Source organism: Sorghum bicolor, chromosome 7 (assembly GCF_000003195.3).
Source record: "Sorghum bicolor cultivar BTx623 chromosome 7, Sorghum_bicolor_NCBIv3, whole genome shotgun sequence".
Lineage (NCBI taxonomy): Eukaryota > Viridiplantae > Streptophyta > Magnoliopsida > Poales > Poaceae > Sorghum > Sorghum bicolor.
Window position 1 is genome coordinate 26,375,241 of NC_012876.2, and position 72,089 is coordinate 26,447,329.

The 72,089-nt window shown below is 45.9% G+C and overlaps 2 protein-coding genes across 2 annotated transcripts; both read left to right on the forward strand.

Moving 5' to 3' along the window:
* Positions 38,063-39,772, forward strand: LOC8065219. Its single transcript, XM_021465626.1, has 5 exons — positions 38,063-38,284; positions 38,368-38,562; positions 38,996-39,082; positions 39,198-39,302; positions 39,392-39,772. Exons 1-5 carry the CDS (start codon positions 38,063-38,065, stop codon positions 39,770-39,772), a joined length of 990 nt encoding a protein of 329 aa, XP_021321301.1.
* On the forward strand, positions 50,987-51,514 carry LOC110437247. Its single transcript, XM_021465627.1, has one exon. The coding sequence runs from the start codon at positions 50,987-50,989 to the stop codon at positions 51,512-51,514; it is 528 nt and encodes a 175-aa protein (XP_021321302.1).

The window sequence follows — 72,089 nt, forward strand, 5'->3', positions numbered from 1 at the left end:
AAAACGTTGACACGCGCATACTCTCGCTTATATAAACCCGGTAGTCTGCCGAGTGTCACGAAGGACCTCGGTAAATCAACTTTACACCAAGATTGCATGATTAAGCAAATACACATCACATACACGGGGATTTGCAGCGGAAATAATATTACAAAAGAGTTCACAAATATTAGTACAAGTTTGGATTTCCCAAATTGATTAGAAAACAACATAGCTTTCAAATGATTACAATAACATAAGTTCCAAATACATTGCTAGCATAAGTGACATCCTCTGACAAAAGCATGTAGATGAGAACACTATATAGAATCACCGAGCCCAACGGCGGATAGCCACCATCTTTAGCAGACATCTAATATCATATGAAAAGCTTGTCACAATATGTTCACATTTATGTGAGCAATAATACAGTGGTTATGAAAAAGACAAATATAACAAGCAATAAAAACCGAACTGCATAAATCTATTTTTACCGTTAAAACTTCAAACTAAAACATGGCATATTGTAGATCTGCTGCATAGAGAATTTCACAAGGGTTCCAAAAAGTCTAAATTTGCTATTTTACGAGTTTTCTATGAACTACTATGGATTTCCAAAGTTCACCCAGAAATCTGCAAAAAATAAAAGAAAAGGGAAACAGATCTTGCATCGGGAACTCTGGATTTTTCATGAATCACGCCAAAGCCCACAAACACTATTCATATGAGTCTTGGCTTCGCATCTGAAACCCTGAGTTGTTTCATATTCCAACCCGAGGTCCTTCTTCATCCTGTTTACGAACAGAGCACGAATGCAGAGGGCAACGCTGGTCTGGCAAGTCGCTGTCGGCGGCGGGGCAAGGGCCAGCAAGGGTGGAGGACACCCTCGCGCACCCGTGGGTGCCCGTTACACAACCAGAGAGGGCTCATGGTGGTGAGGACACGCACTCCGGAGGCGCTGCGTACGGCGGCTCCGTCGGTGGTGTTAGCCGGCCACTAACGGGACCGAGGAAGGGGCGTGTCGGAGGCAGCGTGAGGAGATGGAGATGGTTCTACGCTCGATTGAGGACGAGGAGGCGTGGATGTGGAAGAACAGAGACGATGGCGAGCTTTGCCCGGCTATCCATGGCGAGCAGTGGCGCAAGCGAGGAGAGCAAGAGAAGGCGAGAGCGTCGCGTGGGAGTGGCGGAGGGTGTGGAGGGCGCTCTGGTGCTCGCCTTTTGCGCGCAGAGAGGAGCAGGCGACAGGAGCTGGGGAGGTGGGCGCCTGGTGTCCGTGCATGGTCGCCACGCACAGAACACGCATCGGCCATTTAGACATAAACACGAACAGGTGGCGGGCATCGAAGTATCCAAGGTGGGAGGCTGATACGGGCCACTTCTAGGCCGATTTAGATCATGGGTCAAAAACGAAAGTTGCTATATTCGGTCCACTCTACATTTCTTATTTAAGGTTCACAGCAATTAGAGTTATAGATTAGTAGATAATTTGAGGCCAACCCTTGAGTGTCAATGAATTGATTTTTTTTAATAAAACTCAAAATTGAAGACCAAAACAAAGTCAAATTGGTGTCATCTTTTGGTATGTTCTTGTCCACGATATATGTACTCCAACTTTTATTTTGGGACTCAAACAAGTTGTTTAGTAAAATTTGGAGAACGTGGAATGCCAACGTGATGAACTGCAATTCCTGACTTAGAAATTCGAAGTGCTGGAAATTATAGCACGTTCAATCTTGTGACCATCATTTGACATGCTTAGAAGATGATTTCGACTTGGAAATTTTAATAAAGTTTGTAGCATAAAAACTGTACTACAACGTTTATTAAAGGACCATATACGTTTTTGGCCTGGTTAGTAAGATACAAGGCTCCCAACATGGATACCCAAAACTGAACACCTTGAGGACTTAGCCAAAATTCTGGACTTCCAAAACAGCACTGCATTGAATCTTTTAAGCTCAATTGGACTAGGTTAGGGACCAAACTAGATCTTGATCATTAACGAAAGTTTGTTCTACAGAAGCTAAACTACGACTTTCATTTAAGGTCAAATCTCAGAACTAGTATAGAAGTCAAACTTTCACTTTGGTCAAAGCAGCAACTTGATAAAGCATGAATTAAGGTTTTAGGGCAATTGAAGTATTTTCCAGGCACAAGCTCAACATGAACCCTTCATGACTTTTGTTGTAGAGTTCATCTAGAGTCATTTGGGCAAGGTTGCAAGGTTTGGTTGATGACCCATGGTTCCATTTACTTAATAGAGCCATTCCGACAAGGATATAACTCATCATTTCATGTGACTTTTTTATTCCAAACTCCATGAAACTTTTTGAGTGCTCACTATAGGTAGTGATAGATGTAGGACACATGAAAGAAGTTCTATTAATGTCACCCAAGCATGCACTTTGAAGAAGGCCTATTTGTAAGCAAGGGTGCATTCTCCAAGTTTAACTTGAGGCTCACTTTCATGGATTGACCTTAACATGGTCATCACCACTCATCATGACATGTTTGAGCTCAAAACCTAGGGTATAACTAGTGGCAAACACCTGGGGTGTTATAGTGGCATGTTCCCTTTACCCAACTGGTCCTGTCTTCGGGTACTTCTGGATATATCCTGACCAACCACCGATGTTGCGGGTTTCTACTTTGCGTTCGGGTTTACGATCATATAGATGGCTATCATTAGCAGATGCGATATCTAAGCCAGTAAGCATGAGCACATCGGCAAGAGTGGGGGAAGCAGGGTTGTGACCAAACAAAAAAGCATTGAGAGTATCTGACCAGAAGTATCGGCAGTGGTGATTCATTTCTATTCATATCGACAATGGATAGCCTGATACACTGATCTAGTTTGTGTTCACCCCAGTGTACTTCGTTCGAATTGTTGACTCTCAAGAACCAATCTTTCCATCCCTTAGTAGAACTGGGCCAGGATCGGAAGGTGTCTTTCCACAGATCTAAGGAAAAGTTCCTAGCTCTAAAGGGGATCCTATTTGTTTCTGCATTGATCGAATCGGTAGGATCTGGATTTCCCAACGGACCGAGGCATTGAAGGTGAGGTTGCTCGGTAGGAATAACAATTTTCTCGGCCAATTCCTAAATGTCTGAAGGTTGGAAGAACATAAAAAGGAAGAAGAAATAAAATGCTAAGTAATTAGATTTGTAGAAAATAAAAATACGCAAAGAGAAAGAGAGAATGGGTGAAAATTGAACTCAAGAACGATGAAGTTGACGGCCATTTCTTCTCGGAGAGGAAGAAGATCGACGATTTGAAGAACTGCTGGGAAAGATTCTCGCTGGAGTTCTTGGGCTTTTCGAACGACGCCGCCAACAAGAAGATTGGTTTGAGGATGTAGAATGACAAGGTGGAGAAAGAGTGCCAGAGAAGGAAGTATTTATAGGAAAAAGAGAGCAGGGGCATTTCTGACTTATCTCTTTGCCGTGTCTGTGAAAAATCGAGGGTGTTTACGTGGATATGGTAACTGTTCGCACGGTAATCAATGGATTGTGTAGGTGATTTGACAGCAAGCGGTTATAATTTTGGGAGATATTTACTGTGTAAGATCTCCTGGTCGGATCATCGGCAGTCCACTCTAACGGAAAAGTTGCCGATGAGTGAATATTTAGGGAGATTCAGTTCGAAAAGTTGAGGGATTCGTGGTATATGCTAGAAATCCGGGCTAAGATTGTTTGGATTTGGTAATTAATTGCTGTCAGACAGAAATTACTACGGAAAGGGCGTTATTATTAGAGAGAATTTTTGGAGCATTAATTATTTCATACTCCGAAATTGGGGGGCATGTGTTGACACCATTTTTGGACACGTACCTGAGAAATTAATGGAGTACGGATCGGCAGGCCGAAAAGTAATGCTTGATTGATAGAAGAGATTCCGATGGGTTATGATGCCGATGATAAGGCAGCAGGATGTGACCAAGTCCGGGGGTGATTGATCTATGCCGATGACCGGTATTGGTGGTTGCCGATGCCGCTGGAAGGTGATTTAACGATGATAGCAGAAGAAGGCGCATGAATTGTCAGTAGGATGGTAACGGTGTGCCGATCGCCTGTGGTGGATAGTTCCATAGTTAATAGAGTTTTTTTTATATACGGATTCCGTTCAATTTGGAATTAGAATCCTAGTCGTGTCTGGTTGTAACTCTTTTGGACAGGGTATAAATGTAGACCCCGTAGCAATATAAGAAATAATCACAATCAATCAAACACAAGTTTTTACATCTATTCTAGCATCTACTTTTTCGACGACTTCGTCAATTTGCATATTTTCCTTTTACTTACGAGTTCTTAGGAATTCATCTAGTCAAACTCAGCGAGTTCTCAAGTTCCGCATGAATACCTCTTGGCCGTGGCATCCGGGCGTATCGCTGTTGTCGGGACCAAAGTATTCGAGTTATCACCTTTGTCGATTGTAAGGTCAAATCGGCTAGCATGCCTTAACATTGAATCGGGTATTAGCCCTTTGTGTTTGCAGATCTACATTTGCATCAACAAACACTTAGTCGGTTCCAAGTGCTAAAACGAAGTCTAAGTTGTTTTGAGACATGATATAGCTAAGATAAGAGATCTATACTATTGTTCTGAGCATGCATGATTGCCAGAGAATTCATTTTTTAAAAAAGATGAATAAAAACTTAATTGTTCCTCAATGGTGTTAAATTCCTACCACAAGCCATATATGCTCTACATGGTAGAAACCCAGCACATAGGCTGCTTGCTTGTGTTGAGAGTAGTCAACTCTTGTTGACCCTTGGTTTAGAGTTGTGTCACGCTCAATGAGATCAAGATCCACACCATCCACATACAACTGCTGCTCCTACATTGGGAGAATGCAACATTTCATACCATTCCATTCCATTCCACCAAATATAGATGCTCCATGCTCTAAGTGTAGAATCTCTCTCTAATAGCTAAATGTTAGATGAGACACAAAACAAAGGCTATAGAAAAATAATCATCTTGTTAGGAAGGACATCATCGAGTCCTTGAAGAAAAAGATAAGAGAAAAATGCTAGCCTTGTCTCAATAGAAAAATAATAGAGAGAGCCCAATCAAATAAAGGAGCCATCTAGCCATCATACTCATACCACCTTTCCACATATATATCTTGATCTCGAGCATGCCACTACTCTTTCTCCAAGGATCCGAGGTTTGATTTCACAACATATGCAATGTAAGTACGCCATCCCCTTGTTCCTACCTTGAGCTCCACATAAGCCTTTATTATAGTAGGATTACATAGAGAAGGCAACTTACTCATATGCCTCGGTAACGATTTATACACCACTTGAGTGACTTGAGAGAAACCATATGAGGAACATTAAGATTTCTTTTGAAAAACTTAGCAAAAACCCTCTGGCATGAAACTTGCTAAAGAATGAGAAAAGTAGATGTCAAGTCAAAGCTGTTCTATCTCTCAACATCCCAAGACTGAGTTAATGCCATAAGCTCCATGGATGCTAAAGTAACATTGGTGTGGTAGCATTGCTAAGTTTTCCATTCAAGGAGAAGTTCTTTGTTGTGCACTTAGTACTATTAAGATGTTAACTTAGTGATGATACCTGATTCGATCGAACAAAATCTTGATTGTTTGCTCGGGACGAGCAAAGGTTAAGTGTTGGCAGACCAATTATAAACTGCCAACTTGATCCAAAAGGAGAAGAAGCAATCATATTATATACACACATGCATTTTATTACTAACAAGTTCCACTTGTACCATAATGATTATATTTTGCAGGAATTATAGTGCAACAAGTGAAAATGTGCCATACCATGAAGAAAGCGCAAAGTACCAAAAGACATATTCAGAAATGCACAAACAAAGAAAATAGAGAAAGGCCCAAACAACGCAGAACTGGGCCTGATCGTAACCACGGGAGAGATCTAGGCCCAGAGCCAAACCAACCACGCGAAGGCGGTGGCCAGAGGGACCCACCTAGGGTGCAGCCCTGGAGGCGGCAAACCGACTCCATCTTTCTCAGGCAGTTGCATGCCGCCATGCATAGGACGGTTTCACGTACTACCAAATTTAGATGCGACGAACCGTCCTAGTTCTACTATAAAAAGAGAGGCACTCCCCCCTTTTTCAACGCACACATCATTTGGAGTCAATTTACCTCACACCTCTCACTTGTATCTTTAGTCTAGATTAGTAGTAGAGCAAGGCAAGAGCTAGCAAGGAGAGCTTGTCTCCTTGGATGAAAGGATCTTCTTGGTATAAATAATATTCAATCTTCTTCCATGAGCAAGTTCTATTCATCTTTATATGATTATGCATATGAACTAGAGTATGGTTGTGTTCTTATCATGTTCATAGTATATGAACTAGTTCTTAGTTCTTGTGCTATGTTCTTGATATGTTCATCATTGTTCTTCATTGTTCATCAGATTAGTATGATTAGGATTAGAATTAGGAATGGGTTGATGGTTCACTATGCTGTGATGGTTGCTCTTAGCCTAGCCTGTCACTCCGAAGGGGTGGGGCCCGCGGGGGTTTGGAGTTGTTTCCAATTATGTGCACATGGTGTTTAGGTATGCGGGAATCAGTGGATGTGCGGGTATCTTTCGGGTAGAGGGATAGATGGTAGGGTAGTGACAGCTCTGTCATCCTTTGCATTCCCCCACAATCAGGTATTCCAATAGGAATTCTGTAAAGTCTCTATCGACTGGGTATCCAGCTGCGGGGATCTCCCCTCATCTCAGGCTTAGTTCTAACTATATTTATTGCTAATTAGATGATCTGCTAACAGTTCTATGCATAGTTATGTGTGACCCATGCCTGCTCAAGTAGATTTATTTCTTATTCTTTATTTATTATTTCTCTTCTATTTTATCCTTGAGGTTGATCCAATGTGTCTCCACTCTCTTGAATATCATGTTTATTCCTATTTACACTATGTCTACCAAGCATTCAATAAGTAATCATGTTTACACCATGTTTGATCCCTTTGCCTTCCTACGGGAATTATAAATTCGACACCCTTGAATACTCACGGGTTGAAATGCTACAATGATAGTTCTGTCTGCTTGTAGTTATATTACTTCTTCATTCATGAACTATCGATTGGCATACCTAAGTACCGTTACTTAAGATTGTAATCCTTGTGCACTTTCAAGCGTAGTGCCACAGCTTTGCATATCATAAGTAGGGATGGTTAGGAAGGCCAATGTGGCATTCCTAATTATTGTTACCAGACTGCACTGCTATGGCCGGCGCCCTCGAGTTGCCTTGGGTTATCTCTCTGATGTAGCGATAGTTACGGTATGCCAACACCCGACATTTCTGGTGCCATTGCTAAGGATGGATCTATGGTCTATTTTTAGTAGTGACGCTAAGGATCTTGTTGACGAGAAATAAGACCAAGTTCTATATACTTAAAAGTCCATCAACAGTCCTCGATTGAAGGAAGATAAGCATCACATGAACATATTTATCACTAATAAAGTTCCACTTGTACTCTTAGCTTGTTCAATGCAGGGAAGAAGGAAAAGAGCCCTGTAGGCCCCATAACCTAGGTCGACCGACCAGGGTTTGGGCCCACTAGGGGCACCCTCCATGGCATGGGCCATGGCATACTCCAAGGAGTCAATCCCAACCCTTGGATCCAAGTGTGCTTGCTCTCAATGGTTCAAACACTTAGCACATGGATCCTTGGGCCTATATGGAAGCAAGCAAGTGTGCAACTAGACTCAATTTTGGACAACACTTCACATGACAAGTGGGGACACCACCAGGAGGCCAGAGGTGGGCCAGGGGCCCTAAAGGTCGGTCGGCCGACCGACCAATGGGGTGATGCCACCTGGCCCAACCTCCCACCGACTTAAGGGTGTTCCAGAAGGTTAGTGGGACCCACTATCAGCCAAAGGGCAGGTCGGCCGTTCGACATGTGGGCCCCATCTGGAGTCGGTTGACTCCCACCGACCTTCCTCATGTGTGGCAATACTCCAACCGTCCATCTAAGGCGGTTGGGAGGTCGGTGCATCCAAGGGTGGTGAAGGAAGCAGCACGCAGATCGCTGACATGGCACCCCCTCTCTCACCCCTATATGAGGAGGGGTCCTCCATCTCCCAAGAGACATCTCTCACATCTTGCATCTACCATTTCATTCCAAAATCCCACATTGGAGATCAAATGTAGTGTTGTGGGGGTATAAACCCCTATACCCTTACGGCCAGACTTGGGCCAGGAGGCTTGGCCCATTACGAGACAAGTTCAAGGCTTGATCTGACAGCTCAGAGTTTCGCGCAAGTAAACAAGACGTGGAGATCAAGCAGGATTCTAGTCGGTTAGTTTCCAGATCTGTAACCCTACCCTCCGGACTATATAAGGAGAGGCAAGGGACCCTAGGACATCATTATTCTCTCAACACAAATCAATACAACCAGACGCAGGACGTAGGTATTACGCCAACTCGGCGGCCGAACCTGGATAAAAAGCTTGTCCGTGTCTTGCGTGACCATCGAGTTCGTAGTTTGCGCACTGTCTACCGATAAACTACTACCGTGGGTACACCCCAAGGTAGACTGCCGACTAGCTTTCGTCGACAGTGGCGCGCCAGGTAGGGGGTGTGCGTACAACTTCTCCGGCGAGCAAGATGGTCATCGTTCCAGTTTCTGCGACCGTGCCAGAAGGCCTCACGCTCACCGTCGGCCAGATCACGTGGACGACGCACGGCGGCGGTCTCGCGACCACAGTTTCAGAAGGAACCCAGATCCAATCTGGGATGACGGCGGCGTCGGTTCCGACCACTCGGACGCTGCCACCGAGCACCCGACCACCGCTCCCGCGCTACAAGGGAAAGAAGATCGACGGCTCGGATCTTCTCCGAGCACTTCATTGCACAAATTCCAAGCTTCTTGAAGCTTCCCAACTAGTAGATGGGATCTTGCGTCAACCTGATCAAGCCGCACCATCGGATTTTTCCAACTCCAACCGGCCAACTCGTGTCGTCACTCACGAACAGCTGGGGACGTCTCTGATGATAACCTCCACCCCCTCGGGACGGTCCTTCAAAACCAAGGCTGATCCGGAGGAAGGTTATCCTTGCGGTCTGAACAACTCGGCTTCTCTCTACTCACGGCCTATCCAATCCCTCTTTAACGAGGGGGGTTGGCTGCCAAAGCGGAACGGCCGACCACCTTGTCACTACGTCAACATGGTGAGGATCCGAGAACTACGGGACGGCCAGGCTTCCAGTACAAATTCGAGCACTGGCTCCGTCCCCACTGAAGTCATAAACTCCGAGGATGAGGACTACGACCTGGATCTGCCTCCGTATCCTCCGGGTTTCTCTCTATTCCTGATCTTCCCACCCCGGCGAGGAGACATCGTTGTCAACGTCAGTGCCGACGAGCCGGCCGTTGATGGAGAAACAGACGAGCAGAGGCAGCTCCACGAGCAGCGCAACACCGACCGCATAATCTCAGCGACGCTTTCGACATGGTCAGGGATCAGCCAGTCTATAAAACGCCAAGCGCCAATGTGGCCGTCGCCATGGCCAATTTAGATCGACTCCCTGATACTCCCGAGTGCCAGGGCGTCCGATCCAGCGTTCGAGCACATCTAATCGCCGCAATGGGACAGACAACAACTCTGCTCAAAAGAGTCCAAGCCGTCTCCTATACAGAGGCTTCCTCCGACCAGACCCACCGCAGCCGGACCTCACCACAGCCTAGCGGGCACCACCACGATCATCGAAAAGACTCACGGCGCGGCGATGGCGGTCGGGATGCTGGTGGCCGTCGCGAGCAGAATCATGGGCGTGGTCCGGAAGTAAACCAGTACATGGATCTTCGATACATCATCCCTCCCAAAGACACCCGAGACCGCATCAACAGGCGTGCCACAGAGAGAGCAGTCCACGAAAACCTGCGTCATATTGAATACGATGCAACACACGGCCCCCCAGGCCTGAGGCAGTTCTCTTCACACCTCCGCCAGGTCGTATGGCCCTGCAATTTCAAGCTCGAGAAACTCAAAAAATATGACGGCAAGGAAAATCCAGAAAACTAGATCACTCTCTACGAGATCGCCATCCGATCAGCAGCAGGAGACGAGCACGTCATGGCCAACTACTTCCCAGTAGTCCTCGACCAGGCTGGTCACCAGTGGCTCCTTGGCCTGCCCGAGGACTCTTTCGACTCTTGGGAAGAGCTACGCCAGGCTTTCATCGACAACTTTATCGCCACATGCGAGCAGCCTGGGAACAAATACGACCTCGAAAGGATAAGGGACCGGAAAAACGAGCCTCTGCGCGATTACATCCGACGATTCTCGGATATGCGCCTTAAGATGCCGAAGATTTCCCATGACGAGGCCATATCCGCTTTCATCAAGGGGCTACGCTTCCACGAGGCACTGAGGAACAAGCTGTTGCGCAAAAGGCCAACAACGATGGCCGAGCTCCTTGCCACGGCTAAAAATTACGCCGACGCTAACGACGCAGAAAAACTCATCCGGGACGATGCGAGAGGTCCCGACCAGCCTCCTCGGCGAGATGATAGTCGCGGTCGCTTCGACAACAGAAACCACCGCCGCCCCGACAACCGTGATCACAGGGAAGGTTGGGACAGGCGGCGCGACAATCACGACGATTTCAGAGGAAAGCGCCCCCGCGACCATGACCACGAAGTGAATACAGTCAAGTGCCCCAACGGGCGGCGGGACTACCAAGAAGACTACAACAACACGTTGAAGGGACCGTGCCAACTACATCCAAAGTCCAACCATACCATGGAAGAGTGCCGCGTCCTCAAAACTATCTATACGCGGCGGGCCGCCCAAGACGACTCCGCCAAGAATAATGGGAAACAAGATGGGCGCGACCACGAAGACGAGGACGAGGACCGAGATAGGGATCCACGACACCAATACGTCAGTCCCACCGACGTGGTCCACTCCATCTTCGGGGGCAAGGTCTCCATCGAATCCAAGCGAGAAAGAAAGCTCTTAAAGAGAGCCTGCCTCAACATAGATAGCACGGACGGCCTGATCGCAGACCCGAAATTTCCCCCTGGTCACACAGGGAAATCTCCTTCAGCAGGAAGGATCAGTGGGCCGCTATCCCAGAGCCAGGACGCTTCCCTCTAATCTTGGACCCTTGCATCAACAGTATCAGATTCGAGCGAGTGCTCGTCGACGGAGGAAGCTCCATCGACATCCTCTTCCGCAACAGTCTGCCCGCTCTCAAGATATCGCCGGAGCAGATAAAACCCTACGATGCTCAATTCTGGGGAGTCCTGCCAGGACAGAGTTCAGTGCCCCTCGGACAGATAACATTGCCTGTCCAATTCGGCACGTCCGACCACTTTCGAACAGAGTTCGTCAACTTTGTGGTCGCCGACTTCGACGGGACCTACCACGCTATACTGGGCCGACCATCGCTGACAAAATTCATGGCAGTCCCGCATTACTCATACCTGGTCCTCAAAATGCCTACGGAGAAAGGCGTCCTAACCATCAGAGGCAATGTCTACACTACATACACCTACGAAGAGGAGAGCTTCAAGATCACCGAAGCAATCGATCTCTCAATCCGCATGGCAGAAACAGCAACCCAAGCTGCACAGCTACCTCCCGACCAGCTCCGACTACCCGAGCAGGAGACCGCCAGGAAAAACTCAAAATCCAAGGAGCACAAGGAAGTGCAGCTGGTCGAAGGCAGCCCCGAGAAGACAGCCCTCATCGGGGCCAACCTGGACCCTAAATAGGAAGACGCGCTCGTCAGGTTTCTAAAGGACAACGTAAGCGTTTTCGCATGGAAACCCGCAGACATGCCCGGCGTCCCACGAAACCTGATCGAGCACTCCTTAAATGTCTCGAAGACCGCAAGACCCATCAAGAAAAAGCTGTGACGGTTCGCTCGTGACAAAAAGGAGGCTATTAGGACAGAAATAACACGGCTTCTAGTAGCCGGATTCAAAAAAGAAGTGTATCACCCCGATTGGCTTGCCAATCCGGTTCTTGTACGTAAAAAGAACAAAGAATGGAGAATGTGCGTTGATTACACTGATCTCAATAAACACTGTCCTAAAGATCCTTTTGGTCTCCCTCACATCGACGAGGTGGTCGACTCAACGGCCGGATGCGAACTCCTTTCTTTTCTAGATTGCTACTCTGGTTATCACCAGATCTCGCTAAAGGAAGACGATCAGATCAAAACGTCCTTCATTACTCCTTTCGGCGCATATTGCTACACGACAATGTCCTTCGAACTCAAAAACGCCGGGGCCTCCTAACAAAGGGCCATCCAGCAATGCCTCCACGACGAAATTCGTGACGACCTCGTCGAGGCTTATGTAGACGACGTCGTCGTCAAAACAAGGGACGCAAGCACCCTAATCGACAACTTAGACCGAACCTTCAAAGCACTAAACAAATATAAGTGGAAGCTCAATCCCAAAAAGTGCATCTTTGGGGTCCCCTCTGGTCTACTACTCGGCAACGTCGTCAGCCGCGACGGCATACGGCCGAATCCTTCAAAAGTAAAAGCAGTACTTGACATGCGACCACCCAAGAATGTCAAGGACATTCAGAAGCTTACCGGATGTATGGCTGCCCTCAGCCGCTTCATCTCCCGACTAGGAGAAAAAGGCCTACCCTTCTTCAAACTCTTAAAGGCGTCGGAAAAATTCTCCTGGACAGAGGAAGCTGACGCTGCGTTCACCCAACTCAAGACTTTCCTCACCTCGCCGCCCATCCTCACGGCGCCTTAGCCCAATGAAGACCTACTTTTGTACATTGCAGCAACCGACAGGGTCGTCTCCACAGCAATAGTGGTCGAGCGAGACGAGCCGGGCCACGTCTACAAGGTCCAGAGACCTGTCTATTTCATAAGCGAAGTCTTAAACGAGTCCAAGGCCAGATACCCGCAGATACAGAAGCTCATATACGCCATCCTAATAACATCGAGGAAGCTAAAGCACTACTTCGACGGCCATCGGGTCTTGGTAACCACTAGCTTTCCCCTTGGGGATATTCTGCGCAATAAGGACGCCAACGGCAGAATCGTAAAATGGGCAATGGAATTATGCCCATTTTCCCTGGAATTTCAGAGCCGCACCACAGTCAAGTCTCAAGCCCTCGTCGATTTCATCACAGAGTGGACGGATCTCAACGAGCCTCCCGTTTCCGCCGTCTCCGACCACTGGTCAATGTTCTTCGATGGATCCTTGAACATCAACGGCGCCGGCGCTGGAATACTTTTCGTGTCGCCTAACAAGGACAAACTGCGATATGTCCTTACGATCTTGTTTTCGGCATCGAACAACGTTGCTGAGTATGAATCATGCCTGCACGGCATATGACTAGCCGTTGAGCTGGGAGTTAAATGCCTCTACGTCCATGGCGACTCCGCTTTAGTCATCATCCAGCTCAATAAGGAATGGGACGGAACCCACGAGAAGATGGATCTCTACTGCAAAGAAATTCACAAATGGGAAGCCAACTTCTACGGCATAGAATACACCCACGTGGTCCGGGATAAGAACCAAGCAGCGGATGAGTTGTCAAAGTTGGGGTCATCTCGGGCCCAGATTCCGCGAGGTGTTTTCGTCCAGGACATCCATGAGCCAAGCGTGGGCTCCGGCCTGGTCGAAAAGCAACCCATTGAGGCAATGCACGTAGACATCGCTACTCCGACAGCCAGTAGCCGTGATTGGCGCACCCCGTTCATCAAATATATATCGGACGGGTCAGGCTTTCAGGATAAAACAGAGAATGAGCGCCTCATTCGACGATCAAAGAATTACATACTGGTAGATGGCAAACTTATGCGAAAAAATGCAAGTTCTGAAGTGCTGCTCAAATGCATATCCCAAGATGATGGCATCAAGCTCCTCGACGACATACACGCCGGATCCTGCGGCAACCATGCTGCCTCCAGAACGCTGGTCGGGAAGGCTTTTCGAGCAGGCTTTTACTGGCCAACCGCGGTCGCCGACGCAGAAAAACTGGTCCGACATTGTGAGGGATGTCAGTTCTTCGCCAAAAGGACCCACGTACCTGCTCATGAGATTCAAACTATCCCGTCCTCCTGGCCCTTCGCCTGCTGGGGGCTCGACATGATCGGGCCATTTAAACCGGCCCCTGGCAACTTCAAGTTCGTCTTCGTACTAATCGACAAGTTCTCAAAGTGGATCGAATACATGCCACTGGTCAAGGCAACCTCCGAGACGGCTGTGGAGTTCCTCAATCAAATCATACAAAGATTCGGGATCCCAAATAGTATAATTACCGACCTGGGTACTCAGTTCACCGGCACCACGTTTTGGGACTTCTGCGATGACAGAGGCATAGTCATAAAATACGTGTCGGTAGCTCACCCACGAGCAAATGGCCAAGTCGAGCGTGCGAACGGGATGATCATTGACGCCCTAAAGAAAAGGTTGTACACCGAGAACAACAGAGCACCTGGTCGAAGGATGAAAGAGTTGCCGGCCGTGGTCTGGGGTCTCCGAACACAGGCTAGTCGGAACACCGGGGTGTCACCTTACTTCATGGTTTACGGCACCGAGGCAGTGCTGCCGTCCGATATAACCTTTGGGTCTCCAAGAGTTGAAAACTTCGACCAGTCAATGGCCGACAACACCAGGGAGCTCGAAATCAACTGCATGGAAGAAAAGAGTCTAAATTCATGCCTTCGAACAGCAAGGTATCTTGCAGCCATCAGACGGTACCACAACAGGAACGTCAAGGACCGTTCCTTCGTGGTCGGCGATCTGGTACTACGGTGGAAAACAAACTAGGAAGGAATCCACAAACTGTCCACTCCTTGGGAAGGACCCTTTGTGGTCGCCGAAGTCACACGTCCCACATCCTACAGATTGGCGCATCCAGACGGGACATGCGTGCCTAACTCTTGGCACATAGACAAACTGTGTCGTTTCTATCCATAAGTTCCAATAACTTTTGCTTGTATGTTTCTAGTAATTGGCAATAATAAAAGTTTTTCTTTTTGGCTATACTTTGTTTACACGCAGAGCTTTCGACGAGAACAACAATGCCCTCTGCGACGGAAATTCTTAACGACTACCAATCAAACACAGTGATACATCACTCAGATAACTTTACAGCGCTCAAAATCATGGTCATGACAAAATCAAACTTTATTAAAAACTTTATACACAAAGTTTACAATAAAACACCCTGACGGGTGGTCACTAGTCTACCTCTACAGACTATTCCACTAGGCCTACTGCTCGGGCTGATCACCCGCCTGGCCTTGCTGCCCGGACGAAGGGGTCGGGGCCACCGGCGCCTGGCTGGTCGAGACCGCAGGCGTCGACCGCCCATCTCCGGCAAGGGACGCACCCGACAACTCCCTGGCTGACCTGTCCGAACCCGACTGGTCGGGGGGAGTGGCCGTCCTGCATAGATTGATGTCGCCGATCACTGTCGACGACAAGTCTAGCAGACCAGCCCGAAGCTCGTCCGCCTCCTGCGGGCCGACTTCCTTGGGGTACCCCTTCTCCAGCCTGGACAAGTCGACCAGGGGGTAGTGGGTGTGCACCATGCTGAGGACATGCGCGCCAGCGAACTCTCCGGCGTCCTTCACGAACTGCTGGAGCCAGTCCCACGCCCGTTGCGCCTTTTCGACTGGCGTCAGTCTCGGCGTGCGGGGCTGGCTTTCTGGGAGCTCGGGGCTGATCAAGTCCAGGACCGGGGCTACTCCTTTCCAAATCCTAATACAATTAGCCTTCCAGGAGTCTCGATCCTTGACCAGCTCCTCCAAGTGCTTCTTGGTATTTACCTTGAGCACTGCAAATCAAGCAAGTGATTAGTCTAAGCATACCGAAAAGAACATTGAGCGGAAAAATACGGGGGCGGCACGGTTATTACCAGACAACTCTCGGTCCCTCTGGCCTAGCTCTCCCCTGCTCGGCGCCCGGCCTCCAGCGCCCCGGCAAGCTCTTGCCCGAGCTGCTCCTTCTCCTGCCGAAGGCGCGCGACCTCCTCCTCCAAGTCTACATGAATAATCCCCAGGTCAGCAAAGTCAACCACGCGGCTACATACAGCTGCCTCGGAGTATAAGACTGACCTGTTCGCTGCCGATACTGGTCGGCTAAGCGTCGGGTAAGCTCGAGACGGCGCTCTTCCTGAGTACTCATCTCGGCCACCTTCTCTCCAACTTCGGACCGTAGCTGGTCTACCTCCGCGGACAAGGCCTTGTTCTCAGCCACAATGCCCTCGATTTGGTCGAAGCACCGCTTCCGGTACTTCGCCGTTTTCATCGCGCCCTGCAAGAAAGAATATATGTCGAACACAGGAACTCTGCACATGGTTGTCGAGCAGCACACAGGACCACTTACCTTAACCTCATCCACGAGATGCTTAGCCGCGCGTTCCACCCTTGCGGCCTCCTCCGTCTCCGCGAGCTCCTCGTGTCCAATAAAGTGGTCCCCACGTTGGCGCCACACGTAGACGTGCTGGCGGCCATCACGGGGACGACCCTGGACCTCCTCCACGTCGTCGTCAGAGGCCTCCTGAGGCTCCTCGTTTGCCGCGCTACCTCCGGTTGCGGTCGAGGGCATCACTGGCCCTGGTCTAAGCCAGGGGAGCCCACGGGTGAAGAGGCCCCTGCTCGGGGCGGTGTCGGGACCCTCCCTTCTTCGGCTGGAGGAGTCGGAACTTTGCCTTCCTCCTCTGCAACAGTGCTCGGGGGAGGGGTCCTTGTGGCCCTCCCATCTCTCGGCGGAGTGCTCGCCGCGGCACTCGCTGGGGCAGATTCTCCCTCGGTGCCTGTAGCAGCGGCCGCCGTCGCAGGCTGATCTGTAGCCTGCGGCGCGGCGTCTTCAACGACGGCAACAGGCTCGGCCGTCCTCTGCTCCGCGACTTGGTCAGGGTTGACGTCCGACGCCGCGCTAAACAACAAAGCGGCATTTTCTCAAACAAAAAAAAACGCCAAAATACGTAAGTTGAACACTTACAGTTCTGATCGACGGTGGGTTGCGGTGAACCTCCTTCTGGCCCTGCCGGTCGGCGCCTGTGCCCCCGTTTCTGCGGCGCGCGGTGCAGGAGGGTCGCTGGCCACCCGATCAGTGGTGGCCGGCGCATTGTCCGGACGGCTACGAGGCCTTCGGACCAGCGACGGTACGGCCTCCTCCTCCTCATCGTCGTCGTCGGTGATCCGGACGAGCCGACGACGCTTTGGCGCCTGGCTGCTCTCTGCCGGTAGCGTCGGCGCAGGTGAAGGATCTGCTGCCAATGGCCTCTTCCCAGCCACCCTGTCCTCGGTGGTCGGGGCGGGACGGCCTTGCTCCTCCTCACTGCTGGTGTACCGAGCACACCGAGCAGCGTCCTCCTCCGGCGGATCCTCCCCTACGGGATTCTCCATCCCAGGTGCCAGTGACACATACACTGTGCACCGGTCAACATCTCCGATCTACAAAAGTAACAAAGACAAGTCCGCAGCTGACAATAATAAACGCTAAGGAAGCACAATTAGTAAGTAGCGATACCTTAGGAGCTGGTCGCCCAAGCTTGAAAGCTTGCACCAGATCACTACCACGGATGAAGCTCCCGTCAACAAAGTTGAACAGCTCGTTCAACAACTGCTGCACCTCCGCCTTCTCCAGGATCTCGGGCGTCATCCTGGTCGGGTCTTGGCTTGCAGCCTACCCGTACGCCGAGTGCACCCTCTTCTGGCAGGGCATCACTCGACGACAAACAAAGTTGCCGACCACACCTAGCCCGTCCAAGCGCGACCAATCGATCAGTTTCATGAGGTCCTCTACCTGGCCGGTGAACTCTGGGCGGTCGGTCCAACTGACCCTCTTCTCGGGGATGTACCCCACGTCGTAGAACGTGGAGCTGCCCGGCTCTTCCCTTATGTAGAACCACTTCCTGTACCATTCGGTTAGGGAAGTGTTCCATGGACAGCTTAGGTAACGGTTCTTCATTCCGTCACGAAGATTGAGGTATACTCCACCTGCAATCTTGGAGCCTCCAACCGCCCCCTTCTTCCTTAAACAGAAAAGATAGCGAAAGAGATCGAAGTGCGGCTCTATGCCAACATAGGCCTCGCACAGATGGATAAAGGTGGAGATGAGAAGGATTGAGTTCGGGTGCAGATTGCAAATCCCGATCTCATAGTACAAAAGAAGCCCCTGAAGAAAAGGATGAACAGGAACCCCAAAACACCTCTTAACGAAATCCTCGATGAGGTCGGGGTAGCTCTCCCCCTCCGGCGCCCTCCAGCCGCCGAGCTCTGGGCTGTGCAGTAGCCCCATATCGACGAGGTCACCGATGGACTTCGCAGTGCTGCGGGATTTCTTCCATTCCTTGGCCATCAGCTCGGCTCTCTTCTTGGAGTCGCTTTTCGCCATTGGAGTTGCGCGAGTGGTTGCGAGCTAGGAGGGCGCCGGTGATTGCAGAAGGCAAGAGCGGAAAGCTTGAAGGCAATGGCAGGGTAAGCAATGCGGGGGTAACTATCGAGATTTTATAAACCACAGCTCCAACCTTTCCACTTCCCGCATTCTCGAGAAGTGGGCAGGCCCAATGACGGACGCGGCGCTTCGGTTTTCAATAATTATCGGCAATTAATGCGGCGGCGTTTTCGTACAAATTGATGGTTTCCTTTTCTCAAACCGCGCAAAGGGCGGCTGCACAGTTACCAGGCGCAACTTTTCACGCAACCATCTGACATTACGTCAGGAGGTCTCGTCACGTCAATCATTTGTGTGGTAAGATTTTTTCAAAATAAATAGACAAAAATTGGTAGAGGGTCAACAATCCGAGGACTGCACCGACCACCGAGCATTGTATGCTCGGGGACTGGTCGCCCAGTCTGTTAGCTCTGGAATTCAGGGACTGCACCGACCACCGAGCAGTTGATGCTCGGGGACTGGTCGTCTAGTCTATCAACTTGGAAATTCAGGGACTGCACCGACCACCGAGCACTTGACGCTCGGGGACTGGTCGCCCAGTCTGTTAGCTCGGAAATTCAGGGACTGCACCGACCACCGAGCACTTGACGCTCGGGGACTGGTCGCCCAGTCTGTTAGCTCGGAAATTCAGGGACTGCACCGACCACCAAGCACTTGATGCTCGGGGACTGGTCGACCAGTTTGCTAGTTCGGGAATCTGCAGATTGTACCGATCTCCGAGCATTGTATGCTTGGGGACTGGATAATTTTAATTTTTTAGACCTTGCTACAAGGTTCATACTTTGCCTTCCAGCAAGCTCGGGGACTACATCGGTACGATGCATCTGGCGATGCATCTCACATTCAAAATTACTTTGAGGACTATTCTTTTGACCCTGGCACTACGTGCCTACGTCACCCACTACCAGGCTCGGGGACTAAGTGGGCACACTTCACCTTGCGGTGAACTTGCTTGCTTTTTTGAAGGTCTATACTTTTCAGAAAAGTAAAGTGGGCACACTTCACCGAAATTTTTTCTCAAAGAGCACCATGCATTCTTCGAACAATTGGCTTCTTCGATGATGATGTTGATCGAATATCTTTAAATTTGGTCAAAATACCGTTGCCATTATTTGGGCAATTTTCATGCTGATTGAAGACCTCAAGTTTCATTGGTTGAAGAAGCTCAAGGCGGCGTGTTACTTCACAATACATGGTGCTCGGGGACTAGATGTGGGGGTATAAACCCCTATACCCTTACGGCCAGACTTGGGCCAGGAGGCTTGGCCCATTACGAGACAAGTTCAAGGCTTGATCCGACAGCTCGGAGTTTCGCGCAAGTAAACAAGACGTGGAGATCAAGCAGGATTCTAGTCGGTTAGAATAGGAATTTATATCGAACTATCTATGGCAATTGTAACCGACTAGGATTAGTTTCCAGATCTGTAACCCTGCCCTCCGGACTATATAAGGAGAGGCAAGGGACCCCTCTAGGACATCATTATTCTCTCAACACAAATCAATACAACCAGACGTAGGACGTAGGTATTACGCCAACTCGACGGCCGAACCTGGATAAAAAGCTTGTCTGTGTCTTGCGTCACCATCGAGTTCGTAGTTTGCGCACCGTCTATCGAGAAACTACTACCATGGGTATATTCCAAGGTAGACTGCCGACTAGCTTTCGTCGACAAGTGTAGTCTAGTCTAGATTGGGAGTTAGAGTCGAGTCGAGCGAAGCTCGGGTCTCCGGAGCTGTCTTCTGGAGAGTCTGGTATAGCTCTTGTACCTTTTATCTTGCATTACATTCTTTATATTAATATAGTCTTTCTTTACTTTACTAAGTATTTACTTCAAGTCTTCACTTTGAGTATTGCTTAGTGCATTACTATACTTGTAGTAGTGTTGTGTCTTAATCTTATTAGTGTAGCTGCCTTAGTTAGATTAGTGTCTTCAACACCTTGCGTGTGTTCCACTACCATTAGGGGCTTTGGCTATTTACGTGATGTTGACGGTCCTTGAGTGCCAAATTCAACCGTCAACTAAACATGGAAAAGGATTAATATACACCAAACACCTAGAATTAGGATTTTATCTGATAGAATTCCATAAGTTTTGGTGTTTGTCTATTTCTATAGGGGGTTATCAGAAAATATGGAAGGAAGGCCCACATATCGGGTTTACATCGAGATAATCATGTGTGCGGCAATTTTCCTTAACCTAGAAGAGTCTAGAAGCCATGGGAACGAACGGGAGGCCGAACGGGCCCGAGGGCAGGGCACCCGCCCTCCCCATAGGGCGCTCGCCCTGCCTCAGGGCCAATCAGGCTCCGTCTCCTGGATCATGCTCCACTGCCTCTAATGATCAAGGAAAATTGTGTGATTAAGGTCGGTTTGATCCGACGGCCCATGTTCATTTGAGGGGGCTATATAAGCAAGGCCTCTCCACCCCATGAGAAGAGGAGAAATCATTATTAGAGGAAGCCATCAAAGTTAGAGTTTAGGAATTTCCCTCCCGCATAGAATTAGAATTTGCTACTCCCAATTCCTTCAATTTCTATAGGATTGATTAGATAGAATTAGAGAAGTAGAGCCTAGCGCTCTGGATTTCGGATCTTCGTCAATAAAGATTGGTATTATTTCATATCCTTCTCTACGACTTCATTCTAATTGCATTATGTCTCTATTTATTATGTTCTTAGTTTGCTCTAGTTCTATATTTGATATAGTTATGATTGATAATGAGTTTATGTATAAGTTTGCAAAGCGGTTAGCTCTTGACACGTGGGAGTTAGGTGGTAGATCACATGTGCCTGTGGTGCTTAGATTTTACTCACCTGCAAATGTATCCTATTGGCAGGGTCATGTGGTAGTTCGCGATGGTGACAGCTTGGTTGATTCTTATATAGTCCACCCTCCGTTAGTAGGACAGGTAGAATTTGTATTGCGGAGTAAGTCTTGCTATGTTCTGATTTACTTCAGCAATGTTCCTTATACATGAATGAAGAGTCTTTTGTGCTATATATGATCTTGTAGATGCCTAGTAGATTGTGACTTAGTAGATAATAGATACTTAGAATTCATTCTCTTGCTAGTTCTGAAGTGCTGCTCAAATGCATATCCCAAGATGATGGCATCAAGCTCCTCGACGACATACACGCCGGATCCTGCGGCAACCATGCTGCCTCCAGAACGCTGGTCGGGAAGGCTTTCCGAGCAGGCTTTTACTGGCCAACCGCGGTCGCCGACGCAGAAAAACTGGTCCGACATTGTGAGGGATGTCAGTTCTTCGCCAAAAGGACCCACGTACCTGCTCATGAGATTCAAACTATCCCGTCCTCCTGGCCCTTCGCCTGCTGGGGGCTCGACATGATCGGGCCATTTAAACCGGCCCCTGGCAACTTCAAGTTCGTCTTCGTACTAATCGACAAGTTCTCAAAGTGGATCGAATACATGCCACTGGTCAAGGCAACCTCCGAGAAGGCTGTGGAGTTCCTCAATCAAATCATACAAAGATTCGGGATCCCAAATAGTATAATTACCGACCTGGGTACTCAGTTCACCGGCACCACGTTTTGGGACTTCTGCGATGACAGAGGCATAGTCATAAAATACGTGTCGGTAGCTCACCCACGAGCAAATGGCCAAGTCGAGCGTGCGAACGGGATGATCATTGACGCCCTAAAGAAAAGGTTGTACACCGAGAACAACAGAGCACCTGGTCGAAGGATGAAAGAGTTGCCGGCCGTGGTCTGGGGTCTCCGAACACAGGCTAGTCGGAACACCGGGGTGTCACCTTACTTCATGGTTTACGGCACCGAGGCAGTGCTGCCGTCCGATATAACCTTTGGGTCTCCAAGAGTTGAAAACTTCGACCAGTCAATGGCCGACAACACCAGGGAGCTCGAAATCAACTGCATGGAAGAAAAGAGTCTAAATTCATGCCTTCGAACAGCAAGGTATCTTGCAGCCATCAGACGGTACCACAACAGGAACGTCAAGGACCGTTCCTTCGTGGTCGGCGATCTGGTACTACGGTGGAAAACAAACTAGGAAGGAATCCACAAACTGTCCACTCCTTGGGAAGGACCCTTTGTGGTCGCCGAAGTCACACGTCCCACATCCTACAGATTGGCGCATCCAGACGGGACACGCGTGCCTAACTCTTGGCACATAGACAAACTGTGTCGTTTCTATCCATAAGTTCCAATAACTTTTGCTTGTATGTTTCTAGTAATTGGCAATAATAAAAGTTTTTCTTTTTGGCTATACTTTGTTTACACGCAGAGCTTTCGACGAGAACAACAATGCCCTCTGCGACGGAAATTCTTAACGACTACCAATCAAACACAGTGATACATCACTCAGATAACTTTACAGCGCTCAAAATCATGGTCATGACAAAATCAAACTTTATTAAAAACTTTATACACAAAGTTTACAATAAAACACCCTGACGGGTGGTCACTAGTCTACCTCTACAGACTATTCCACTAGGCCTACTGCTCGGGCTGATCACCCGCCTGGCCTTGCTGCCCGGACGAAGGGGTCGGGGCCACCGGCGCCTGGCTGGTCGATACCGCAGGCGTCGACCGCCCATCTCCGGCAAGGGACGCACCCGACAACTCCCTGGCTGACCTGTCCGAACCCGACTGGTCGGGGGGAGTGGCCGTCCTGCATAGATTGATGTCGCCGATCACTGTCGACGACAAGTCTAGCAGACCAGCCCGAAGCTCGTCCGCCTCCTGCGGGCCGACTTCCTTGGGGTACCCCTTCTCCAGCCTGGACAAGTCGACCAGGGGGTAGTGGGTGTGCACCATGCTGAGGACATGCGCGCCAGCGAACTCTCCGGCGTCCTTCACGAACTGCTGGAGCCAGTCCCACGCCCGTTGCGCCTTTTCGACTGGCGTCAGTCTCGGCGTGCGGGGCTGGCTTTCTGGGAGCTCGGGGCTGATCAAGTCCAGGACCGGGGCTACTCCTTTCCAAATCCTAATACAATTAGCCTTCCAGGAGTCTCGATCCTTGACCAGCTCCTCCAAGTGCTTCTTGGTATTTACCTTGAGCACTGCAAATCAAGCAAGTGATTAGTCTAAGCATACCGAAAAGAACATTGAGCGGCAAAATACGGGGGCGGCACGGTTATTACCAGACAACTCTCGGTCCCTCTGGCCTAGCTCCTCCCCTGCTCGGCGCCCGGCCTCCAGCGCCCCGGCAAGCTCTTGCCCGAGCTGCTCCTTCTCCTGCCGAAGGCGCGCGACCTCCTCCTCCAAGTCTACATGAATAATCCCCAGGTCAGCAAAGTCAACCACGCGGCTACATACAGCTGCCTCGGAGTATAAGACTGACCTGTTCGCTGCCGATACTGGTCGGCTAAGCGTCGGGTAAGCTCGAGACGGCGCTCTTCCTGAGTACTCATCTCGGCCACCTTCTCTCCAACTTCGGACCGTAGCTGGTCTACCTCCGCGGACAAGGCCTTGTTCTCAGCCACAATGCCCTCGATTTGGTCGAAGCACCGCTTCCGGTACTTCGCCGTTTTCATCGCGCCCTGCAAGAAAGAATATATGTCGAACACAGGAACTCTGCACATGGTTGTCGAGCAGCACACAGGACCACTTACCTTAACCTCATCCACGAGATGCTTAGCCGCGCGTTCCACCCTTGCGGCCTCCTCCGTCTCCGCGAGCTCCTCGTGTCCAATAAAGTGGTCCCCACGTTGGCGCCACACGTAGACGTGCTGGCGGCCATCACGGGGACGACCCTGGACCTCCTCCACGTCGTCGTCAGAGGCCTCCTGAGGCTCCTCGTTTGCCGCGCTACCTCCGGTTGCGGTCGAGGGCATCACTGGCCCTGGTCTAAGCCAGGGGAGCCCACGGGTGAAGAGGCCCCTGCTCGGGGCGGTGTCGGGACCCTCCCTTCTTCGGCTGGAGGAGTCGGAACTTTGCCTTCCTCCTCTGCAACAGTGCTCGGGGGAGGGGTCCTTGTGGCCCTCCCATCTCTCGGCGGAGTGCTCGCCGCGGCACTCGCTGGGGCAGATTCTCCCTCGGTGCCTGTAGCAGCGGCCGCCGTCGCAGGCTGATCTGTAGCCTGCGGCGCGGCGTCTTCAACGACGGCAACAGGCTCGGCCGTCCTCTGCTCCGCGACTTGGTCAGGGTTGATGTCCGACGCCGCGCTAAACAACAAAGCGGCATTTTCTCAAACAAAAAAAAATGCCAAAATACGTAAGTTGAACACTTACAGTTCTGATCGACGGTGGGTTGCGGTGAACCTCCTTCTGGCCCTGCCGGTCGGCGCCTGTGCCCCCGTTTCTGCGGCGCGCGGTGCAGGAGGGTCGCTGGCCACCCGATCAGTGGTGGCCGGCGCATTGTCCGGACGGCTACGAGGCCTTCGGACCAGCGACGGTACGGCCTCCTCCTCCTCATCGTCGTCGTCGGTGATCCGGACGAGCCGACGACGCTTTGGCGCCTGGTTGCTCTCTGCCGGTAGCGTCGGCGCAGGTGAAGGATCTGCTGCCAATGGCCTCTTCCCAGCCACCCTGTCCTCGGTGGTCGGGGCGGGACGGCCTTGCTCCTCCTCACTGCTGGTGTACCGAGCACACCGAGCAGCGTCCTCCTCCGGCGGATCCTCCCCTACGGGATTCTCCATCCCAGGTGCCAGTGACACATACACTGTGCACCGGTCAACATCTCCGATCTACAAAAGTAACAAAGACAAGTCCGCAGCTGACAATAATAAACGCTAAGGAAGCACAATTAGTAAGTAGCGATACCTTAGGAGCTGGTCGCCCAAGCTTGAAAGCTTGCACCAGATCACTACCACGGATGAAGCTCCCGTCAACAAAGTTGAACAGCTCGTTCAACAACTGCTGCACCTCCGCCTTCTCCAGGATCTCGGGCGTCATCCTGGTCGGGTCTTGGCTTGCAGCCTACCCGTACGCCGAGTGCACCCTCTTCTGGCAGGGCATCACTCGACGACAAACAAAGTTGCCGACCACACCTAGCCCGTCCAAGCGCGACCAATCGATCAGTTTCATGAGGTCCTCTACCTGGCCGGTGAACTCTGGGCGGTCGGTCCAACTGACCCTCTTCTCGGGGATGTACCCCACGTCGTAGAACGTGGAGCTGCCCGGCTCTTCCCTTATGTAGAACCACTTCCTGTACCATTCGGTTAGGGAAGTGTTCCATGGACAGCTTAGGTAACGGTTCTTCATTCCGTCACGAAGATTGAGGTATACTCCACCTGCAATCTTGGAGCCTCCAACCGCCCCCTTCTTCCTTAAACAGAAAAGATAGCGAAAGAGATCGAAGTGCGGCTCTATGCCAACATAGGCCTCGCACAGATGGATAAAGGTGGAGATGAGAAGGATTGAGTTCGGGTGCAGATTGCAAATCCCGATCTCATAGTACAAAAGAAGCCCCTGAAGAAAAGGATGAACAGGAACCCCAAAACACCTCTTAACGAAATCCTCGATGAGGTCGGGGTAGCTCTCCCCTCCGGCGCCCTCCAGCCGCCGAGCTCTGGGCTGTGCAGTAGCCCCATATCGACGAGGTCACCGATGGACTTCGCAGTGCTGCGGGATTTCTTCCATTCCTTGGCCATCAGCTCGGCTCTCTTCTTGGAGTCGCTTTTCGCCATTGGAGTTGCGCGAGTGGTTGCGAGCTAGGAGGGCGCCGGTGATTGCAGAAGGCAAGAGCGGAAAGCTTGAAGGCAATGGCAGGGTAAGCAATGCGGGGGTAACTATCGAGATTTTATAAACCACAGCTCCAACCTTTCCACTTCCCGCATTCTCGAGAAGTGGGCAGGCCCAATGACGGACGCGGCGCTTCGGTTTTCAATAATTATCGGCAATTAATGCGGCGGCGTTTTCGTACAAATTGATGGTTTCCTTTTCTCAAACCGCGCAAAGGGCGGCTGCACAGTTACCAGGCGCAACTTTTCACGCAACCATCTGACATTACGTCAGGAGGTCTCGTCACGTCAATCATTTGTGTGGTAAGATTTTTTCAAAATAAATAGACAAAAATTGGTAGAGGGTCAACAATCCGAGGACTGCACCGACCACCGAGCATTGTATGCTCGGGGACTGGTCGCCCAGTCTGTTAGCTCTGGAATTCAGGGACTGCACCGACCACCGAGCAGTTGATGCTCGGGGACTGGTCGTCTAGTCTATCAACTTGGAAATTCAGGGACTGCACCGACCACCGAGCACTTGACGCTCGGGGACTGGTCGCCCAGTCTGTTAGCTCGGAAATTCAGGGACTGCACCGACCACCGAGCACTTGACGCTCGGGGACTGGTCGCCCAGTCTGTTAGCTCGGAAATTCAGGGACTGCACCGACCACCAAGCACTTGATGCTCGGGGACTGGTCGACCAGTTTGCTAGTTCGGGAATCTGCAGATTGTACCGATCTCTGAGCATTGTATGCTTGGGGACTGGATAATTTTAATTTTTTAGACCTTGCTACAAGGTTCATACTTTGCCTTCCAGCAAGCTCGGGGACTACATCGGTACGATGCATCTGGCGATGCATCTCACATTCAAAATTACTTTGAGGACTATTCTTTTGACCCTGGCACTACGTGCCTACGTCACCCACTACCAGGCTCGGGGACTAAGTGGGCACACTTCACCTTGCGGTGAACTTGCTTGCTTTTTTGAAGGTCTATACTTTTCAGAAAAGTAAAGTGGGCACACTTCACCGAAATTTTTTCTCAAAGAGCACCATGCATTCTTCGAACAATTGGCTTCTTCGATGATGATGTTGATCGAATATCTTTAAATTTGGTCAAAATACCGTTGCCATTATTTGGGCAATTTTCATGCTGATTGAAGACCTCAAGTTTCATTGGTTGAAGAAGCTCAAGGCGGCGTGTTACTTCACAATACATGGTGCTCGGGGACTAGATGTGGGGGTATAAACCCCTATACCCTTACGGCCAGACTTGGGCCAGGAGGCTTGGCCCATTACGAGACAAGTTCAAGGCTTGATCCGACAGCTCGGAGTTTCGCGCAAGTAAACAAGACGTGGAGATCAAGCAGGATTCTAGTCGGTTAGAATAGGAATTTATATCGAACTATCTATGGCAATTGTAACCGACTAGGATTAGTTTCCAGATCTGTAACCCTGCCCTCCGGACTATATAAGGAGAGGCAAGGGACCCCTCTAGGACATCATTATTCTCTCAACACAAATCAATACAACCAGACGTAGGACGTAGGTATTACGCCAACTCGACGGCCGAACCTGGATAAAAAGCTTGTCTGTGTCTTGCGTCACCATCGAGTTCGTAGTTTGCGCACCGTCTATCGAGAAACTACTACCATGGGTATATTCCAAGGTAGACTGCCGACTAGCTTTCGTCGACAAGTGTAGTCTAGTCTAGATTGGGAGTTAGAGTCGAGTCGAGCGAAGCTCGGGTCTCCGGAGCTGTCTTCTGGAGAGTCTGGTATAGCTCTTGTACCTTTTATCTTGCATTACATTCTTTATATTAATATAGTCTTTCTTTACTTTACTAAGTATTTACTTCAAGTCTTCACTTTGAGTATTGCTTAGTGCATTACTATACTTGTAGTAGTGTTGTGTCTTAATCTTATTAGTGTAGCTGCCTTAGTTAGATTAGTGTCTTCAACACCTTGCGTGTGTTCCACTACCATTAGGGGCTTTGGCTATTTACGTGATGTTGACGGTCCTTGAGTGCCAAATTCAACCGTCAACTAAACATGGAAAAGGATTAATATACACCAAACACCTAGAATTAGGATTTTATCTGATAGAATTCCATAAGTTTTGGTGTTTGTCTATTTCTATAGGGGGTTATCAGAAAATATGGAAGGAAGGCCCACATATCGGGTTTACATCGAGATAATCATGTGTGCGGCAATTTTCCTTAACCTAGAAGAGTCTAGAAGCCATGGGAACGAACGGGAGGCCGAACGGGCCCGAGGGCAGGGCACCCGCCCTCCCCATAGGGCGCTCGCCCTGCCTCAGGGCCAATCAGGCTCCGTCTCCTGGATCATGCTCCACTGCCTCTAATGATCAAGGAAAATTGTGTGATTAAGGTCGGTTTGATCCGACGGCCCATGTTCATTTGAGGGGGCTATATAAGCAAGGCCTCTCCACCCCATGAGAAGAGGAGAAATCATTATTAGAGGAAGCCATCAAAGTTAGAGTTTAGGAATTTCCCTCCCGCATAGAATTAGAATTTGCTACTCCCAATTCCTTCAATTTCTATAGGATTGATTAGATAGAATTAGAGAAGTAGAGCCTAGCGCTCTGGATTTCGGATCTTCGTCAATAAAGATTGGTATTATTTCATATCCTTCTCTACGACTTCATTCTAATTGCATTATGTCTCTATTTATTATGTTCTTAGTTTGCTCTAGTTCTATATTTGATATAGTTATGATTGATAATGAGTTTATGTATAAGTTTGCAAAGCGGTTAGCTCTTGACACGTGGGAGTTAGGTGGTAGATCACATGTGCCTGTGGTGCTTAGATTTTACTCACCTGCAAATGTATCCTATTGGCAGGGTCATGTGGTAGTTCGCGATGGTGACAGCTTGGTTGATTCTTATATAGTCCACCCTCCGTTAGTAGGACAGGTAGAATTTGTATTGCGGAGTAAGTCTTGCTATGTTCTGATTTACTTCAGCAATGTTCCTTATACATGAATGAAGAGTCTTTTGTGCTATATATGATCTTGTAGATGCCTAGTAGATTGTGACTTAGTAGATAATAGATACTTAGAATTCATTCTCTTGCTAGTCCGACGTCACCTTACATTTTATGTGGAGTAGTCTATTTATAATCACTGTGTTATTTACCCATGAGCTTATATTTCATTATCTTTATTTTTATGGCTTACTCCCTGCCAAAGAAAGTGACTGTGTGACGAGTTTCTCATTAGTAATCATGTTCATGCAAGTTTATCTCTAGTCTACACCTTGATAGATTTTACCCCTATTTTCACTTTCGCCGTTCTCTTAAGCAAAATTATAAATAACGATACCCGAAATACTTTTCCTGGTGAAATGCTACAATGAGGTATTTTATCTGTGCGCTTGCAGATAAAATAGATTATTTTCTAGAGAGCCGTATTCATAAATACCTTAGTACACTCTGGCACCATGCTGGGGATGACAACCTAGCATTCAAGTGGTGTTAGCAAGTGTCAACACGTGATAGTTGAAGTTATAAGACTAGTGTAAGCGAGGTGCTTAGGCTAGTGCTTATTAGTGGATGCCACTGTTGACGGTCCTTAAGTATCAAATTTAATTATCAAATAAACAAAGAAAAGGATCCAAATGAAATCAACATCCAGACTTAGGGTTTTATCTGACAGAATTCCACGAGTTTTGGTGTTTGTCTATTTCTGCAGGGGGTTAAGAGGAAATACGGAAGAAAGGCCCACACGTCGGGATTACATAGAGATATCAACGTGCTGTGCAATTGTCTTACATCTAGAAGACCCTAGAAGCCACAGGAAGGAAGCGGAGGCCGAACGGGGCCTGGCCCTGGGAGCCCGCCCAGGAGACCAGGGCGGCCGCCCCATTCTGAGTCCAATCAGGACTCTCATTCGGGATCAATCTCCACCGACCTAAAGGATCAAGGATAATCGTTCAATCAATGTCGGTTTGATCCAACGACCCCTATTCACTTGAAGGGACTATAAAACCAGACCCCCTGGCCCCTAGAGGAGAGAGCCTCTTAACCCTAATTCATTATTCATCAAGGGAGAAGAAGCCTCTGATCAAGCCTAGAGCCACCACATCAATTAGACATCTTGATTAACATAGCTACATAGGATTAGAACTAGAAGGATTCAATCTTCGATTGGTTTCCGGATCTGTCAAGAGGATTCTTGGTAATTATCTAATTGTTCATCTTTGTTCTTTATGAATATGACTTTGATCTACTTCAATATATTGCTTATGAATTTGCTCTACTTGTTTATATTCAAGATTATATTGTTCTTAGTTTATCATAGTTATATACTTGGCTTAGTTAGATTGGATCTATATACGTGTTTAGGATCATATAGCGTTTATCCATCGGATCCATGGGTAAATGGTAGATATTGTGTAGGCGTGGTGCTTATACCGTATGTATCTGCGATTGTACCCAATATGCCAGATCGTGGGGTAGTTCGTAATAGTGAGAGCTTCATTGATTCTTATATAGATCCCCTCTCGTGTATTGGGCTGGCAGAGCTACATTATTACAGGAGAGTGATTGCTATGTTTCTCATATTCCTTGCTAATATCACTATGCAAGGGTGTAGTCTTGTCTCACAATGATTGCTAAGTGTGCTTGCACTAACTATGATAATGCTAGACTATATAGTTGAGAATAACTTAGGAAATATTCTTCTAGTTCGTTCTAATACCATGCTAATGACTTGCTAGAATATCTAATTGAGGTGCTTATCATATTTATATGTGGCTAGTTATGCTGATCAGATTAATTATCTTTGTCACTATTCATTACTTCATATATCCTTTATGTGACACATCCCTGTATGAAAGAGTTAGATAAACGTTCTCAATTATATATGCAATGATAGATACTCAATCTTATATTCCATTCTATAATCAACATTGATGATTACTAATCCCTTCCCAGTGGTAAAAATATAAATAACGATACCTGGAATACTTCCCGGTTAAAATGCTACATCGGTATTAATCTGTGCGCTTGCAGATCCCATTCATTATTTATTTAGATGAGCAATTGCATATTTCAATACCTCGTCCCTAATATCATGCTGGGGATGACAACTTGGCTTAAGTGGTATGAGAGATAGGTTTGGCATTTTTGGCACTGTTATTAGAATTAGAAAAGTATACTTTTGGTAATGATGTTAAGAATACCCAACAGCCACCATATCAAATGTGTTAGCAGGGGGTGGCGAAGGGTGATAGGCCTCTGCTTCCTAGTAGGTTCTATTCACGTTGGGTACGGTCTGTAGGCGCCCATAAGACAAAGGTCCTCTTGGATAGGAGTTTCATCCTCCTATTGCAGTCAACTTCCCACCACACAAGACTATTTGAATGCTAGTCTAGTTGAGTCATTTACATTGATTAGGATTAGAACACAGAAGTAGAGTTAGATACATAGGAGTCCGTACTCACTAGTTGTCCTCCCACCTAGCTAGCTCACTACCAGTTATCTTTACTTACCTTTATCTGACTTATCCGATATTCTATCTTGCTATTTTTACCCCCCTATTAGCACTAGTGAACTTAGATTGAGTAGACACAAACCATATATCCATCCATATATTTATTAGAGAGTCTTAGTCCGCTTCCCGTGAGCGAACTATAAATTATGACACTGCGGATACTCACCACAGTTGAAGTGCAACAGCGGTACCTGTGCGCTTGCAGAGTTACCCTTGGTACATCTTGCGTCACCACTAGAGTTTAGCATTGCTTAGCATTTTTGGAGCCGTTGCTCAGGGTAGCCTGATACCCTATCCTAGTAACAGACCTGGCTTGCTTTTAACTAGTGCTGGTTAGGCGCCACCATTTCTAGATACTTGTCATATCTTACTCTAGCGGGTGTGCAATAAGATTTGCCAACAGTCGCTGAAGCTCATCCTACCTAGCCTGCATGGCTGCATTGGTAGCAGCCTGCTCTCTATCATGTCGTGCCTGCTCCTCAGCTGCCCTCTGCTGATCGGCTCTCATGCCCTCTAGAATAGCAAGGTGGGCTGGGTCAGTAGCAGAAGAGGAACCTCCAGCCTCATGGTCATGCTGCCTCGGAGGAAGATCTGAGATGGGAAGCTGATAATCATCATCAGAACTGTCAGTAGCAAAATCAAACTCCTACTTAGCCTCTGCATCAGCTACTGATCCTATAGCCACATCCTGCTCATCCTTTGTCTCTGGGACTGCTCTTGAACTGCGAGTGGCTTTGGGTGAAGCTGCTAGAGCTCTGCCACGTGGTGCCGGAGGGGGTGCTGGAGCTTGGAGGTCCACGTGTGTCCTCATCATCTATCTGGGGTCGTAGTGTGGGAACACTATCACTGTTTCACTCAGCTCCCTCTGAATATGGGGTAGAAGAGGATCTGCCCGAGCACAAAGAATGAGATAGGTCAACCAGTGAGCATATGGCAACTGACGTCGACCACTGAAGCCCTCAGAAATAGTGTCTTCAATCATAGATACAATCAAGTCTCAAACATCAAACTCTCTCTGAGCCACTAAGTGTGCAATCAGCCACTGCTGGATACGAGTAAATCCGTCACGATAACCAGGCCTTGGAAGAAGGGTACTCCTCATGACAAAGTCCAAGATCTGGGCTGGACGAGTAAGACCTCTCACTGAGCGGCTAGAACCATCTGCAAAATGCTGACGAAAGCACGGTGAGATGAAGTCTACTGGAGGAAGCTCGCCACCGTGTGGATGATAAGGAGGCTCGTAACTATCATAGCAAATCTCGTGGATCTTGGTAGCATAGGCAGTCAGACCCCAAGTCTCTCTAGCATGCTGAGCTGTCACTCGGTAGTCAGTGCCTTCCAGTCTGTAGTGGATGTAGCAATGATCTAGTGCAACCCACACTGAAGCATAGAACTCTTTGACCCACTCCTCCATGTAGGTGCTTGGCAAAGCAAGAAGTCCGGCAAGTCCTGGTAGGTAGTTCAAGTAGGGCCTGATGTCCTGACCAACGACGTTGCCCAACACCTCAAGGTCCAGAACCCTCTACTCAATGAACTAATCCTGACTATGGATATATGCCATGTACATGTCCTCCTGTACCACTATGTAGAACCTAGCATGTGCCCTCTGATCCCTAGTAGCTAGAAACCAAGAAGGGAATGGTGCAAACCTCACCTCCTGGATCTTAGGAGTAGGTGCCCTGGTATAGTCCTTGTGAATCTGGGCTAGCGGTGGAGCTGGAGCTAGTGTGGAGCGAGAAGGTGTAGCGACTGACACTGCGTACTAGACCTAGAGGCAGCCTGGGTACGAGCACAAGTCGACCTACGAAGGGGCTGCTCCTCCGGCTGTGCCTCTGTCTCTGCCTCTACCTGTCCCTCTGTCTCTGTCTCCTCCTAGCCCGGCTCTCTGACATCTATCCTGACCTAATGGCCTCCTAGCATGACAGTGCCAGGTGGAGACCCATGCAGTTGCTCTGCCTAAAGAACTGCATGCCTCTAGGTGGCCATGAGCTTGGATACAATCTGAAGTGAGCCCGAACGACCACCTGCCTCTGCTGCCTCTGCTGCTGCTGCCACTGCACGAGCAGCCTCTGCCTCTCGGTCACTAGCCTTCCGCTTCTTTGCTAGTACCTTCTTCCCTTTGCCCTTCTCTGCTGCACTAAGCCAATGGGGTCTATCATCTCCCCCATCACCTCTAGGAGTGCCACCACTGCCAGATGTCGGACCACTGACGTTCTTGCAATGTGCCATTGCAATAACTCACAATCACAAGCCTGACATGCTGCCCAAAGCTGGTGAACTAACACTCGTGAGCCTTGGCCTCAATCCGTACTCGCGGGCTTAGCCCTAAGTTCGACTATCACTAACAAACTACCAAACGAGACTCATGTGCTGCAAGAGACGGAATAGATAGGGTATACATAAGCAAACATAATAGCTAGAGGAGAGGAAACCCTAAAGATAGCAAGCAGTAGATAAGAATGGACGAGAATGGCTTACAACCTGCGACGAGACACATCCCGGATGATAAGATGAGATCGGAATCCACCGGAGAACACGGGTCGACATGACAAGGTGCTGCACAACGGAAACAAACAAGAACCTCGTAAAAAATGGTGTTCTAACCCGTTCGGGCATAAAATCAAGTTCATGGTGAGCATTGGTTAGAAAACCATACCAAACACTCTAACACTTTTCTTTGGAACTTGCCCAAGTGTTGGCGCTTCTTATAGATGTAGCATTTGCACCCAAACACTCTAAACAATGAGACATCGGGCTTTTTCTCATTGAGCAACTCATATGGTGTCTTCTCTAGGAACTTGTGAGGAAAGAGCCAGTTGGATGCATAACATGCAGTGTTGGTTGCCTTAGCCCACATCTTCTCCAAAGTGTTGTACATCAAGCATGGTTCTTGCTAAGGTGATCAATGTCTGATTCTTTCTTTCTACTACCCCATTTTGTTGTGGTGTGTATATTGAGGAAACTCATGTTTGATTCCAACTTCATCACAATATTCTTCTATGTTGGTGTTGTCAAACTCTTTCCCATTGTCACTCCTTATTTTCTTGATCTTGACATCAAATTGATTTTGGGCATTCTTAGTAAACTTCTTGAAAATTGATGCAACTTCGGCCTTGTCTTGCAAGAAGAATGTCCAAGTGTACCGGGAGTAGTCATCCACTATGGCCAAACAATACTTGTTGCCACCAAGACTAGCATATGTGGTTGGTCCAAACAAATCCATGTGAAGTAGCTCAAGCACTCTTGAAGTAGAGAGATAGGCCTTGGTTGGATGAATGTTTGCCACTTGCTTGCTGGCTTGACATGCACTACATAATTTGTCCTTCTCAAATGTCACATCCTTCAAGCCTCTAATCAATTCTTTCTTCATCAACTTCATGAGTGTGCCCATTCCAACATGTGCTAACCTTCTATGCCATAACCACCCAAGTGAAGTCTTGGTGAATAAGCAAGTCTTCATGTCAACTTCATTGGAGGAGAAATCAACTAGATATAACTTGTTGTGTCGGAAGCCTTTGAATACCATCTCGTTGTCATCCTCCTTGGTCACTATCACTTCTTTCTTGTTGAATAGGCATTGGAAGCCAAGATCATAAAGCTGTCCAACTGAAAGCAAGTTGAAGCTTAATGAAGACACATAGAGCACATTGCTGATGGAGTTGTCATTTGATATGGAAATACTTCCTAGACCCTTGACCTTACCCTTTGAGTTGTCACCAAATGTGATATTCTCTTGATAGTCTACATCTTCATCAACCGATGTGAACATCTAGGGATCTCTAGTCATATGTTGAGTGCAACCACTATCGATTACCCAATGTGATCCACCAGTCTTGTTGTTCACCTACACACAAGAGATCAAGCTTGAGTTTTGGGGACCCACATTTGTTCAAGGCCCATGACCTTCTCAGCTACACTACAACAAATTGGACCTTCTGTGACGAATAAATGATGACAATAGAGTTATTTGTCACTAAGAAACTCTTTTTATGACGATTGACATGGGCTAATCCATCTTAATGACAAATAAATATTCTTTGTCATTAAGTTCAATCCAAAATCGTCATACCTAATTTAAAATTGTGCTTGTGAAGATGAGATATGACAATTCTTGGTTGTAGAAGTAGTTGATTTCAAAAAATTGCCTACATATATAATCCACGTTGGCATGCTTGGCCCACTAGCAAGGATGGGGCATTGCTGCCAAATGTGGAGAAGCTTCCACACATGTTAGTCTTAAAGCTAAAAATTAGAGAATGAGAGAAAACACACAAGTTAGTGTTAAATGTAAAATCTACGAAAAGAAGCTCCCACACATATTCGTATTAAAGGTAAAAATTAGAAACGAAACAAGCTTCAGCACGTGTTATTAGTATTAAAGGTAAAAATTATTAGAAAAATAAAGAAAACACCTGTTAGTATTACTATTAAAAAAAGAAAAAAAGGCTCATGTGGGAATCAAACCCACACCCTACATAAAACCAATTTGGCGCATTACCACTGGAACACAACCTTGTTTGTGGACACATGCAGAAAGTAAATATAATTATTTGCGTATTGCATGACTAGCACTTGGGCTGGTTTCTCGCTCGGTGAAAATTTCACCGCCCGCGAAAACTGCCGCCGCCCAGCAGCTAACCCGCCAGACCATTTTGGATGAAATCCCTCTTTTGTCCAAGATCCAGTTATCCAGCCACACCACAAGTTAGGGCATTCTAGTAAAATATATAGGCATATCACCTCACCTCATATACGACTGACATCCACATTGAACTCTAGCCAAAATAATTGGTACTCCTGCCGACACCCACCACATGTCTCTGAGCTTTCCCTCCCCAGTCCATAATCACATCCATCCCAAGACCAAGATGGCTCCAGGAAGGAAGGTGCGAGCAAAGGCGCGACCACCCCCAGGTAATATCGTAAAAATCCATCCATTGTTGCTGCGAGATTTAAGTTTTTTTTGGGTAGCAATAAAGTTTTAGGGCTGCAATGTGAGAGGGATGTAGTTCTTGGAGGACTCGGGAGAAGAGAGGGGGCGACACTTTATGTTGATGGAGGAAGAGAAGGAGCAGGGTGCTACTAAGGAAGGCACATCACTGACACTAGTATAAGTCGGGGATTGGAGCAGCATGCTGGAATTGCATCTACAGATCTGCTGCTAATGGAGGAGTAGAGGGGATCGGTCTTTCAAATAATAAGTAGTTACTGAGATTGCTAAAATCAGTGACTTTATAAATCTAGATGATTTGGTTGAAGAAAATCTATTTCTTTTCATTCAGCACATCAAATTCTGAAGGATGATATTTGGATGATGTTTTTTATATAAAACTTAGCATATGTATGGTTGGATTTAAGAACTGTTTGGTAGTTCAAGGAAAATTAGATTTTTTTAAATATTATCTTGTTGCTGTGACTTCCATGAACAACTTACTGCTTATGAGGAGAAATTTTAGTTGTCTTAGCCCTATTTACCATCTCATCTGTAGGTATAAAAATGACTGTACCAGGCATTTTCTATTTACCATGGACATTTGCTTACTAATTATTTTCTAAATGTATAGAAGCACCATTAACTGAATATGAAAAGATGAGGGACAAAGAAATAATGAAGAACAACCAAAAGATGGCATCACTTGGGATTCGAGGAATAGCAAACCAAATGAAGAAAAAAAGTACAAGGAGCAAGGGCAATATTTCTGAGCATTCAGGATCTTTATTCAACCCTCGGGGCAGTGATGGTGGTGAGGACAATGAGGACTCTGAACAAGACATAACTAGCAAGGTACCAATAGTTCTTAGTATTCGAATGTTTCCCTATATTAGTGCTAATCCTTAGTGCTTTTTCTATAATTATTTTTATTTTGGTCTAATTGTTCTTGTTTGGTGCCTATTTAGGTTTCTCAGGTTGCTAATGATGCCCAAGATAGTGTTAAGTTTTGTGCTGGAGGTTCAAGAACATTAAAGAGAGTGGTGGCACCTCACCAACAAGAGGGGACTATCAGACTCACGAGGCAAACAACTGCTGCTACCCAAATAATTACTGCTGCCACACATGACGAAGTGGTGCCTACTGGAAGTGCAAGCCAGAATGAGGACATTATCCACCTTAGTCCATCCTAGATTGGGGTTTCTGATTTAGGTAGAAGCTTTTGTTCTTTAACATGTGCTGAACTTAGTGATAGCAGTGCAGAACTATAGTGTAGGAAGTGCTAAATGCTAAACAGCAGAGCAAGTAGTGCTGAAATAGCATGTGCGGAATGTTGATATTGAACTGCAGTGCACATAGAAGCTATTACTTTTAATTTGACACATCAATGTTTGAAATGTCGATGTTTTTTATGTGATCATAATATGAACTTAGCATATGGATGATTGATTTAGACAGGTGCTTCCTCTACAACTTGTCATCTATATTTTTCTTTGCTTATCTCATTTTTCTTCGCTTAACTCTATAAATAAAACCATGCTAGGTACAATAATTCCAATGACACAAGAGGTTCAAAGAGGAGTAACTATGGGCAAAGAATTGGACCGTTTAACTAGAGGGCTAGGCAAAAAGATGCCAATCCATTTCACTGAAGGGAAGAGAAGGCCAGAGGCACCTATGCAAGCCGCAAAGCTTGCATCTGAAGGTGGGATCACACTTAGGGATCATATACCTATATTTCGACATTGGAAGGAGTACAAGGCTAAGGAGAATGAGGATAAAATTGATAACTATATTGGCAAATTAGGCGTAAGTCTAACTATTTGACATGTCTAATCTAAGTTCATCGTGTCCTTTGCATTCTGATCTCTAAATTCGACTATTTATACTAGGCCAAATTCGACATGGACATCATGGCTAAGCCAGTGAAAGATGCATGTGTTGATATGCTAAAGCGTGGACAACGACAGAGAAGGTATACACTGAAGAAAAAGTACTTTGATGGGGTTCCGGCAAATCAAGTCAGAACTACATCACCTGTGAGCTGTATGAATGATCTTCCCCAAAGCACAAGGTATAAAACATATGTACTGACATGCCACAATTTTTTAGTATCTACTGTTTATGTTACTCCATAATACAATGTGTGATCTACATGACAAGTGTTTGAAGATTCCTGTTTCTCTTTGTATCCTAAAATATATTAGCCAATACTGAAATTTGTGAGCCTAATATCTGAGTTATGTTGTAACAAATGGGATTTGTAGTCCTTCATCTAATTATATACAAGGAAAAAGTATATACCTTTGTGTGCTAGCAAACCTCAGTTCAGAGGAGCAGCTCTCATTTGTAGTTTAACTTGATGTAATCTGTATCTCATATTTCTATTTAGAATTTTGAAACATGCCATCATCTTGATAACATGCTATTTTGTTTTTCATGAAAGAAGCATGCTGTAGCATTTTTTGAACTATTTACTATTTTCACTACTTTTACACAATCTGTGATTTACAGGATAAGTGTGTCAAGAACCAACTTAATCGTGAGAAAGTACAATTTCAGCAGCGAACGGGCTCTCGGTGCTACATTGCATGTGCCTATGCTGTGGTAAGAAAGTAACCATATGATGTGTGATCTTGTTGCTTAAGTTTTAATTCCATGATTGTTGTATAATTAGCGGTAATAAAGTAATCGTATAATGTCATGACTCTTGTCATTTCAGAAGCAAGAAAAGTATAAAGATACAGAGCCCACTGCTATTGATTTGTTCAAGGTCACACACTGCAGTAAGAAGACTGGTTTCTGTGAACCTGTGAAGAATGCTATTGTAAGTACTAGTTTCCTTCCTTTTGCCTCACGTACTTGAAAGCAAACCTGAGAACATGTAATATTTAGTCTAAATGGTTGTATTTCTAGGCTTCTATGGAAACAATTCGGGCTGAACCACTACAAGATGGACAGCAGCCAAATTCTGGTATTCAAGTTGTTGCCCAAGTTCTACCACAGTCCAGTACATTCCTTCAAAATATTGGCATTCAATATAGCTCTAGAACAAGTTCAAGGGATGTTGTTGTTCCACAAGTGCAAGAGCTACAAACTCAACTTGAGTCTGAGAAGCAAGAAAAGTCAGGACTTCAGCTACAAGTAGACACCTTAAAGATGCATGCAGAAGAATCTGAGGCAACAATGGTAAAGCAATCAGAGGAGATCCAAAATCTGAAGAAGGCACAAGAAGAAAACAACAATCTCCTTCGGCAGCTCATAAGCTTCAAACAGGTTCAATTGACTCCTCCCTGAACCTTGAGTAATCTTGTGGGTGTGCTGGATGACTTTTGGCGAGCAATTGGAGGCCCTCTTGGAATACTTTTGTGGCTGTACTATTTCAGCTTGACATAGGGCTTGAAATATTTGACATTGAGACCTATTTTATGGATGCTGGATGACTTCTGGTCAGGCATTGGAGGTCTTCTTAGAGTACTTTTGTGGCTGTAATGTTTCAGCTAGAAATGGGCTAGAACGACTTGACATATCCATTTTATATGAGTTAACTCTCTTTGTTCTTGTTGGACCTAATTTGGTGAATGGTGAATGCTTATGTATGATTATCAAATTGACGTAATGTTTCAATGAATGCAAATGTATGGCTAGCATTTTAAATTGGGTTAATTGTTGACTGTAATATTAACTATGAAAAAAATAGATTGGGCTATATGAAAAAAATAAGCCCAAATCAAAGTTTAAATGGGCCAAGCCCAAACAATAGTCCCACATGGATGTAGTTCTGGCCTAGTCAACGTTTCATGATATTTACTATGACGATCTTAGTTGTCATAAATATTTATGACCAAAATATATTTGTCATTAAATTAATGACAATATTCTTTCCATTGTCATAGAAGGTCCTTAGAGACGCACCTTCTGTGACCATATTGTTTTCGTCACTAAATCGTCATAGATTATGTGTTATGACAAATAAAGCCCTGATGGTGACAATTATTGATTGTCACCGAAGGTCCCTTGTGTTGTAGTGCTAGTTGCTTTGGCACCCAAATCTTCTTTGTCCTTTGCTTGTTGGGCGGCCCCATGAAGCTAACCTTGACCTCGCCACTCTTGTATTACATTACAATGTAGTGAGCATTGAAAGGAAATGGTCTTGCATGTTTGGACAAAGGTGGTGGTAGTGGTACCTCACACTCATGAGCAAAGTGACCCTCTTGTCCACACTCAAAACATCTCTTTGGCTTGGGCTTGCTTGGTTGATCATGAGTTGCTAGTGACTTAATAAACTTGCTTTGTTGAGCCTTGTAGCCAACTCCACTCTTGTCCATCTTCATGATGGTGTTCATGAAGAGCTCACTTTGTAGGTCCTTCCCTCTAGTAAAGTTGGCTAACCCCTTGGTAAGATGTTCCTTCTCTTTCGTAAGCTTGTTGTTCTCTTGAGTTAGCCTCTTGATGATTGGGTCATTCTTGCTTTCTAACTCTTCTAAGATGAAGGACTGATCTTCTTCTTGCTTGTCATACAACAAACCAAGCTTGAGATATTGATTCTCTTCTTTGAGCTTCTTGTTCTCATAAGCAAGGTCCTTGTCTTGATCAACTAACTCAATCACCACGGTGTTGTGCTTGGCTTGCTCTTGCAACTCTTTCTTGAGATTGTCATTTTCATTATTGATCTTTGCCTTTTCTTTCTTGATCATGATAGTGTCCTCATAGTCCTCGGCCACTAGCACATTCTTTCCTTTGCAACCAATACATTTGCTAATGCTCTCCACAAGTAAGTCATCACAAGATGTGGCTAAATCAAGCTTAGCAACATGGTTAGTAGCAACATGTGTTTCACTAATAGCAAGATCATAAGCTAATTCAAGATTGTCATTGTTTGCTTTTAGAGTGGTGAACTCTGCCTTCAAAGCTCTATGTCTAGTAATAAGCTTATCATGCACACTCTCAAGTTTATCATGTTTATCTTTGAGCTCTTTTAGAGAGAGTTTGAGCTCCTTAAGCTTAGTGGTCATGATCTCATTTTGGTTTCTAAGCTCGTCACTAGATTTAAGCTTTGCAAGAAGAGCTTCATTTTCATTTTGTAGCTTATCATTTTCATTTCTAGTGTATTTGTTTAGCAAGTGCACAAGTTCATCATAAGAAGGTGATTCATATTCACTATCACTCTCACTACTCTCATCCTCACTTTGTACCTTCCGGTCAACCTTAGCCATGAGGCATAGGTGTGTAGAGGATGAAGATGGTGGAGAAGATGATGGTGATGGAGCATCAATGGCAATGGCGGCAACCTTCTTATCATCACATTCATGGCCGGAAGAGTCACCACTTGAGCTTTCTATGTCGGTGAGCCAATCACCAACAATGTAAGCCTTGCCATTCTTCTTCTTGTGGTACTCCTTCTTGCCACCTCTCTTCTTGAATGCCTTCTTGTCACTCTTCTCATCTTCACTTGAGTCATCTTGCTCCTTGTTCTTCTTCTAGTTGTTGACACCATTTTTTGGACACGAATTGGGATAGTCAATGAAGCCTGGATCGACAGTTAGGGAAGTAATGTGTCTGACCGATAAGGAGGTTGCCGATGGCTTATAATACCGGTGACATGGCAACAGGAGGGAGATATGGCTAAGTCTAGAGACGGTTGTTGATCGGTGCCAATGGCTAATTTTGATGATTGTCGATGCCGACGAAGAATAGTATGCCGATGATGGTGAATGAAGACATGGGGGTCGTCGGGAAGACAATGGTGGTGTGCCGATCACCTAGAATATATAGATTGTTACTTTATTGTTAGAGTTTATTTTATATACAAGTTTTGTTTCGTTTGGAACTAAAATCCTAGTCGTATCTGGTTGTAACTCTTTAGGATAGGGTATAAATATAGGTCTAGTAGCGATGTAAGAAAACAATCAATCAATACCATACACAAGTTTTTACATATACTTTTTCATCTACTTTTCGACGACTTCGTCAACTCGCATATTTTCTTTTTACTTACGAGTTCTTAAGAATTCATCGATTCAAACTCCATGAATTCTCGAGTTCCGCGTGAATACCTCTTGGCCGTGGCATTCAGGCGCATCGCTCTTTTCGGGACCAAAGTATTGGAGTTACCACCTTTGTCGGTTGTAAGGTCAAATCGGCTGGCACACCTTAACGATTGAATCGGGTATTAGCCCTTTGTGTTTGCAGATCCACTTCTATATCAACACATCTTTTGGCACACCCAGTGGGACAAATTTATCAACAAGATCAACATGGCTACTACTGAGCTCGATGCAGACTATGTCATTGCCATGACGGAAGCTGATCTTAGAGATGAGCAGAAGCAGGCCGTGGCAAGGGCTATGGAGGAGTACAAGCAGCTCTGCTTGAAGTCCTTCAGCCTCAACAGAAGTGGTGAAGTAATCCAGAAGCAGGGGCTGCCAATGACTCGGCAGATCACTTTTGAAGACAATCCTGGTAAATTGCAAGATATGGTTGACAATGCTATTAATCGCGCTTTGATCAATCAATCCAGTGTGTTGTCAAATACTGTTTTCAATGCTGTGGCTAGAACTTTTAAAGAAGGACAGGCACCACCACTATATGTTGGCCCGGCCTATCATCAGCCCGGGTTGTCATCGGTCACGGCTCCATCGGCTCCTCCGACCGTTGTGGGTACGGAAGTTACTTCTCCCCCAAGCACATTAGGGATGACTAATGGGCAATCTACAATGAGGAGAACTAATCCAGCAACATTAGAGGGATGGGTTCAACTCAACACAGATCTATCGGCATCGGCAATGTCAGGATTTGTATTTCAGAATTGTCAAGTTCCTCCTAATCGGGGGGGATATGGTATGCCTCCAGAGTTTTTTGTAAATAGTTCTAGAACATCTCAGGTGGCTGACTTAGCAGGAAAAGCTCCTATGACATCGGCACCTCCGATTTCGCCGATGACTCAGATTGCCCAGTATTCTACAACCACCACTGCAAGGCCTATTTCTAGGAATTTTCAAATGCCAACGTTCCAGATGCCTAATGCAAATTCATCGGCAGATCCATTGCCGACGCAGCAGAGGTTCATGACTCAGACAGGATATGTCAATCCAGTAATGACAGCCAATTATCAGCCATCGGCAGGACCTACGCCGATGAATGCTAATAATGGATGGACAAGGCAGTTTGTCTTTCCACATATGACGCAACAGAATCATCAGGCTGCGGGATTCCAGCAGGGATAGATGTAGGTTGGTTTTTAGAACCAAGGACCAATCAATCAACCGATGAATCTTGCTCAATAGATTGGTGGCCAGCAACTTATGGCCAACGTTATGTTTCCTAGAGAACGTGTGCCTTAGAGACACGTGGAAGCTTATCAGCAGGTAGTGGAACCTCAGCCCGCACTTCGGTAGGATGCTGATGCCTATTGGGCCGATAAGATAGCTGAGGTTATGAGAGATCAGTTCGGGATAAAACCCAAGGTCAACACATATTCTTATCGGACACCCTATCCTCCCGCATATGATTTGATTTCACTCCCAAATCGGTATAAGGTACCAGATTTCACTAAGTTCTCTAGACAAGATAACACGTCAACCATGGAACATGTCAATCGGTTCATCATCCAGTGTGGAGAAGCTGCTAACAGAGATGAATTAAGAGTTCGTTTATTTTCATCATCTTTGTCAGGATCAGCATTTACATGGTTTATTTCGTTGCTTCCAAACTCAGTTATTACTTGGGCCGATCTAGAAAAGCAGATCCACAAATACTTATTTTCAAGAGTCCATGAGAAGAAGATCACCGATTTGGTTCGACTGAGGCAACATATTGATGAATCAGTGGAGAGTTTTGTGCAGAGGATGCGGGATGTAAAGAACAAATGTTACAGTCTGGTTCTAGATGATCGACAGTTAGCTGATTTGGCTTTCCAAGGATTGTTGCCACATATCAAAGACAAGTATGCTTCTCAAGAGTTTGAAAGTTTGAGTCATTTGGTGTAGTGGATTTCTGATCAAGATATCAAAGCTTTTGAACCTAGGAAAGCTTGGAATAAGAAAGTGTCATTTGTTGATGAGGCAATGAGTTCAGATTCTGATGAAGAACCAGTCATCGGCTTGGCAGAGTGGGTAAAAAACAAAAAGCTGATGTCCTGTCCTTTTGACCAGAAAGAACCAGAGAAATTTGCTTTTTATATCACTAAAGCCGATAGGATATTTGATTTCTTGCTTCAAGAGGGACAGATTAAATTGTCACCCAATCATGTGATTCCATCGGCAGAAGAGTTAAAAAAGATCAAGTATTGCAAGTGGCATAATGCAACATCACACAGCACAAACGAGTGCAAGGTGTTTAGGCAACAATTGTAATCGGCTATAGAATCTGGGAGGATTAAGTTTGATAACTCCAAAGCTCAGAAGTTGATGAAGATTGATCAACACCCTTTCCCTGCAAATATGCTAGATGCCAAAAGTAAGACTAAAGTCGTAACATTAGAAGCAGCGGAGAAGAAAGAATCAGTGGATCCCCAGCATCAGGTAACTATCGATGATGCCAAGGGAAAAGGCTTGATCCAGGAAGGTAGCAGCTGTGGGATACATCCTCGATCTTGTATTGTGATCACCCATAGACGACATCGGGAAACATGGCAGCAACGTGAAAATCGGTATCGCCGTCAGCAAGAGGATCGATGCCGAGAGGAAGAAAGACACCGACAAGAGTGCAATCGGCACAAAGATCATTGGAATTGCCCGTTCTTCGTTCACTATTGGGAGCAAAATATCAAGCTACCGACTGTCAGAGACTGCCCTGAGTGCAATGGTTATAATCGGTATCATCGGTCAGATCGACGATTCCAGAACGATGATCGACGCTTTAATGAGCCGATCAGGGGGAGGATGTTAGTTCATGATTGGCTAGGGGGCAGGCTTAGTGTGCATGACTGGCTTGGTGAACGTATCGGTCATTTTCCAAGGAACCAAGAGGAGCTTGAAGAAATGGCAAATGCACTGGTGCCCGATGAATTTATATTCTGCAGGGATGCTAACACTCATCGGGTGGAATCAAAGGATGCTCGCTATCAACCATTGCGGAAGACACAACTTTCCAATGGTGCCCAGAAGGATTGACAAGAACACAGAAAAGGAGGATGCAGCGAGAAAGGCAAGAAGAATTGAGTAAAGCAGAAAATTCTTCTAAGCGTGAAAATCAACAACAATCGGATCCCAAAAGAGGGGGACCATCAGCAGATGTTAACATGGTGTTTATGTTGACAATGGAATACCTTGCGCCCCTTAGTGATGATGAAGAAATAGATTTCCCTGATCAGATAGCTCAGTTGGCACTTGATCCAATGACAGCTATTTTTGAGAAGCCTTCCGATGATGAAAGACAACATCTTAAAGCTCTATTTGTCAAAGGCAGGGTTGATGGGCAGCCGATTTCCACGATACTCATTGACGGGGCAGCTGCAATTAACATTATGCCATATGCAGCATATCAGAAACTTGGCAAAGGAGATTGTAACATCCCTGATGTTACGGATACTAAAACTTGATCATGTCATCATAGGCATTGCAAAGCATATTTGTTAGCCACATTATGATGCATCAACCTAAAATAAGTTTATTTTGGTTGAGAGTGCTTAGAAAGCTAAAGTGTGTTTACCTTGTGAGTTGATGCTTGTGGTGGTTGTTCAGTATCTAGTCAAGAAGGTTGTCAGGAAATAGCTATGAAAAAACCCTAATTTCGCCCATAGTTTCTACCCCCTTTTGTGTAACTTAAAAACTAAGCAAAATTTGGGGATGAGTTCAGAACCAAAGTTGTAGAGCTTGTCAATATGTTCAACTTTGGTGTTTTGAGTTTTTCAAGTTTCAATACAAAATTCAAAGTAATTTTGAAAATACAGATTTTCAGAAATTACCCCCTTTTCAATTTGAATCCCTAATTCAAAATCTATTTGGAATCTTGAAAAGTGATCAAAATGAAAGTTTTAGAGCTCATCAAAATGAACAACTTTTATTTTGGGAGTTTTCAAGTTGTTGAGTAAAATCAAAAGTAAATTTGGAATTTTTGTTCTGATCAAATTCAAATTGGAATTTTCCCCAATTTGGAATTTGAATTTCAAATAGTTTTCCTCAAATTCACACTCTTCCACTTAAAATTGACTTTGGGTCCTTAAATAAGTTTTGTAGAGTGCAAAATTCTGAGGAACTTTTGTTTTGACTAAAATTTGACTTCTATTTAAAATTTTGATGTAATTTAAACAAACAGAAAAGGAGGGGATATGCTGCTACAGTAACCCGAGGAGGATCACGGGCTGCACTGCCGCTGCAGCAGGCGCCGCCATCGTGTGTGCCGCCACGTGCCCAGCCACGCAGCTCCTTGGTTGCTCGAGGTCACCGTGAAGTGGCCAAGCTCCTGGCGTGCTCATCCACTCCTCCCCGTGACCACACCCTGCTGCAACCTCTCTTTTCTCTCTTTCGCTCAACGCCGGCGAGCTCCCTGCGCTCACGAAATTCACCTCACCCGCTCCCTTTCCGCGCCACGAGAGCACCACAACATCTTCGCCAAGAGCTCAGCGATCTTTTGCGCCTCTTACTGCACACTCTACCCTGCCATAGCACCTATTTGGTCTATCCTTCTCAACTCCGGCCGAAAGCGCCGCCGCGGAGCCTTCACCGTGGCCAGACCTTTCCAGAGCATCACATGCCCCCTCGTTTGTTGCTCTCGCTTCCTTGTGGCTTGGTGATGCTCATCGACCCATTGTTTGTAACCAGCACCGACGAAGCCGCCAGAGAATCATCTCGCCGCCAGCACGACCACTACTGGTTCACCCGTGCACGTGGCCAGCGAGCGACGGACTGTCTCTAGCCATTCCAGGGCCAGCTACAGGTGTGGCCTGATGCCTCCATGCCCTAGCACCTCTTCCTCGCCACTCCGTTGCCACAGATACGCATCCCACCGTCAAAACCACAAGCTCCGACGAACTTCCTCTGTTTTCAGTTCGCGCCAGGGACTTCGCGTTTGAATTTGACACAAGGCAAGGGTCTAACTGCGAAGTTCATGACTCGGGTGAATTTGTAGATGTTTTGTTAGATCTTTGGAAATTCATATCTGGAGTTTGGTAACTCCAATTTTGGTGAACCAAATTTTGTTGTGCTCCACGAGATATCTAGTTTTTATTAAAAATATGAAACTGGCTTTGTAATAAAATAATTAGTTATGATTTATGTCTTTTAATTATGTTTAAAAAGGAGAAATTCATATCTCATATTGTGTAGCTCTTTTTAACTTGGAATTTGCATGGTGTGCTCATGATATTATGTGTGTGCTGCAGTAAGAATTTAATATTTGTTAGATGACATATGATTAAGTTATTGATTTATCTTGTTTAGTGTTTATTAAATATTTTACAACTAAACTTAAAATGAATAAAAGTAAAATATGGTTCCTGTACCTTTATATGAGGTTGTTATATCATATTGATACATAATTTAGCTATGTGTTTGTGGAAAATGTAGAGTTTCTTATTTATCTTGCTCTTACATGCTTTCTTGTGATGGAAATTTAACTTTTTCATGGAAATTGCTATACTTATCCAAATGGCATGAAATTTATACAGTAGACTTTGGAGATCATATATGAGGTGCTGTAGTTTTCTCGGAATTTACTGTATACTTTTGATATATGGTTATTACTTTGTCTATTTACCTAAATAAATTAATAAAGTCATGAAAGGGATTTATTTAGGGAGGACCCTGATGTTTTCTAGTATTTCTTTGATGTATTTCAACTATTGGTAAGCTGGGTTTTTCCGTTCAAGTTTGGAACATAAACAAAATGTTATTTCTTTATAATTCAAATATTAGTGGTTTGTCGACAGTTTCTGGAGTATTATGAATTGCTCTAGGTAGATAATGTTGCATGTGAAACTTGTCTATAACAAAGTTGTATATAATTCATTTATCTAGTTGGTGTTAAAGTTTGGTTGCATTTGGCCCTGTAGTTTCTGAGTTATTCCTGTTTAAATTTAAGTTTCAGAAATAGTTTCTTTTTGTCAAATTCTGGATCAGTTTCTATAGTTGTGCAATTTTGACCTACTAAACTTGTGAATCATGCTTTGATGATGAAAGATAAATTGTAGCAATTTTCATAAGTTTTCCAAAATGTTATGAATCATGACTTTTGGTGATCTAGAACTCTGGTTATAGATGTATAAAGCTTAATGTCTGATTCTGTCCAAGGTCTGGACAGACTTGTTTATTCATACTGTTTGGCCATTTTATCTATTGAATCAATTCTTGAAGATAATAACCAGGTCCTAGATAATTATCTAAGCTTTCCAGAAAGTCTAATATCACCTTTATTGGATGCTTGGATCTCTAATTGTGGTAGAATGAAGTTGTGTATATGCTGCTGTCCTGGTTATGTGTGCCAATAGAGTTGTTTGTTTTTAGCTAGCCTTTACTTAAATAATGAGTAGCTTAATTTCTAAATTAGAATTTGAGTGATTTCGGAATTGTGTGATGACCTGAGGTCATTAATCTTAATGACCTTTGGCATCTAATTTTTTTTGGTATTAATACTTAATTACTGTCATTAATGCTTAATTAAGGATTAATTAAGATAAATGAGATTATTAATTAGTTAAGTAAGAATAATTATAAATTAAAAAAACCTTAGTTTACTGTTGCAACCTCTTGGGTAAAAACACTAAAATGATAAACAACCTTTGATTATTGTTTTATCTTGCTTTTGCACCGAGAAGGAAAGTTGTACTCAACTAAATCCTTCTTATATGTTGTCATAAGCATATCATGAGCATACATCATTTTGCGTATAGTGCACGTGACCGAAGGAGCGACCGTTGAACCGAACCCCGAGGTTGGTGTTTCGTTTGAGGAAGTTGGAACCAAGACTTGGGAAGTCTCTGAGGAACCCCTCAGCTCTGCAACCAAGGCAAGCCCCGGATGCATTAACCCTTCCTTGAATATTTTAAATGTTTTATCACTTATGTGTTAATAAGAATGTTGCATTACATAGTCAAGAATTGGGATTGTTGTGAATCAAAGTCTTCAAACAGTGTATGAAAATGAGACTTTGAATGTGACCAAATTAATGAAGGAGGGAGATGAATTTCAAAGGGTTCAAATCCTGTAGAGAGTTTGTATTCATTCACTACATCCCTCTATAAATAGGGAGTCACTTTCACCCTTGTAAATCAATCATCAGAAAGTGAAATACAGAAACAACTCCCTCTTCTCTCCATCTCTCTGTCTGTGTTCTTGAGTGCATTGTGAGCAATCCAAAGAAGTCGATTTCTAACACGTTATCAACACGAGCCCTACCAAGCTAAAAGGTAATAGGTGAGAAATCGATTCACTTGAATATCTGTTCATGAACAAACACACACGCGGAAGCACTAGCACGAACAACATGCCACCATCCTGAAGATGTGTGTGCAAAGCAAACCACTACCGCCCAGAAGGCGAGCAGATCAGGATATTACCGTCCAGAAGACGAGTAAACGGCCCGACGAACGGACACGGCCGCTGGCGCACAGCGCGGCCCCGGAGCGGGCACGACCTGGCCAGGCACGGCGCGGGTGCGGCCTCGGCGCGAGCGCCACCCAGCGCGCGAACGGGCACGGCCCCGGCACGGCCCGGCACGACGCGACCCGGCCAGGGCGCGGCCACCTTCCTCCATGTCCTCCTCTGCTGAGCCTTCCTGAAGAAGAAGATAAGAAAGAGAGAGAAAAAAAAAGGAAGAAGAGGCACCCACCCTATTTATATGAACTCCGGGCAAATCTGAGCCGTCCATCGTGATGGACGGCCACGGTTGATTGGGCCAATCAGTTCAGCCCATGGAGGATGGTTTTCGCCCAAGCGGGCCATTTAAGATGGGCAGCGCATATTTCTTTTTTGCGCAAAATAGTGGCCCGAAGCCCACTATAATAATAATAAAAACACACGGCCCAAAGCCCGTGAATTATATGCGGCCTGAAGTCCGCCATATTTATTTATTATTATTATTATTATTATTATTATTATTATTATTATTATTATTATTATTATTATTATTATTATTATTATTATTATTATTATTACTGCCATTATTCATTTTCTACAATTATTTATTGCATCTAATTCCATATATTTACTTTATTGCAATACTTTATGTTTAATTGCGAAGTAATCCTGAAGATTACACCTGGGAAAATATATATAGTCCTGAAGACTATATTAAGTCGTAATTCTGAAGATTACGCACCGACATCTACTAACCCTGCGCATTAATTGTGCAGGCATGTCGGACATCGCAAAGAGGGATTTCGAGATGCTCGCTGTGGATGGCAGCAACTACCTCACTTGGGCGACCGACATCGAGATCAGACTCGATGGCATGGGCCTCGATCATACCATTGTCCAGCCCGAAGCTGGCAAGGATGAGCGCACAAAGCAGGACAAGGCAAAAGCGTTGCATTAGCTGTGACACCACCTTCATCCTGACTTGAAATGCGAGTACATGACGGAGAAGGATCCACTAGTCTTATGGCAGTCCCTGAAGGACCGCTTCAGCCAGCAGCTGACTATTGTGCTCCTCAGAGCACAACAAGACTGGATCAATCTACGCTTCCAAGACTTCAAGTCTGTGGCTGCATACAACTCCGCCTTGAACAAGATTGTGACCAAACTGCATCTATGTGGCCAGAAGATCACTGACGCTGATATGATCGAGAAGACCTTGTCCACCTTCCACCCCGGCAACATTGTACTTCAACAGCAATACAGAAACTCAAGGTACACCAAGTACTGTGAGTTGAGTGAAGTACTATCTGTTGCCGAGCAACAGAATGAGGTTCTCATGAACAATCATTCTACCCGACCTACTGGTTCCATAGCTGTGCTTGAAGCACACGCTAATGTTGCTGAGAGTTCTCGCAACGGCAAAAGGAGCCGTGGAAAGGGAAAGTGGAAGGGGACGAGGGGTGCCATGTTCAAGGTCAAAGGAAAGGGAAGGCCCAAGGGTAGGTTCGACCCCAAGAAGGAATGAGGTGACCATAGTGGGGAAGAGCAAGGCGATTGCTATAGATGCGGAGCAAAGGGGCATTGGTCCTGTAATTGTCGCACCCCCAAACACCTCGTTGACCTTTACCAGTAGAGTAAAAACAAGAGTAAAGGCCAATATGAGTCCCACTTCCTCAGTGAGCCTGAAGCTCGGCCTGAGAAGCGCGACGACGGGGTCGTCGATGCAAGCGGAGGCGTCCGAATGGATGAGAGTGAGGACAACCTTCTTGATGACTTTGATATATCCGGAGACCTGTAGTAATCTCCAAAGAGTCATGTTAGCGATGCCCACATGTACTAGTTTGGTCATGTATGCTCCTGAAGAGCATTTGTAATGTAGTAGATGGTCCAAACTGTTGTAATGTTTTCCCAGGAATAATGTAATGTTGTCTTTATGATAATATATGTTTATGTTAAATTCCTGTTTTTACTTTATGGTATTTAACAGAACCTGTGGGGACCCGATGGCGGAAGCAGAACTCTATCTTGTAGACAGTGGTACCACCAATACGATACTGAGGGATACTAGATATTTCCAAACATTAACAAAGAAAAGTGGAAATATTATGACCATTGCTGGAAGCATTGCTCATATTGTGGGCACCGAAAGTGCCACACTAGTTCTCCCTATGGGTACTCAAATCTTTGTAAAGGATGCACTGTTGTATCCCGACTCAAAGCGCACGCTTTTAAGCTTCAAAGATGTCCGTGCGAATGGTTTGCATATAGAAACCGTGATCGAGCAAGGTGCTGAATACCTGCTGATCACCAAATTCGACAGGTACCAAAAGCGAGTTGTAGAGAGGTTCCCTTCATCGCCCACTGGTTTGTACTACACATACATAAAGCCCACATATGAGTATGTTGCGATGAAGACCATATTCAGAAACACAGAATCATTTCGAATATGGCATGACCGCTTAGGTCATCTTGGGTTGGGAATGATGAGAAGAATCATCAACAATTCTGCTGGCCATGATGTTAGAGGCTTCCCGAATCCTGAATATTTTATTTGCACCGCGTGTGCAAAAGGGAAGCTGATCACTAGACCATCCCTCCTAAAAATTAGGGATGTGTCACCGGTGTTCCTGCAAAGGATACAAGGTGACATATGTGGACCTATCCAGCCCCTGTCGGGCCCAATTAGGTACTTTATGGTACTGATTGATGCATCTACCAGATGGAGCCATGTGGACCTGTTGTCCACTAGAAACCATGCTTTCTCCAAGCTCATTGCCCAGATAATCAGGCTAAAAGCAAGCTTCCCTGATAACCGCATCCAATCCATTCGGATGGATAATGCTGGTGAATTCAGGTCGAAAGCTTTTGATGATTATTGCTTAGCCTTGGGCATTAAGGTAGAGCATTCAGTACCACATATGCACACACAAAATGGTCTAGCTGAGTCCTTGATCAAGTGGATTGTTAGGTGTCGACGAAAGCTAGTCGGCAGTCTACCTTGGGGTATACCTATAACAGAACCGACCAAATTATAAGAGATTAAGCCTTAGCGACTATTTGCATAGTCAAACTATCGAGCTTAAGCCCATATAATCCCGGTAGTCCGTGAAATATCAAAGGATTTCAAACCACATATCGTACATACAACCAAGATCGTAATAAGTTTAGCGGTCGCCATCCACAAATACCTCCAGATTACAACATTCATAAAATACATCGGAGTTCTTAAAAATTATTACAAACCAAGTTCATAGGTAGCGGAAGCTTCATAGTTCAAAAATATAACACACACACTTAGTCTGATACAGTGCCATAATTCGGTCATTCCCACAAAAGCAGAAGAGAAGACGGAGTGACCATCGCCCTTGGTCTAGTCATCACCCATAGCTGGGTACAGACAGAGGATGCAATAACCATAGTACATTTGACCATCTGCAAAACAACATGGGAGTAGAACCCTGAGTACGAGAAGGTACTCAGCTAGACTTACCCGTCATAAACTCAAAATAAAGACTCAGCAAGGATCATGAAGGATATATCGTGGGGTAGCTGACATCCTTTTGCATAACCGCAGGATCCTATTATCATAACCTACACAAATCTTTCTTCTTTTAATTTGCTCAAATTGAAGGTATCGTTACCTATCATCTAGGTTTGCACCTGCACTATTACAAGCAAGTATAATGACATGATGGTACCTCTTCATAGCATTCTTAACCATTTAGCAATATAACCCAAGTGTTCCATAGTCCTTACTACGAGGACAGGGCTCATGTCAAGTGCTCACTATCCAGGAGCGATGGCGATTCGAATCGATTTCTAACCAGCTAGCGAGGTATTCCCCACACAAACCACACTCACTGATCAAGTGAGCTACAGATCACCGTATTACACTATCCAGGACCAAATCGTGGGTTCGGCAGGCACCGCAAGTACCCGAGGACCGTTCCGGCGACCGAGGTATCCAAGGTATACCAAGGTTGCGCGTCGCGCCCTCGTCGTTCTCCTCAACCATCACCAATACAGCGCATGGCGGCTCGATTCCCGGCCCGGATAGTGTTCAGGCTTCGCGGTCGGAACGACTTATCCTTCCAGCTAAGTGTGGGGCATGCGTTCAACATGACAAGAGGGCCGTCAACGATCGGTCCTTAATCGACACAGGCAGGGGCACTATGGTCAACCCACCATAAGACCCTGCCCGGTCTCCAATTCCATTCCACACTTGGTTATTCTTTTCCCAAAGCAATCAATGCTTAAACAAGCAGGTATCCACCTATATCTCGCAGGTGATAGGAAATCACCCGACTTCTACCGGACTAAGCAACTAAGCATAGACTCCGCACCTATCTACATAGGACAAGGTAGATAAACGAGGGGTGATATCAAGGAGTACCAATGCATCAACGGTATCAACCAATTCCTATCACTTAAATGCAGTATAGTAAAACAAGCATAATATATCGTATAAGTTAGCGAGAATAGGGAGACTTAGAATGATCTGGGGCTTGCCTTTCTCAAACGTGCTGGGCCGGTGATCCAGACACTCCTGTAGCTCCTCTCCGGGTTCTGGCGCTTCCGGAGGTTCCTGCTCCTGAATCTCCTCTGGCTCCTCGGGTCCCGCCTCGTTCTCCTGCGAGCCTGTATGATGCATGTGTGCTCATGAGTGGAGTGCGAGATGCCCGAGTGAATGCTTGCATGAGAAGGTACCAAATGATCATGACATGACGCATAGGTGATTTACTTGGTCATGCTCATTACAAGGTAGTCAACATCATCCAAGAACAGACAATAGAATTAAACATCTATTGCATTCTCTTCTACAACTTGTTTTTCAAGTGTAACCAGCAACCCACATGGTGCTTCAAAGATACACCAAACACCTTCTTGTTCTATTTAACCCACATATAACAATTCCGAATTTTCTTCATTCATTTCTAAGCCCATCAACATTTGCACGCAGTTCTGTTCATCAATAAATTCCACAAAAATTACAGGAGGCTACCAGTCAAGCATAGAGTCTACTATAAATTTTTCATAATTTTTGGATATTTATTTTGAGCTACAAAAATCACAAGATTAATTAATAAAGGTAAGTATAATTACTCCACTGTGGTATAAGTGTGAAACAGCAGATTTCATATTTTTACAATTTGTCTAATATCATAAGAAACACCCACACAAATTTCCAGATTAATTGCATGATCCAATTAATTATTAAAAATCATAAACCACTGCCATGCAAGCATTTAAATCACCATAAATTCATTTATACACCAAATAATGTGTAGCAATATTTTCCCAGTGAGTTATTATACATGCAGAGCCAACAAATCAAGTTTCACCTTTTTCTGAGTCATATTTTAATTACTATGCATTTTCCAAGTGTTGCAAAAGCATGGATTAATTATTTCTGTCCAGAAAAAGTGTTCAAACATGACATGCAATTACATCAAACTGTAGATCTGAAAATATAGAGCACACCAAAATTTATTTCATCAAATTTGGAGCTGTAAAACTCAAGATATGAATTTTACAAGTTTTGAATCAATTTCTGGAAACCATTTATTTAAGAAAACCGACACAAAAGGCTACACACACCCGGATCCACACCCAACACGGTCCCCCTTCGACTGACAGTGGGCCTCTGACCCCACCGGTCAGCGAGACCGAGAGGGAGTGCACCTCCGACGAGCAGATCTCGCCGGCGGTGAGGTCCCCGGCCACGGGGTGAGCACCATCGTGCTCCCCGCAGCGAGGCGCACCCAGCGGTACCCTCGGATTGGCCAGAGAGTGACCGGAGCACCTCCGACGAGCATGCATGGCGGCACGGCGGCGCTGCTCGCCGTGGCCAGGCCGCTCCGGCGCGGTAGAGCACGCGCAAACGATTCTCCGAGCTTCCTCGGCACCCTACCGATCTAGCGCACCAAACGAGCGAAAAGAGGCAGGGAAAAGCAAGATCCGTCGCGGCAGAGTGCTCCGGCGAGCTCGGGGTAACTCCGGCGAGCGATTCACGGCGCTCGACGGGCTCTCACCTCGGTAGAACGTTCGCATGAGCTTACCGCGACTACGGCGAGTGCTCTGGTGGTTTCGGTGTCGAGTTTGGGGCACTGGAGTGGCCGGCGGTGAGCAGCGGAGCTGCTCCGGCGATGGCGCTGCGGCGGAGTTGCTGCGGCCGTGCTGCGCGAGCGGAGGGAGGAGGGAGGGGAGAGGTTCGCGCGACAGAGTGGATGGAATGGCTTGGGAGCCCGAGCCGGCGTCCCGACCAGGGGGGGTGGAGGTGGCCGGCCGCGGCGCGCTCCTCGCCGGCGTACGGCCGCCACGTGGCCGACGCTGGCTGGGACAGTGCGGGCGCCGCGCGCGCGGGAGAGTGGGGGAGGGGGAAGTAGGCCGGGCCGCTCGCTGGGCCGAAAGGGAGGCGGGGTTGGCCCGGCAGCGCCTGCCCCTTTTCCATTTTTTTTTGAATTTCCTTTCTCAAATTCTTTTCTAAATTCATTTGGACCAATTTAAAATCATTTTCACCTCTTGCTCCCAAAAGCAAAGTTGTTCCAAAACAAAAACCCTACAACTTTGTTTTAATAAGCAAGACTAAATTCCAAATAGAATTTGAATTACGAATTAAAACTAGTTCTAGGTTTTCAAATAAATTCATTTTGGGAATTTTTATATAAATTCCATTTCTCAAATTCTATAGCTCCAAAAATTGCACAAAAATATTCTGAATTCTTCTTGCACATAAATCAACCTAGTTTGAATATTCCACAATTTTAGAAGCAAGCATCATATTTTTAGCATATTTAAAGCACATGAAATAAAGCACATAAATCATTTTTTGGGGATGAATGACATGCTCATGATGCTATGCTTGATGAGAATGCTTATGCATTGCTTTGATAAGGCTAAGTGCATGCTTAACACCTAGGGTGTTACAATACCCACGGTAGTAGTTTATCGGTAGACGGTGTGCAAGCTATGAACTCAATGGTGACGCAAGACACAAACGAGGTTTTTGTCCAGGTTCGGCCGCCGTGTGGGCGTAATACCTACGTCCTGCATCTGATTGTGTTGTCTTAAGAGAATAATGTGTCCTAGGGGGGTCCCTTGCCCCTCCTTATATAGTCCGGAGGGTAGGGTTACAGATCTGGAAACTAATCGTAGTCTGTTACAATTGTCATAGATAGCATGATATCAATTCCTATTCTAACCGACCAGAATCTGGCATGAACTCCACATCTTGTTTCCTTGCGTGAAACTCCAAGCAGTTGGATCAAGCCTCGAACTATCCTCGTGATGGGCCAAGCCTCCTGGCCCAAGTCTAGCAGTAAGGGTATAGGGGTTTATACCCCCACAGCTACTCCCCGAGCACCATGTATTATGATGTAACACACCATCTTGAGCTTCTTCGATCAGCGAGGTTTGACGTCTTCAACAAGCAGGAAAATCACTCGAACAGTTGCAACGGTATTTTGATCAACTCAAAAGACAGTTGATCAACATTGACATAGAACAAGCAGGTTGTTCGAAGAATGCACGGTGCTCTAAATTAAAAAAAGATTTCTTTCCTAGTGAAGTGTGCCCACTTTATTTTTCTAAAAAGTATAGACCTCAAAAAAGCAAGCATATTCACCGCAAGGTGAAGTGTGCCCACTTAGTCCCCGAGCCTGGTAGTAGGTGGCGTAGACACGTGGTGCCAAGGTCCAAAAAAGTCTTCATAGAAATTTCAAAACTGTGATGCATCGCCAGATGTATCGTACCGATGTAGTCCCCGAGCTTACTGGAAGGCGAAATATGAGCCTTGTAACAAGGTCTAAAAATTGAATTGACCAGTCCCTGAGCATACTAGGTACGTCTGCAAATAGACTAATCGACCAACCCCTCACTCTTCAAATTTGTAGGCTGATCAACCAGTCCCCGAGCATACAATGTTCGGTGGTCGGTACAGTCCCAAAACCTCAAATTGATGGGCTGGTCGACCAGTCCCCGAGCATACTGTGCTCGGTAGTCGGTACAGTCGTCGGACTTCAAATTGGTGGACTGGTCGACCAGTCCCCGAGCATACTGTGCTCGGTGGTCGGTACAGTCCCAGGACTTCAAATTGGTGGGCTGGTCGACCAGTCCCCGAGCATACTGTGCTCGGTGGTCGGTACAATCCGTAGGTATGTTACGCATAATCCTCCACCAATTGTATTTGTCTTTTTGGAAAAAGTATCCTGCCACATTAATATGTGATGTGACAAGACACCGTGACGTATTGTCGGACGGTTGCATGAAAAGGTGCGCTGGGTAACTGTGCAGCCGCTCTTTGCGTGGTTCAAGAAAAGGAAACCATCAATTATACAAAAAAAACCAACGTATTAACTGCAGGTAATTATTGAAAACCGAAACGCCGCATCCGCCGCTGGGCCCGCCCACTTCCCAAGAATGCGGGAAGTGGAAGAGGTGACGCCGTTGCCTATAAGACTCAACACCACGCCCGTAATCTTTACCCTGCCTTTGCCTTCAAGTCTTCTGTCTTTGTCATTTCTGCCTTCTGCAACCTCCGTCCTTGATCGTCTAGCTCGCAATCGCTTCTGCAGCGCCAATGGCGAAGAGTGACACGAAGAAAAGGAGTGAACTGATGGTGAAGGAGTGGAAGAAGTCCCAGAGCAGCACGAGGTCCCTCAACGACCTCGTCGGAATGGGGCTACTTCACAACCAAGAGCTCGGCGGCTGGAGGACGCCGGAAGGGGAAAGCTACCCCGACCCCCGTGCTGGTGAGATTGTAGTGTTTGAAGATTTTTTCAAGAGGTGCTTTGGGATTCCTATCCACCGTTTCCTCCAGGATCTTCTTCTCTACTATGAGATCGGGATCTGCAATCTGCACCCGAACTCAATTCTTCTTATCTCCACCTTTATTCATCTGTGCGAGGCCTATGTTGGGATAGAGCCGCACTTCAACCTTTTTCGCTTCCTTTTTTGTCTGAGGAAGAAAGGAGCAGTTGGAGGCTCCAAGATTGCAGGTGGAGTATACCTCAATCTGCGTGATGGAATGAAGAACCGGTACCTCAACTGCCCATGGAACACTTCCCTCACCGAATGGTACAAGATGTGGTTCTACATCAGGGAAGAGCCGGGTAGCTCCACGTTCTGCGACGTGGGCTACATCCCCGAGAAGAGGGTCAGCTAGACGGACCGCCCGGTGTTCACTAGTCAGGTGGCCGACCTGATGAAACTGATCGACTGGTCCCGCTTAGACGGGCCAGGAGTGATCGGTAACTTTATTTGTCGTCGGGTGATGCCCTCCCAGAGTAGGGTACACTCGGCGTACTAGTACGCGGGGAGCCAAGACCCGACCAGGATGAGCCCTGATGGTCTGGAGAAGGCGGAGGTGCAACAACTGATGAACGAGTTGTTCAACTTTACAGACGACAACTTCGTTCGAAGCAGTGATCGTATGCACGCCTTCAAGCTAGGGCGACCAGATCCTAAGGTAAATAAATAATGTTATTGACTAGTATTGCTTTTCGAGTACTTGTCCTCCTAGTTTATGACTTGTCGTTGGTTCTTCTATAGATTGGAGACGTTGACCGGTGCGCAGTGTACGTGTCACTGGCACCTGGTATGCAAAATCCCGCGGGGATGGACCCGCCAGAGGACGACGCTGCTCGGTGTCCTCAATACACTAGCAGCGAGGAGGAGCAGAACCGTCCCGCCCCGACCACCGAGAACAGGGTAGCGGGGAAAAGGCCACTAGTAGTGGACCCGTCCCCTGCGGAGGCGCTGCCGGTGGAGAGCAGCCAAGCGCCAAAGCGTCGTCGGCTCGTCAGGATCGCCGACGACGACGAGGAGGAGGAGGTGGCACCCTCTTTGGTTCGAAGGCCGCGCAGCCGTCCGGACGTTGCGCCGGCCACTGCTGATCGGATGACCAACAACCCTCCTGCCCCACACGCCGAGCCGACGCGTGTTGGAGAGACAGCGGCAGCGGCGGCGACTGGTAGGACCAGGAGAAGGTTCTTCACAGCGACGCACAGGCGCTCCGATCTGTAAGTTGTTCAATCTCACTTTTACGCTTCCTCCTATTTTTGCTGTTGCTGCTGCTTTTGACATTGGTTAAATGTCGCATTTTTGTTAGCGCGGCATCGGACGTCAACCCTGACCACATTGCTGGCCAGAGGATGGCCGAGCCCGTGGCTGTCGTTGGAGATGCCGCGCCGCTGACCACCCAGGAGCATGCTGTTCACACTAGCTAACACCACTTAGATACTAGGTTGTCATCCCTAGCATGGCGCCAGAGTGTACAAAGGTATTTATAAATGTAAAGGCTCTCTAGAAAATAATCTATTCTATCCACAAGCTCACAGATAAAACACCTCATTGTAGCATTTCACCACAATAAGTATTCCAGGTATCGTTATTTATAATTTCGCTCAAGGGATCTTAAGAAGATGGAATTAAATCAAGGGGCAAAATCTATCAAGGCATAGACTAGAGATAAACTTGCATGAACATGATTACTAATGAGAAACTCATCACACAGTCACATACTTTAGCAGGGGGTAAACCATAAAGATAATGATAATAAAGTATAAGTTCATGGGATAAAGAGCACAGCGATTAGAAAATAGACTACTCCTCATATATGTAGGTGATGTCGGATTAGCTAGAGAATGGATTCTAAGTTATCTACTAACTACTAAGTCATAATCTACTCTAGTTATCTACAAGATCATATATAGCATAAAAGACTCTTCATTCATGTATAAGGAACATTGATAAAGTAAATCAGAACATCGCATGACTTACTCCACAATACCGGTTCTGCCTGTCCTATCAACGGAGGGTGGACTATATAAGAATCAACGAAGCTGTCACTATCGCGAACTACCACACGACTCGGCCAATAGGATACATTTGCAGATAAATAACATCTAAGCACCACGCTCACATGTGATCTATCACCTAACTCCCTCGCGTCAAGAGCTAAGCGCTTTGCAAACTTATACATAAACTCATTATCAATTAGAACTATATCAAATATAGAACTAGAGCAAACTAAGAACATAATAATTAGAGACATAATGCAATTAGAACAAAGAATTAGAGAAAGATATGAATAATACCAATCTTTATTACCGAAGATCCGAATCCAGAGCGTAGTGCTCTACTTCTCTAATTGCTATCTAATCAAACCTCTAAACTTGAAGGATTAGGGAGTAGCTAATTCTAATTCTATGTGGGAGAGAAGCTCTAAACCCTAACTTTGATGGCTACCTCTGAATAATGATTTCTCTTCTCCTCCTCCAGGGGCCAGGGGGTCTGGTTTTATAGTCCCCTCAAGTGAACGTGAGCCATTGGATCAAACCGACATAGATTGTATGGTTTAGATTGATCCTTTAGGTCAGTGGAGTCTTGCCCCGAAGCAGATTCCTGATCCAACTCCTGGCCAGGGCGGGCGCCCAAGGGGGGTGGGCGGGCGCCCTACCCCCGAGCCCGAATCGCTTCCCGTTCGTTCCCGTGGCTTCTGGACCCTTCTAGATTGAGGAAAATTGCGCGACACGTAATTATCTCGTTGTAAACATGACATGTGGGCCTTCTCTCCATATTATCTGATAAACCCCTGCAGAAATAGATAAACACCAAAACTCGTGGAATTCTGTCAGATAAAACCCTAATTCTAGATGTTTGTTTCATATTGATCCTTTTTCATGTTTATTTGATTATTAATTTTAGTACTTAAGGACCGTCAACAAACTCCCCCAAGCTTACCCTTTGCTCGTCCCTGAGCAAATAGCTATACTTAGACGAATCAGAAGTTGCTTCGATGTTTTCTTTCCTGACAGGCACACATGCTTTTACATAAAAATTCTTCCAGATTAGAGTGAAGTGTTATGGAGTTTAGTACCTGCACTTAAATCTTAAGTAATCAAAAGACAAAATAGTTAAGTCAAGCACTATCCCTCTTGTCTATACTTCACCTTTGTTCCAGAGTTTTTCATAAGTTTTAAAAAATAAAACTCAGAGTTCCCAGCAATGATTCTCTCAAGTCTCTCTATATGTGGTATTTGTGGATCCTTACCATGATATCACTTACCTATAGCTAATGGAATATTTAAGTGGAGCTCATAGGAGTGAAAAACAGCTCATACATATGTTGTCTAATCGAGCCATGGATCCAAAGAAACTCAGCATATAATTAAATTAAGATGTGCATGTGTGATGGAGTAAATGATAGTGATGGTGAAGATATATAAATAAAACTTAGTTCTCATTGTTCCTTATATTGCTATCTCTCCTCTTCTTTGATTTTTGCTTTTGGAGAACATGGGCTATCTTCTCTCTTTTTTTTTTCAGGTGGGTAGTAGATACCCCTAATTCTACTGTCGGACACTTGTCCATTTTTTCCGCTCAAGTGGGCATCTTTGTACCCCTAATTCTACTTTGGACACTTGTCCATTTTTACCTCTCGTCTCACTCTTTTTCTTTCTTTTTCGAGGTTCCGGGCACTTGCCCCTTTTTATTTCCTCGTATATTTTTGCATAACCCATGCCTCTTCTGCATTGAATCTTTTTTAGAGAGAGAGAGAATAACAATATTCGGGACAGTGAGTGAAAATATTTTTAGCAATTTTAATGATTGATGATGAATGCTGTGGTAGATGTGTGCAAGTGAATATCTTAATTTAACCACATGAAAAGCTCCTAAGGGTCTACACAGCTCGATCAAACTCAATGTGAATATAGTAAAAGATGTTATAGCAAGTATGGCTGTGGTAGGTAGTTTTGTTATGCTAGGAACTCATCATGTGATTTGTAAGTTTTCAAAATAAGTCTCTAGAACTTAGTGTAGTAGGAACAAGATAAACAGTAGCTCAACTTTATATCATGCCTTTCTCTTACCTAGGCTTTAGTTTTTTATGCTTCCCAAAGATAGTAATTTTAGTTTTAGTAATTCCTGGAAGAACTCTAATATAAAAGCTAGGTACTTGTAAGTAAGCAAACAGAGCAACTGTTCATCATTTCCATCATGCATCTTTTTGGTTATTTATATTTTTTTTTCTAGAGATTAAATTTAGCAGAAAAATAAAGCACACTTATCTACACACTCTTTTTATTTTGTTTTCATGTTTATAAAGTGCAGTAAATTAAAGCAAGAAAATATTTATTTGATTTTCTAAGTTTTTTTTTATTTTAAGATAAATTAAATAGTAAGATAGAATAGAATAAATAAGAAGAGCAAATAGAAACTTACTTGATAAATTTGGGAGGAACTCCCCCAAGCTGGATGTTGACGTCGGTCTTACCCGATGTTCCAGAACCGCATCATGGTTGTGATGTTGTCGTTCATTGTTGTTGTATCTTGTCTTAGCTCTTCTACTGCAGCGGCACGGTCCTGGTTCCATTTTTGTTGCTCTTCCAGGAGTCTTCCATGTTCTGCTTGCGTGTTCTGGATTTCGAGGAGGGTGTTGTCGGTACGAGTGAAGAAAGCACCGGCCTCTTGATAGTAGTCATTCGTGAAAGCGTAGGAGGCGTCGGAGTATTGTCCTGCATCAAATTGGGGTGGAGGTCTGGATCCTGAAGCTCCATATGGATCAGTGGAGTACCTGCCCGTATGAAAAGGCGGGTTTGTCCACTGGTGATCTTGGCTCTCCGGCCATGTCTCCTCTGTTGGCTCTTGTGGTTGCGCATGACGAGCCCATGGGTCTCGAAGGACTCGAGGGTTGTAATCGCAATAATGCAGGTGCGCTGCTTCTTCTTGTCCAGGGTCAGCTCCATACCAAGTGCGTTCTCGGTGAGTGGTTATCCTTTCAGATGCCACTCGCTGTGGAGTCCTCTGGTTCACTGGTGTTGCTGCAATCTCAATCAAAAAGTTTTGAACAACGTAGAGGCCAAGGTTCGGGTTAGGTAACCGAATCTTGCCTTTATCATCATATAGCATATACATTATATTCCCCTCTTTCTTTAACATCCGAGCCTGTCTAAATGTGTCATAGCCATGATAAATTCTTAACTCTTCTATGAAGTCCAGTGACGAGTTTTCTAGTAAGTGAAGAGTAGAGGCTAGACGAGTGATAAGTGAAGTACATCCTACTGGTCCCTGAAGACTAGGTATACTAAGCCAATGTGAAACTAATAGTGTAACAGGTGAAGTGGGTACTTTACTAATAGCAGCATATAAAAGTTGTAAATCTCCTACTCTTACTTTCCTAATATCATCGCGATAGAAAAGATTGTACCCAAGCCATTTGTGAAATATCCTAAGAGTGGGGTGTTCCATGTCACTGGTTCGGGCTTGACTGTAAAAATTATCTCTAGATATTTCTCTCCAAAACTGGTGTCTCTCAAAATTGGGTAAATCGGAGTCAATGTTCAGGATGCATCTTGAAGAGAAACCAAGATGGTCGCTCAGCTCTCTCCAACATAACATAATTTCCTGTTTGAACATCCGAAAAACAATTCCCCCCTCATAGTATTGTAAAGTGCAAAGAAATTCGAGGGTGAGAAGACGAGAACCCAGCTCAGTTATATTCCAAAAATTTGTCCAACCCATCATCTGAAAAATTAAGTCGAATTCAGTGTCCATACCTGTTTCTCGTAGTAGGATTGGATCGAGAGTAGGGGTATGAATGAAATCTTTGTTCTTCAGTTGCTGATAGACTTCCTTCTCTCTTCGGGTCTTCAGTCCAAGGTCTCCTATCTTAAGAAGGACCATGACTTGCTGACCTGATGAAGATGATGGAGCTTGTGTGGGTGTCGAGTCGACACTCATTTCTGATGGCTGTGAGGAGTGTCGGGCGGAACTCCTTGTACCAATGTTCTTGAGAGCCTTCCCTGCATTCTTCACCTTCTTAAACATCCTGCAAAAGTTGGCAAAAACACAACTGGTGGAAAATGTGAGATAAAATGTTAGTGGTCAGCCGTCTGGAGTGTCAGCAGTCCAGGGGTTAATCGTTCAAGACAAGTTTCTATTTTGATAGAGCCTCCCCCTGAACAACTTCTATTTCTGCTTGGACAGCGGGATCACTACTTGCTAGGTGATAAATACTCTATCAAAAGATCTCCAACCTTCTCTTCCACTCTCCTCTTTCTCTCTACTCTCTTCTATTCACTACAAGAACTCCTTCTCGGGAAACTGAAACTTGTGTGGTTTTCTGGAGTGTTTGTGTGAAGAGAAGGGGAGCTGGAGGTGGCCTTTTATAGGAGGAAGGAGGGACAGGGCGGGCGCCCTTGGTAGGTGGGCGGGCGCCCTCTTGTGATGCCCATCCTGGGTGCGCCTCCTCCACTTGCTTCCTTGCTTTGATCTCACGCAGAATAATGTTGTGTTGGTAGTGGTTGGACGGTGGAAAGATGTCAAGTGAGTGGAAACATATTGGTGGATGAAATTATGTGATGGGATGTATGTGAGGTGAAGTGTATGACATGTGGGACCCAAAGAGTGTGGGTCATGCTTCTAGAAGATTTATATGATTAAATATAATGCAGGAAAATCTATGAGAATCAAAACTTATTGAAAATGATATTGGAAAATATTTTTGTGCCCCCACAATAATTAATAAATATGGGTTGTTACACACCGCGAATGTTATTTATCTGGGGCTTTTTTGATTATTATAATAATGCTATGAATAAATGTGACTAATGCAAGATTTAATTATGCAAGAAATTAAATATGAGAAAAATAATAATGCAGATAAATACCGATTTACCTCCCGGTGAGGGTTTGGGATTTTTAGGTCCCCCAAGCTGGACCTCCAAATCTTTTAATCTTCTGAGTTACCTTCCTCCGGAGATGGTGTCTCCAGTGGTTCTTCATGAACTTCCTTCACTGTAGAGTCCCTCTCTAGTCTGGGTTTGAATGTGAAGTGTTCTTCTTGACCGTTTATGTTGAACTTGATTTTTCCCTTCCCGACATCAATGTGGGCATTGGCAGTGCTCAGAAACGGCCTTCCAAGGATGATGGATACTTTCGAGTCAGGACTCATGTCCAGTACTACGAAGTCTACTGGCACAAGGAAATCTTTGATCTTGACTGGAATGTTCTCGGCGATGCCCAACGGGTGTCGAACCGATTGATCCGCTAGTTGTAGGCACATTGATGTTGGTTCTAAGGTTGCATGCTCAAGCTTTTTGTAGACTGATGCTGGCATCACACTGACACTTGCTCCGAGATCACAAAGTGCATTGTTGAAGTGTTGGTTTCCGATCGAGCAATCAATAGTGGGGCATCCTGGATCTTCCTTCTTCTTTGGTGGCTTATTGAGGATGGCCGCACTACATTCTTTTGTCAGCTTGATAACCTCAGTGGTGGGCAGTGGTCTCTTCTTGTTAAGAATATCTCTGATGTACTTTGCATATGTAGGTACCTGTATGGCATCGAGCAGAGGTATGTTGACATATAATTTCCGAATGACCTCTACAAACTTACCAAACTGCTCATCCGACTGCAGTCCTCTGTTTCTTCTGGGAAATGGCAAATAGTTGGTGTCGTTAAAATCTTTCCTCATTTCTCCAGTTCTTGGTAGTTGGAGCAGATCTTCTGCTTCAACTAGGCTTTCTTCTTCTATCACTGCTGGTTGCACTGGTGCTGATATTCTTTGTTTCTCTTTTGGGTATGGTGGATCTCTCGTGGCTTTTCCTCCTCTAGTAGTTATATTCTTTACCTGCTCAATGTTAGTAGCAACAGGCAGTGCAGCAGCTATCTTTATTAATTTAAGCTCTACCCTTTTATTAAGAGTGTTTTGTTCATCAAAGGCAGTTAGTAGAAAATCCATTTTATTGTATATATCTTTTAGAGATGATTCATTTGTATCTAGCCTTTGTTTAACTTCATCATTAATTTTGGTTTGTTGAGCAATTATCTCTTTTAATGAAAGTTGCTTGACAGTATTACCTGAATTCATACCTTTGCTATTGGGTTGACTCGAAGTTGGTTGATATTTGTATGCTGTCTCAATGGCCCTGTGATCTTCTTTGAACTTGGCCCTCTGGTCAATCCAATGGAGCAAATTCTCCATCTTAGTTGATAATGCTTTTACTTCTTCTGGTATTTCTTCAGTTTGATGACATTGTTGAGCTTTATCTTGGAACCAGCTTTGATTTTCTGTTATCTTATCCAAAAGTATCTCTGCTTTTCCAGTTGTAAGCTCCAAGAATGATCCTTTAGCAGATGCATCTAGGCAGTCACGAGCCTTCTGGGTTAATCCATGGTAGAAGGTCTGCATAAGTAACCATGTGGCCAATCCAAGGTGAGGACAATCTGATATGTATCCTTGAAAACGCTCCTATGCTTCTGAAATGGCTTCTGTCTTCTGCTGTTGGAAACTGACAATATTTCCTCTTAAGGCAGTTGTTTTACCTATAGGGAAAAACTTTGATAGAAAGGCATCTGACAAGTTCGTCCAGTTGTTGATGTCATCTTGATGAGTGTAGAACCACTTCCTCGCTTTTCCTTCTAGTGAGAATGGAAAGAGGCGAAGTAGTATGACGTCTTTGTCAACTCTGTTGATGTGGATTGTGCTTCCAATTCCTAAGAAATTCTGCAAGTGTGCACTGGCATCTTCATGTGCCTTCCCACTGAATTGTGTAGCTTGTACCAAATTCATGAGGCTTGACTTGAGCTCAAACTCGGGTATTCCTTCTTCTACTGCAAATCTTGGACCAGTTGGAATGTTGTCAAGACTTGGAGCAGAGAATTCTTGCAAGGTCTTTTGTGCCATAGCTTCAGCAATTGGTAGCTAGCTTCTTCTTCTCTTGATTGCTTTGGTTCTGATGATGAAGAGTTGAATGTACCCAAAGTCAATCCTGTTATACCCTGTATAAAAATATAAACATAGAAAAACAACAGGGTGAACCTGCCAAAGCAGCGGTGCCCTGTTATGATTTCTCACTTAGTAGCTGTTTTATGCAATTATTTCTCTATAGTCTAGTCTAATGTTTTGTGTGAATAATCCTTGATTGATTTTCTGGCTTTCCTTAATATTACTCTTTTGTTCCCTTTTATGACTTATTCCTGAGACTCGTATAAATCTTATAAGTCCTATAAAATCCTATAATTCCCCGGCAACGGCGCCAGAAATGCTTGTTGACACTAGCTAACACCACTTAGATACTAGGTTGTCATCCCTAGCATGGCGCCAGAGTGTACAAAGGTATTTATAAATGTAAAGGCTCTCTAGAAAATAATCTATTCTATCCGCAAGCGCACAGATAAAACACCTCATTGTAGCATTTCACCAGGATAAGTATTCCAGGTATCGTTATTTATAATTTCGCTCAAGGGATCTTAAGAAGATGGAATTAAATCAAGGGGCAAAATCTATCAAGGCATAGACTAGAGATAAACTTGCAAGAACATGATTACTAATGAGAAACTCATCACACAGTCACATACTTTAGCAGGGGGTAAACCATAAAGATATTGATAATAAAGTATAAGTTCATGGGATAAAGAGCACAGCGATTAGAAAATATACTACTCCTCATATATGTAGGTGATGTCGGATTAGCTAGATAATGGATTCTAAGTTATCTACTAACTACTAAGTCATAATCTACTCTAGTTATCTACAAGATCATATATAGCATAAAAGACTCTTCATTCATGTATAAGGAGCATTGATAAAGTAAATCAGAACATCGCATGACTTACTCCACAATACCGGTTCTGCCTGTCCTATCAACGGAGGGTGGACTATATAAGAATCAACGAAGCTGTCACTATCGCGAACTACCACACGACTCGGCCAATAGGATACATTTGCAGATAAATAACATCTAAGCACCACGCTCACATGTGATCTATCACCTAACTCCCTCGCGTCAAGAGCTAAGCGCTTTGCAAACTTATACATAAACTCATTATCAATTAGAACTATATCAAATATAGAACTAGAGCAAACTAAGAACATAATAATTAGAGACATAATGCAATTAGAACAAAGAATTAGAGAAAGATATGAATAATACCAATCTTTATTACCGAAGATCCGAATCCAGAGCGTAGTGCTCTACTTCTCTAATTGCTATCTAATCAAACCTCTAAACTTGAAGGATTAGGGAGTAGCTAATTCTAATTCTCCGTGGGAGAGAAGCTCTATACCCTAACTTTGATGGCTACGTCTGAATAATGATTTCTCTTCTCCTCCTCCAGGGGCCAGGGGGTCTGGTTTTATAGTCCCCTCAAGTGAACGTGAGCCATTGGATCAAACCGACATAGATTGTATGGTTTAGATTGATCCTTTAGGTCGGTGGAGTCTTGCCCCGAAGCAGAGTCCTGATCCAACTCCTGGCCAGGGCGGGCGCCCAAGGGGGGTGGGCGGGCGCCCTGCCCTCGAGCCCGAATCGCTTCCCGTTCGTTCCCGTGGCTTCTGGACCCTTCTAGATTGAGGAAAATTGCGCGACACGTAATTATCTCGTTGTAAACATGACATGTGGGCCTTCTCTCCATATTATCTGATAAACCCCTGCAGAAATAGATAAACACCAAAACTCGTGGAATTCTGTCAGATAAAACCCTAATTCTAGATGTTTGTTTCATATTGATCCTTTTTCATGTTTATTTGATTATTAATTTTAGTACTTAAGGACCGTCAACACATGCCGAGGAGCAGCCCGCGACGACAACCGCGGCTGAGAGTGCCGAGGAGCATCCGGCCCCGGTGTGGGTCCAAGCGAGCACCCCTGTAGGGGACGACGAGTCTACGAGGATGCCTCCCCCGAGCAGTGTCGCGGAGGAGGAGGACAGAGCTCCGACTACCCCGCCTTCTGAAGGGAGGAGGGCCCCGACTTCACCCCAAACGGAGGCCTCTTCACCAAAGGGCTCCCCTGGCTGGGTTCAGGATCCGGTAATACATGTGACCGCGGCTGGGGGTAGCGCGGAGGGTGAAGAGACCCGGGCGACCTCCGACGACGAAGTAGAGGAAATCCAAGGCCGTCCCCATGATGGTCGCCAACATGTTTACGTGTGGCGCCAACGTGGGGACCATTTTATTGGTCATGAAGAACTCGCGGAGACGGAGGAGGCCGCGAGGGTGGAGCGCGCAGCCAAGCGTCTTGTTGATGAGGTTAAGGTAAGTGGTCTTGTACTCTGCTCAAGATGTTTATGCACTGTTGCTTACTTTAATGCGTGATTCCTATAGGGCGCAATGAAAACGGCGAAGTACCGGAAAAGGTGCTTCGACCAGATAGAGTGGATCGTGGCCGAGAACAAGGCCCAGTCCGCAGAGGTGGACCGGCTTCGGTCGGAGGCCGAGGAGAAGACGGCCGAGATGGGTGCTCAGGAAGAGCGCCTGCTCGACCTCAATCGGCGGTTGGCCGACAAGGATCGGGAAAGGAGAGGTCAGTCATGTATTCCGAGCAGCTGTTTGTAGCCACGTAGTCGTTTTTGTTGACCAGGAACTGCTCTTGCAGACTTGGAGGAGGAGGTTGCACGCCTCCGACAGGAGAAGGAGAAGCTCGACCAGGAGCTTGCCGGGGTGCTGGAGACCGGGCGCCGAGCTATCGAGGAGCTAAGCAGCAAGAGTCGAGAGTTGTCTGGTGAGAATCGTTCTATCCCTTTTTTCTTTGATTGCTCAACTTTCCGTTTCTTGTTTGTATACTGACCTCCCGCTTGGTTTATAGTGCTCAAAGTAAATACCAAGAAGCACTTCGACGAGCTGATCAAGGACCGGGACTCCTGGAAGGCCAACTGCATCAAGCTTTGGAAAGGAGTAGCCCCGGTTCTTGATTTGATCAGCCCTGAGTTCCCTGAAGGCCAGCCCCGCGCACCAAAGTTGACTCCGGTCGAGAAGGCGCAACGGGCGTGGGACTGGCTTCAGCAATTTGTCAAGGACGCCAGGGAATTCGCCGGTGTGCACGTCCTTAGCATGGTGCGCGCCCACTTTCCTCTAGTCGACTTGTCCAGACTGCAGAGGGGGTACGCCAAGGAGGTTGGTCCGCAGGAGGCAGACGACCTTTGTGTTGGTCTGCTTGACCTGTCGTCGACAGTGATCGGCGACATCAACCTCTGTGGGACGGCCACTCCCCCCGACCAGCTAGGGTCAGATAGGTCGGCCAGGGAGTTGTCGGGTGCGTCCCTTGCCGGAGATGGGCGGTCGACGCCTGCGGTCTCGACCAGCCAGGCGCCGGTGGCCCCGACCCCTTCGACTGGGCAGCATGGCCAAGTGGGTGATCAGCCCGAGTAGTAGGCCTATAGAGTAGTCTGTAGGAATAGACTAGGGACCTCCCAGAGGGGTGTTTATTGTAAACTTTGTATATAAAGTTTGTAATAAAGATTGATTTGTCGTAACCATGGTTCTGAGCGTTGTAATGTTGTCTGAGTGATGTATCACTGAGTTGGGTTAATAATCCTTAAGGATCTTGGTCCCAGAGGGAGATTGTTGTACTTGTCGAAAATTCCGCGTGTAAAAAAGTATACAGCGAAAAAGAGAAAATTTTATTATTGCTAATCATAAGAAATTTACAAACAAAAAGTACTGGAACTTATGGATAGAAACAGCGCAGTTTGTCTATGTGCCAAGAATTAGGCAGGCGTGTTCTGTCTGGGTACGCCAGTCTGTAAGATGTAGGGCGTGTGACTTCGGCGACCACAAAGGGTCCTTCCCAAGGCGTGGATAACTTGTGCGTTGCTTCCTGACTTGTTTTCCACTTGAGTACCAGATCACCGACCATGAAGGAACGATCTTTGACGTTCCTGTTGTGATACCGCCTGATGGCCTCGAGATACTTTGCTGTTCGAAGGCATGAGATTAGGCGCCTTTCCTCCATGCAGTTGATTTCAAGCTCCCTAGCGATGTTAGCCGAAGACTGGTCAAAATTTTTGACACTTGGAGATCCAAAGGTTACGTCGGACGGAAGCACTGCCTCGCTGCCGTAAACCATGAAGTAGGGTGATACACCCGTGTTGCGACTAGCCTGTGTTCGAAGACCCCAGACCATAGCCGGTAACTCTTTCATCCATCGTCCAGGTGCTCTGTCGTTCTCGGTGTACAACCTTTTCTTTAAAGCATCGATAATCATTACGTTCGCGCGCTCTACTTGTCCGTTGGCCTGTGGGTGAGCTACTGACACGTACTTTATGACTATGCCCCTATCATCACAGAAGTCCCAGAATGTAGTGCCAGTGAACTG

What these genes read in the sequence shown, in the direction of transcription:
- LOC8065219 (XM_021465626.1), top strand. Translation starts at nt 38,063, where the DNA reads ATGGGCAAAGAATTGGACCGTTTAACTAGAGGGCTAGGCAAAAAGATG. An exon ending in GCACAAGGTATAAAACATAT is followed by an intron (nt 38,563 to 38,995) that starts GTACTGACATGC and finishes TTACAGGATAAG; the next exon opens with TGTGTCAAGAACCAACTTAA. An exon ending in AACCTGTGAAGAATGCTATT is followed by an intron (nt 39,303 to 39,391) that starts GTAAGTACTAGT and finishes TTGTATTTCTAG; the next exon opens with GCTTCTATGGAAACAATTCG.
- LOC110437247 (XM_021465627.1), top strand. Translation starts at nt 50,987, where the DNA reads ATGACGGAGAAGGATCCACTAGTCTTATGGCAGTCCCTGAAGGACCGC.